The following is a 72,089-nucleotide window of genomic DNA, read 5'->3' on the forward strand; positions in this document are numbered from 1 at the left end:
TTATGAAAACTTGCATTTGCCTATGACTTTCTGGTCTGTGGCTGTAGCTAGTGCATGATACACCTATTTCCCTAATATGAACTTGCTGAGTACGCTCGTACTCATCCCACTCTTAAATCCCCTGCTTAGCTATGGAGGCACCGGAGGATAAACTACCGTGGAATTCGAAGACAAAGGAGTCAACTGCAACAAGATGAAGAATCTAAGCAAAGAAGTCAAGGACATCAACTGCTGCAGCAACTAAAATGGAAACTTAGACTAGTAATAGAAGGGAGCCTTTCCCTAATCTTAGCACCTAAGTAGCTAGAATTCTATAGCAAGCCTAGTATCTCTGGAGATAGTGTTAGCAATAAGTTAGATTACGAGTCGTTCTTCTGGAGCTTTATTTGAAGTTTTACCTCACTGTAAAGTAGGAGGCTGTGTTGATCTTCTGTAAACAGCTTGTGTATCCTTCTATAGACATACCTTGGACTCGCATATGTTTCTGTTGTACCACTCTGAGGGATGTAATATGGGTGGAACGGTGTTTCACTTGTGTTATGTCAACGACTTGTGTACTACACCATGCAGTGGTACGCTGGGTCACCACAATTAATCACCTATTTGTTTGATATATTCGTCGATGAGATCGAGACGAAGCGCCGCGACAATGGCGTATGGAAGCCGACTTTCTAGATCTAGATCTAGATTGAGCGGTCAATGCGGGATATTAGATCTAGATCTACATAGGGGGATGTGGGAGATGCATGTAGGAAGGGAAGATTTGCTCAAAAAATATGATTTTGTTTGGTCAAATTGGTGAAATTGGGGATAGAAATGGGCAAAAATGAGCTGGGTTGGGAGAAGGCTCGGGTTTGTGTGGAGGAGTGCGAGTGGTAGTAGAGTGGGGGAGTGGTTGTTGAGCAGAAATAACTGCCCGAGTTACTGCCGGCGCACCATGGCACGGGCGCGCCGGCAAAACATAGCTATTTCGGCTATACCACCCCAGAGCCAGGCCCAAGAGTCATTGCTCGGCGCACCAGCCCAGGGGCGCGCCGGCAATAGCGCGTTTTCCGCCGGCGCACCCCTGGGCTGGTGCGCCGGCAATGACTCTTGGGCCTGGCCCGAATCGACCGCGGCCATGCCAAGTTTTTTCCCCGGCGCGTCTGTGCGGCAGGTGCGCCGGCAGTAGGCTTTCATCGCCAGCGCGGCAGCGAAGAGGTGCGCCGGCAACCATTCCCACCGGCGCATGTCAGAGGTGGTGCGCCGGCACCACTTGCCTCCACCTATAGCCATTTTCCTAGTAGTGGTAGGGCGCCCTAGCCTAGCAAGGCTGGCCGGCCACCTTACCCCCCATATAAGGAGGTGGGATGGTGATGCGCGTAGATGTACACGTCCGTTGGGAACCCCAAGAGGAAGGTATGATGCGCACAGTGGCAAGTTTTCCCTCAGAAAGAAACCAAGGTTTAATCGAACCAGGAGGAGCCAAGAAGCACGTTAAAGGTTGATGGTGGCAAAATATGATGCGGCGCAACACCAGGGATTCCGGCGCCAACGTGGAACCTGCACAACACAACCAAAGTACTTTGCCCCAACGAAACAGTGAGGTTGTCAATCTCACCGGCTTGCTGTAACAAAGGATTAACCGTATTGTGTGGAAGATGATTGTTTGCGAAGAATAGTAAAGAACAATTGCAGTAGATTGTATGCGATGTAAAGAATTGGACCGGGGTCCACAGCTCACTAGAGGTGTCTCTCCCATAAGATAAAAGCATGTTGGGTGAACAAATTACAGTCGGGCAATTGACAAATAGAAAAGGGCATAACAATGCATATACATGATATGATAAATATAGTGAGATTTAATTGGGCATTACGACAAAGTACATAGACCGCTATCCAGCATGCATCTATGCCTAAAAAGTCCACCTTCAGGTTATCATCCGAACCCCTTCCGGTATTAAGTTGCAAGCAACGAGACAATTGCATTAAGTATGGTGCGTAATGTAATCAACAACTACATCCTTAGACATAGCATCAATGTTTTATCCCTAGTGGCAACGAGCACATCCACAACCTTAGAACTTTACGTCACTTGTCCCAGATTTAATGGAGGCATGAACCCACTATCGAGCATAAATACTCCCTCTTGGAGTTAAGAGCAAAAACTTGGCCAGAGCCTCTACTAATAACGGAGAGCATGCAAGATCATAAACAACACATAGGTAATAGATTGATAATCACCATAACATAGTATTCTCTATCCATCGGATCCCGACAAACACAACATATAGTATTACAGATAGATGATCTTGATCATGTTAGGCAGCTCACAAGATCCAACAATGAAGCACATGAGGAGAAGACGACCATCTAGCTACTGCTATGGACCCATAGTCCAGTGGTGAACTACTCACTCATCACTCCGGAGGCGATCATGGCGATGAAGAGTCCTCCGGGAGATGATTCCCCTCTCCGGCGAGGTGCCGGAGGCGATCTCCTGAATCCCCGAGATGGGATTCGCGGCGGCGGCGTCTCGGAAGGTTTTCCGTATCGTGGCTCTCGGTACGGAGGGTTTCGCGACGAAGACTTTAAGTAGGCGGAAGGAGCAGCGCGGGGGCCACACGAGGGCCCCACACGCTAGGGCGCGCGGCCAAGACCTGGGCCGCGCCGCCCTAGTGTGGCGGCGCCTCGTGGCCCCACTTCCTTTCCCCTCGGTCTTACGGAAGCTTCGTGCAAAAATAGGACCACAGGCGTTGATTTCGTCCAATTCCGAGAATATTTCCTTACTAGGATTTACGAAACCAAAAACAGCGAAAACAGACAAGCTGGCTCTTCGGCATCTTGTTAATAGGTTAGTGCCGGAAAATGCGTAAATACGACATATAATGTGTATAAAACATGTAGATATCATCAATAATGTAGCATGGAACATAAGAAATTATCGATACGTCGGAGACGTATCAGCATCCCAAGCTTAGTTACGCTCGTCCCGAGCGAGTAAACGATGACAAGGATAATTTACGGAGTGACATGCCATCATAATCTTGATCATACTATTGTAAACATATGTAATGAATGCAGCGATCAAAACAATGGTAATGACATGAGTAAATAAATGAATCATAAAGCAAAGACTTTTCATGAATAGTACTTCAAGACAAGCATCAATAAGTCTTGCATAAGAGTTAACTCATAAAGCAATAAATCAAAGTAAAGGTATTGAAGCAACACAAAGGAAGATTAAGTTTCAGCGGTTGCTTTCAACTTATAACATGTATATCTCATGGATAGTGTCAATATAAAGTAATATAACAAGTGCAATATGCAAGTATGTAGGAATCAATGCACAGTTCACACAAGTGTTTGCTTCTTGAGGTGGAGAGAGATAGGTAAAGCTGACTCAACAATAAAAGTAAAAGAAAGGTCCTTCAAAGAGGAAAGCATCGATTGCTATATTTGTGCTAGAGCTTTTATTTTGAAAACATGAAACAATTTTGTCAACGGTAGTAATAAAGCATATGAGTTATGTAAATTATATCTTACAAGTTGCAAGCCTCATGCATAGTATACTAATAGTGCCCGCACCTTGTCCTAATCAGCTTGGACTACCGGATCATCGCAATACACATGTTTCAACCAAGTGTCACAAAGGGGTACCTCCATGCCGCTCGTACAAAGGTCTAAGGAGAAAACTCGCATTTTGGATTTCTCGCTTTTGATTATTCTCAACTTAGACATTCATACCGGGACAACATGGACAACAGATAATGGACTCCTCTTTAATGCATAAGCATGTGGCAAAAATTAGTGTTCTCATATGAGATTGAGGATATATGTCCAAAACTGAAACTTCCACCATGATTCATGGCTTTAGTTAGCGGCCCAATGTTCTTCTCTAACAATATGCATGCTCCAACCATTAAGGTGGTAGATCTCTCTTACTTCAGACAAGACGGACATGCATAGCAACTCACATGATATTCAACAAAGAATAGTTGATGGCGTCCCCAGAAGCATGGTTATCGCACAACAAGCAACTTAATTAATAAGAGATAAAGTGCATAAGTACATATTCAATACCACAATAGTTTTTAAGGCTATTTTGTCCCATGAGCTATATATTGCAAAGGTGAATGATGGAATTTTAAAGGTAGCACTCAAGCAATTTACTTTGGAATGGCGGAGAAATACCATGTAGTAGGTAGGTATGGTGGACACAAATGGCATAGTGGTTGGCTCAAGGATTTTGGATGCATGAGAAGTATTCCCTCTCGATACAAGTTTTAGGCTAGCAAGGTTATTTGAAGCAAACTCAAGGATGAACCGGTGCAGCAAAACTCACATAAAAGACATATTGTAAACATTATAAGACTCTACACCGTCTTCCTTGTTGTTCAAAACGCAATACTAGAAATTATCTAGACCTTAGAGAGACCAAATACGCAAACCAAATTTTAGCAAGCTCTATGTATTTCTTCATTAATTGGTGCAAAGTATATGATGCAAGAGCTTAAACATGAGCACAACAATTGCCAAGTATCACATTATCCAAGACATTTTAGAATTACTACATGTAGTGTTTACCGATTCCAACCATATAACAATTTTAACGAAGAAGTTTCAACCTTCGCCTTGAACATTATGAGTAAAGCCTAAGGACATATTTGTCCATATGCAACAGTGGAGCGTGTCTCTCTCCCACATAGTGAATGCTAGGATCCATTTTATTCAAACGAAAACAAAAACAAAACAAACCGACGCTCCAAGTAAAGAACATAAGATGTGACTGAATAAAAATATAGTTTCAGGGGAGGAACCTGATGATGTTGTCGATGAAGAAGGGGATGCCTTGGGCATCCCCAAGCTTAGACGCTTGAGTCTTCTTAAAATATGCAGGGATGAACCATGGGGGCATCCCCAAGCTTAGAGCTTTCACTCCTCTTGATCATAGTATATCATACTCCTCTCTTGACCCTTGAAAACTTCCTTCACACCAAACTTCAAGCAAACTCATTAGAGGGTTAGTGCACAATTAAAAATTCACATATTCAGAGGTGACACAATCATTCTTAACACTTCGGACATTGCACAAAGCTACTGGACATTAATGGATCAAAGGAATTCATCCAACATAGCAAATACGGCAATGCGAAATAAAAGGCAGAATCTGTCAAAAACAGAACAGTCCGTAAAGACGAACCTGAAAGGGTCACTAGACTTGCTCAAATGGAAAAACTCAAAACTAATGAAAGTTGCGTACATATCTGAGGATCACGCTCGTAATTTTGCAGATTTTTTCGAATTTTCTACGAGAGACTTATGCCAGAATTCGTGACGAGACGGCAATGTTGTTTCTGCAGCAGCGATCCCAAATATAACATCAACTTTAACATAGAAACTTTACTTGGCACAAAAACATGATAAGGAGAGGTTGCTACAGTAGTAAACAACTTCCAAGACTCAAATATAAAACAAAATACTGTAGTAAAAACATGGGTTGTCTCCCATAAGCGCTTTTCTTTAACGCCTTTCAGCTAGGCGCAGAAAGTGTGAATCAAGTAACATCAAGAGTAGAAGCATCAACATTATTTTTCTTGCAAACACAACTTGTTGCAGAGGGTACTTTAGGCGCTCCATTATCTAAATTTTCTATGGTGGTGCTAGGGGTTTTAGCAATTTTAGGCCTATAATTCTTTTGTTTAGGCACTTTAGAGGCATACATGAATTTTTGCTCTTTACCCACATAAGCTTTCTCATTATACTTGAGAGAAGAAAAGGTTGAACCCAAGGTTCCCATAGCTTTTTCAAGTTCATCAATCCTATTGGTTTGATTATCCTGGACAACACAAGTTCCTAGGACACTAATCCTTTCATCAATTCCTCCTAAGGATTTATCAAGTTCATTAGTTTTATCAAGTAACATTTCCAATTTAGTTCCAATACTTGGAAATTTTTTCTCTATGGTTTCCAATTTTTTCATAACATCCTCAAGAGAGATTTCAATTTTAACTTCATTAACAGGTGGTATTCCAACTAGACTCTCAATGATGCAACTAGCTTCTAAATCGGGAGTACCTAGGAAATTACCTCCCGAAAGAGTATCAAGAACATACCTATTACAACTAGATAAGCCAACATAAAAGTTCCTAAGAAGGATAGTAGTGGAGTGTTTCTTAATCCACCTATGATGAGCATTACTAATTCTGTACCAAGCATCTTTAAAACTTTCTCCACCTTGTTGCTTAAAATAACGAACTTCAACTTCAGGATTACTCATTTTAATAGTAATAAAGTAAACTAAGCAAAGACAAGTAACTAATTTTTTTTTGTGTTTTGATATAGAGAACAAGACAGTAAATTAAGTAAAACTAGCAACTAATTTTTTCGTGTTTTGTTTAAGTGCAGCAAACAAAGTAGTAAATAAAATAAAGCAAGACAAAAACAAAGTAAAGAGATTGGGAAGTGGAGACTCCCCTTGCAGCGTGTCTTGATCTCCCCGGCAACGGCGCCAAAAAACAGGCTTGATGCGCGTAGATGTACACGTCCGTTGGGAACCCCAAGAGGAAGGTATGATGCACACAGTGGCAAGTTTTCCCTCAGAAAGAAACCAAGGTTTAATCAAACCAGGAGGAGCCAAGAAGCACGTTGAAGGTTGATGGTGGCGAAATATGATGCGGCGCAACACCAGGGATTCCGGCGCCAACGTGGAACCTGCACAACTAAACCAAAGTACTTTGCCCCAACGAAACAGTGAGGTTGTCAATCTCACCGGCTTGCTGTAACAAAGGATTAACCGTATTGTGTGGAAGATGATTGTTTGCGAAGAATAGTAAAGAACAATTGCAGTAGATTGTATGCGATGTAAAGAATTGGACCGGGGTCCACAGTTCACTAGAGGTGTCTCTCCCATAATATAAAAGCATGTTGGGTGAACAAATTACAGTCGGACAATTGACAAATAGAAAAGGGCATAACAATGCATATACATGATATGATAAATATAGTGAGATTTAATTGGGCATTACGACAAAGTACATAGACCGCTATCCGACATGCATCTATGCCTAAAAAGTCCACCTTCGGGTTATCATCCGAACCCCTTCCGGTATTAAGTTGCAAGCAACGAGACAATTGCATTAAGTATGGTGCGTAATGTAATCAACAACTACATCCTTAGACATAGCATCAATGTTTTATCCCTAGTGGCAACAGCACATCCACAACCTTAGAACTTTCCGTCCATCGTCCCGGATTTAATGGAGGCATGAACCCACTATCGAGCATAAATACTCCCTCTTGGAGTTAAGAGCAAAAACTTGGCCGAGCCTCTACTAATAACGGAGAGCATGCAAGATCATAAACAACACATAGGTAATAGATTGATAATCACCATAACATAGTATTCTCTATCCATCGGATCCCGACAAACACAACATATAGTATTACAGATAGATGATCTTGATCATGTTAGGCAGCTCACAAGATCCAACAATGAAGCAAATGAGGAGAAGACGACCATCTAGCTACTGCTATGGACCCATAGTCCAGTGGTGAACTACTCACTCATCACTCCGGAGGCGATCATGGCGATGAAGAGTCCTCCGGGAGATGATTCCCCTCTCCGGTAGGGTGCCGGAGGCGATTTCCTGAATCCCCCGAGATGGGATTCGCGGCGGCGGCGTCTCTGGAAGGTTTTCCGTATCGTGGCTCTCGGTACAGAGGGTTTCGCGATGAAGACTTTAAGTAGGCGGAAGGGCAACGCGGGGGGGCCACACGAGGGCCCCACATGCTAGGGCCGCGCGGCCAAGACCTGGGCCACGCCGCCCTAGTGTGGCGGCGCCTCGTGGCCCCACTTCCTTTCCCCCTCGGTCTTCTGGAAGCTTCGTGCAAAAATAGGACCCTGGGCGTTGATTTCGTCCAATTCCGAGAATATTTCCTTACTAGGATTTCTGAAACCAAAAATAGCGAAAACGACAAGCGGCTCTTCGGCATCTTGTTAATAGGTTAGTGCCGGAAAATGCGTAAATACGACATATAATGTGTATAAAACATGTAGATATCATCAATAATGTAGCATGGAACATAAGAAATTATCGATATGTCGGAGACGTATCAGATGGCTAGGGTTTAGAGATAGACAAGTTTAGACTAAAGATTAGGGTTTTCCCCATTGCGTGTGTTCACGTGTATCATCCCTCCGGGGGTACAGTGCTGTCGTTTATCTATATTATCCGCTGCGAAGGTTTTTGTGTTCATCAAGAATTATCTAGCTCAAGGTTTCAGGCGTATCGTTCATCGATCCGTTGCTTGCTGATTCGTTCCCTCTTCTCCAGGATGCGATCATCGCGTTGTTGGGAGGATTCTCTACACCAGGTTCTCGCTGTGAAAGATCGGGCAACAACAACCTAGGTGGATCTAGTGGGATCCCCCTTATTATGTGGTACCAGCTTTCTGGGCTGCTCACGGCGAGGTTTTGTTGATCGATCGCATCTAGATTGGTTTGCATTGGAGAAGATTGGCTCTAGATCGGAGGTGTTTGGCTCTTGGTCGAAGGAGGTTGGTTGGAGGAAGTTTGGAGCTGTTGTGGTGCAGTTTGCAGGTCATCCATGGTTGTTTCGGAGGTCAAAATCGCGAAAAATCGAGGCTGGAATCGAGAAGAAGAGGCAGATTCACGACGCGATCCGGTCCCCAGGCCGGTTGACCGGGCCCTGGACCGGCCAAATCGGACCAGAGGCTGGTGCCAACCGACCCGTATACTGTGCCGCCCAGCCGCGCGGCCGGCCGGCAGGCCGGTCAGACCGAGCCGCAGGCCGGTCAGTCCGGTCCCCAGGCCGGTCCAACCGGGCCCTGGGCCGGACCAACCAGTCCCCAGGCCGGTCCAACCGGGCCATGGGCCGGGCCAGCTGTTGCTGCTAGTGATGTTTTGTTTCCGGCGTATTCTTTCGCGATGCCATCATTTGCTAGTGATTTTTATGGGAAGCGGTGTGTTTCAGGAAAAAGATCTGGAGATGTTTTCAATGATTTCCTTATTAAATGATGTTTCATTTGCTGAGACTACGGTCAAGTGGAAACTTCATCATTATGCATCGGTTTCAGATTATGAGTTGTGGGAATGTCATATACGCCAGGATTTGCAAAGGTGTGGTGATTATGAGTTCTTGGATGATTCTACACGGTTGGTACTTGCTGTTCGACGTGTGGATGAAGAAATACACAATTGGTGGAATAAGGAGATGCGTGTGAAGGGCATTATGTCTGCAACTTGGTTTAATTTTCGGGATTTCTTACGTGCGTGTTTTGTGTTTGGTAACAAGCCTAGAATGCATGTGAAGACCCTCAAACAACCACCTCGGGTTGTGTCACTGCTGGCTGAGGTTGGCAAGAGGTTGCAGCTATGTTCCAAGGAAGGTATGGTTATGTCTATTCCGTCTCCTGCAAAGGAGGTGGTGTGCTCTAACACTAATTGGAGGAGGTTGTTCTAGTTCAGGCAGTCACTGAGGAGAGGAAACCTGGCTCTGATACCAAGAGCGCTACTGTGACTGTTGAGGAGGATGTACCATTGAGCGGGCTGAATATGCAACTCAAGAAGGTACAAGATGATGCTTGCAAGACAGTTGACAAGGGTCAGCGGTTGAGTTTGTTTCAGACTGAGTGCATTATCAAGGACAAAGCTTGCAAGTTGATGATTGATGGTGGTAGCTGTACTAATGCTATTAGCAAGGCGATGGTGGCAGCGTTGGGGTTGTCTACATGGCGTCTTCCTGAACCTAAACGTCTTGAGTGGTTGAATAGTTGTGGTATGCTGAAGATTACTCACAAGGTGCGTGTGCTATTTACAGTTGATGAGTATGTTGATGAGATAGAGTGTGATGTGTTGCCATTGGAGGTGTGTGGATTGCTACTTGGGCGTCCTTGGCAGTATGATCGCAATGTGACACATGCTGGGCGAGCAAATACATATTCATCTATGCATGGTGGCAAACAGAGGACTTTGAAGCCTATGGGTGATGATCATATCAAGTCCGATGTGGAGTTAGTGGTGCGTAAGGAGAAGTTGCACAAGTCTAAAGTGCAGCAAGAGGTGCATGATGTTCCAAGCATTGATGTTGGTGATGTTTCAGCCATGCCTGTAGATGACAAGCCAGTTCTTGTTGGTGACAAGCCGGATGAAGCTACACTTATTGTTGATGACGATGTTGCAGCATGTGCTACAGTTCCAGTTTGTGTTGATGCTATTATACAGACTGATGATGTTCCAGTACATATGGCGCAGATGCGCATGGGAGGAGTGGGAGGCAAGCAGGTTAGAGAAGCCAGTGCTGATGGTGTTCCAGACCGGTCACAGGCCCGGTCCAACAGGACCAGGCGCCGGATGAGCCCGGTTCAGACCGGCTTCTGCGCTGATGCCAGCCGGGGCATGTTCTGTGAGACATTGCGACGGCCCGGTCATGATCCGGTCCCAGACCCGGTCACAACCGGACCGACCGGTGCCAGATCCGGTCAACCGGCTTATAGACCGGCTGTGGCGGAGCGCGTCAGTGGAGACAGTGGGCAGCGGCACTACCGTGCTAGGAGTACTGCAGTCCAGTTTTCCGCGACACCGCAGATGCATCGAGGCAAGGATGGATGTGTGAGACATTTATGTGGCCCAGGCATTACACATCTTGTGCAGGGTCATGTTCAGCAACACAGGGTTCCATCAAGACCTCAGAAGAAGAAGGTATTGGCGCCAAAGTTCAAGCTCATGTGGAGAAGAAAGGAGGCGCCAAGTGCTGTATCAAGTCAAGCAAGCCGCGAGGGAGGATGTGGTGTGGAAGGCAAGCAAGACTTGAGGACGGCGAGGACGTGTCATTTTCATATCACGTCACCTTTTTCCAGAAGACCCTCACGCGTTGGGGACAACGCTTCTTGAAGAAGGGGATGATGATATGGATATCCAGGCCTGGTACACTAGGACAGCCATTGATATGATAATTAGGTCTAAGGTTGTACCAGTATTTTATCATAGTCTTGTTATTAGGAAATAATAATGTAGCCAGGTCATGTGGTGGGCCAATTAGGGTTAATTTAGTGTTGTGTTTGGTTTTGGGCCTGTCCAAACCAAACCAGGTCAGGGCCCATAGTGGGGTGCCCCAGCCTAGCAAGGCTGGCCGGCCACCTTACCCCTCATATAAGGAGGTGGGATGGCTAGGGTTTAGAGATAGACAAGTTTAGACTAAAGATTAGGGTTTTCCCCATTGCGTGTGTTCACGTGTATCATCCCTCCGGGGGTACGGCGCTGCCGTTTATCTATATTATCCGCTGCGAAGGTTCTTGTGTTCATCCAGGATTATCTAGCTCAAGGTTTGAGGCGTATCGTTCATCGATCCGTTGCTTGCTGGATTTGTTCCCTCTTCTCCAGGCTGCATTCATCGCGTTGTTGGGAGGATTCTCTACCCCAGGTTCTCACTGTGAAAGATCGGGCAACAACAACCTAGGTGGATCTAGTGGGATCCCCCTTATCAACTTGACCCGGATCAAGCGTGTGCTTCGCTACATCAAGGGTACTCTACACCATGGCCTTCAGCTCGCACCATCCAATACGGATCGTCTCGTGGCCTACACCGACCCAGACTGGGCTGGTTGCCCTGACACGCGACGCTCCACCTCCAGCTATTGCGTGTTCTTGGGTGACAACCTTGTCTCCTGGTCTAAGCGCCAGCATACTCTTTCTCGGTCAAGTGCCGAGGGGGAGTATCGGGCAGTCGCCAATGCTGTTGCTGAAGCTAGTTGACTCCCTCAGCTTCTCCATGAGCTCCATCGACCTTTCCCCAGCGCCACGGTTGTCTTCTGCGACAATGTTAGCGTTGTATATAGAATCATGTTCAGCATCAGCGGCCCAAACACATCGAGATCGATCTTCACTTTGTTCAAGATCGTGTGGAGCTTGGGCACATTCGAGTTCTTCATGTGCCTTCGTCTCGACAATTCGCGAACATCTTCACAAAGGGCGTACCATCACCACTGTTCTTGGATTTTCGCTCAGTCTCAGCGTCCGAGAATCTCCCATTTCGACTACCGGGGGGGTGGGGAGGTGGGGTGTTAGGCAAACCGAATATGCCCTCTATATTTGGTTATACCCTGCCATCTTTAGTGCTTGATATTTATTATTAATCAGGCCATTATGGTTAGGATTTGTATTGATCCCTTTCTCGTATATCTTGTGTAATTGCCTATATATATGAGATAAGGGAAAGACCACGATTGTGTGGCGAATCATTCTCCTCTCTAATTCTATCAGCCCCTACTCCCACGTTTCTCATCCCTGGGGGAGGCCAGGTAATTGGCAAAAGGTAAACGCTCCTTTTATTTGTGGACCCAAACACACAAAGAGCTATCTTTTTTTTTTGAGAGGACACAAGAACTTTGTAAGTCGAGTTACTACTTTGACAACTTAAGAGAAAAGAAGAAATTTAAAACAGGAGGCACAAAAGGGAAGTGACACAGTTGCTTGAGTTCAACATAAAGGCAGCAGTGCAACATAGTTGACACTACTCGGGTAGTTTTTCGTGTTATCTGTCCAAAAACAGCACCAGAAGGAATCATACTTTGTTCCCCAACCATTATAGCTCACCGCTTTAGACCATCCAGGGGCATGTGGTAGCATGTAAATCATCACACACCAAGATCCGTTCCTCTCTAGATGCTTAGCACACCATTTATCAGCGCCCTTTCATAGGCAATGTAGTGCTGCACAAACATGTTTTCGGGTAAGAATAAAAGCAATCTCTAGATATAACAACAAACTGGCAGAACCTTGTTAACTAGCAGTGCTTGCGCTGCAATGTGTTTGCCTGATTTATCACTCATTTGCCATAATGCCTGATTTGAGTTCTCCAATCTATGTCCTTTCATTATTTAAAAGTGTGACCATCACAGCTTGATTGAATTTATGTTCAGATAAGGGTGATAGGCTTTTGCAAAGCATCCTTCGAAAGAAGTGGACCCTCTATCTAGTCTAGAACTATAGATTTTTGTTTGTTTGCCTCCTCAGAGCCCCCTCCAAAACACCATTTTGGATTGGTCTAAGTTCTTACTGGAGTTCCACTTCCATACATAATCTTGCATGTATTCCTTAGATCAAGTCTATGAGGGGAAGCCTCTGGGAAGCCTACATCTATGAAGTGATCCATCAAGTAGGCAACCTGCAACGACTTCCTTATTTTGATGTGTCATGTTTATGTGTGTTTGCTAAGGAAATTATGACTTGTTGGCCTTGTCAATCTTGTTATTACATGAATTGCAATGTAAAATCCTTAATCTACATGCTTTCTGAACTTCAAAGATAGGAAAAAAATATTTAGCTTGATTTGTGTTTACTTCTTATTTCTATTTTCAGTTAACACAGATTGTTTTCTCATTGTTTATTTGACATGAGAAAACTATTAATTGCTAATTTGTATGTGATAATGCAGGAAGACACGGGCGATGAGTCTACGCATGAGTACTATGACATCGTCAGCAAGATTTTGCTAGTGAGGATGATGCCTTTGAGTTCTATAACAGATATGCTCTTGAGAAAGGTGTTAGTGTGCGGAAAAGCTATGTTGAGTGGGATGAAGCCAACCAGGAAATAATTTTGAGAAAAAATGTCTGTAGTCGTCAAGGTTCGCAAGAAGAGAAGGACGTGAAAAGAGAAGATAGGAAGAGGAGGCCACGGCATCTCACTCGTGTTGGGTGTCGAGCCAAATTGGTCATTGCAAAACTCAAGGAAACAAGTCGGTGGTTTGTGAAGGATTTCATCAGTGAAAACACCCGTCCTCTGGCCCACCGGATCTTGCTTGTCTGATGCCTCTCACAGAAGAATCAGCGACGAGCAGAAAGCGTACATTGTAGAGATGGAAATATCTGGGATCCGCAAACACAAAATCATGGGTATCTTAATGATGCAGTATAGTGGATATGATGAATTTGGATGCACCACAAGGGACATCTATAATTTATGCAATCAGTATAAGCAAGAAACAGTTGCTGCCGGTGATGCCAAAACGGTGATTAGTTGAGGGAGATTTCTTCTTGGCTGGCAAAGGACTGAGGCAGGGTGATCCTTTTGCACCCATGTTGTTTAACTTTGTAGTAGATATTTTCTCTAAAATGATAACTAAAGGAGTTTCCTGTGGCATGTTAACTGGCTTATGTCCATATTTGGTTCCGGGGGGTGTGATTAGTTTGCAATATGCAGATGATACTCTCCTTTTCTTAGAATATAATGTGAGAAATGCCATTAATCTTAAGTGGACTCTTACCTGCTTTGAACAGGTGTCAGGGATGAAAATAAATTATCATAAAAGTGAGTTAATGGCCATAAACATGGAAACTCCAGAGGTTGCTCCCTTCCTGGACATTTTCCAATGTGTAGCTGGAAAATTCCCTGTAAAATATCTAAGGCTTCCTCTTTATTTCAACAAACTTAAGAGAGAGGACCTGCAGCCTCTGGTAGATATCTTGCTTAGTAGAATGGCAGGATGGAGGGGGAAGCTTTTGTCCAATATACTGACTGATGAGCGATATGCTTGATGAGCAACTCAAAACAACAAACTGGTGAGGAAATCAGTTCATCCTAATTAACACTGGTATACTACTACTACCTCCATTCCTAAATATGAGATGTTTTGGTATGCTACCAAAATATCTAGGACAGGGAGTAGCTTAGAGAAGAACAGAAACGATGCAGATCACTGACCTAGCTGAAATTAATGGCTGATCGAGTACTTGGGTACTATCAAGAACTGTTTTGGGCACTCTGGAGAGAGGAGTTGGGGCTAAACTCTAAAGGACCTAGCAGAGCATGCTGGGGAACAAATCACTACTTGTTTTTAGTAATTTCACAAGACGCACGCGAAGGACTGTGAGGAGCCGGAGGCCCGGAGCTGTCAGTACCCAAGCAGTTCCCATGGAACGGAGGAGCCGGAGGCCGCGAGGGCTCGATTTGGTGCGGCAGAGTCGACCGGCTCCGGGGTGGACGGTGGAAGAGGGGAAGCAGCTCGCGGCGGCGCCTGTTAGGGCCAGAAGCAGCAGGGTTCTAATGACCTCTGTTTGGGCGCCCCAATGTTGTCAACGCTTCTGCAGATATAAAATTTGGTTGTTTCTCTACAAGGAAATTGGATCAATTTGGCTAGCTTTCTAAAAAGAAGAAGTTGATTTTCCTAACATTCTCTGGAAACCATGACCTGCTTTGCTCAAATAGTATAATAGTTCACCTTCATAATCGGTAAATGAACTGACAAGTGACAAGTATATACACATTGTTCATCTTCATCTTATAAGAATATGACGCATCTAGGGAAAAATCGGAAGCTGTACACAAAACCTCTGCACCTCAGAATTAAAAGCCACCAAAGCGAGCATATACAAAAAGAACTACATACATACAGACTAGCTAAAACTGGATACAACCTGTACATGCCAAAGATGGTCCTAAATACAAGCACACAAAAGATTCACAGATCTGCAGCCTCTTCACAGATCACCTCTAATGAGCCTACCATATATATTATGTTACACCTCAAAACACGAGTGCGGACGAATTGCACCCGAGCTTGGGTGCACTCGATGATTGTGTGGTTGAGCAGGTGCAACATGTACCGGAGTTTGGGACATCTTGGACCTGTTGTGTTAAGTGCAAGCCACTAACTAGATTTTGGAAGGTTGCCTCCGTGGAGATTTTTTTTTTCAAACCAGCATTTTAGAGTTTCAAAACAGTCCGACGAAAAATTCCTAGATTTTGACAATGCCATATTATACGGTGCAAAAATATCAACATGAAATAGTTTTTTTTTCTTACACAAAAATGAAAATACTGACTCCAGCGCGTCCCAAAAAGTGTCGGCGCTGTTTCGAGCCCAATAAAGCATTCGTCAACCCCGTCCGGACCCCTTCAAGCGGGGCGTCAAACGGGCGCGCCAGCGCCTCGCGCCACGTCGGATTCAATGCGTGGGCTCCGCCTGTCATCCACATGACCCCAATCCCCACAAGTTTACCCCAAATCTCCTCCTTCCGCCCGCCGCTCCATCTCCGGCGCCCATCCAACTCCCATGATGCAAAACCCTCGCCACCATGCCACCGAAGAAGAAGGCTCTGGTGAAACCGCGTGCGGTGGCGCCGAAGGAGAAGCTAGCGCACATGACGTAGCAGTAGTGGGACGACGAGAAGAGGCGCAGCTCCATCTTGACGGCGGACCGTAGACGGCATCGCCTCGCGAGCGATGCGAAAAAAGCTGAGGAAGCGGCGACGGCAGCCACGACGAAGATGTGCCTGAGCTTGGGTGGCACGCCATGCAAAGCCGAAAACGGCTGCTACCCCCTCACCGGCCGCAACATGGCGGGCGGCAGCGCGTCCTCGAGAAGCGCCTCTCCCTCCACGCCAGCCTACTTCGCCGAGCCTCCATCGCTCTCGTAGATGCGTTTCTCGCAGATGGAGGGGCGCGCCCGCTAGTCCCCCGAGTACGCCGACATCGACATGACCGTCGACCCAAACGCGACGTACTCGCGGGCGTCGGCGCCGAGGGGTAGCAATGTCTTCCGCTTCACCATCAACCTCAACAGCGACATCAACAACGGCTCGCCGGATCTGCTCCGCGCACCGGGAGGTAGCGTCGGTCACGTGACCGACCGCACTGGTCTCCCCCGCAGTCTGTTCAGCGGCGACAGCAGGCACGCCCACCATGAGTTCGGCAGCGCGTCCGGGGACGCCATGGAGGACGAAGATGTAAGTTTTCCATTGAATCATGGCTTGTGCACATATAATAGAGCTCCGGGGAGCAAAAGATGAGCCTTTTTATTGGTTTGCTAGGTGAACGACATCGACATCCTGAGTGGCATGATCTGCCCCGGACACGCCTACGAACCCGTCTTCGAGGAGGATGACTACGGTGAAGAGTGCGACGACTATGAGGAAGGAGACGAGGTGGATGGCGAGAAGATCGACGAGGACGCCGATGAGGTAGCTGAGGAGGAGCTGATCGTCGTCGACACCGGCATGTCCACGAAGAACAAGAAGAGGAGAAAGAAGAAGGCTGCCGGCACTCGAGGGCCGAAGTGGAACTCCCTAGAGGACAGGTGCCTCATCGACGCGTGGATGTTGGTCAGCTTCTGCCCCATCACCGGTGCCAATCAATCCGTCGGCAAGTACTACAAACGCATATTTGATCAATTCAATGAGAGGAAGAATTTCGGTGAGTACGCCACCATCCACATGATCTGGAACGAGTCCGCCATGTCTCACCGTTGGAACCTCATCAAGAAGTCATGCAATATGTTTCATGGCTACTATGAGAAGGTGAAGAACCGCGCCGAGAGCGGCAAAACGATGGTGGATTGGGTATGTATTGGCATTGTATTCATGTCTACCATTTGATAGATTCATGTCATTGTATTCATGTATTGCTTGCTCTTCATGCATTTGCTAGATTCTCGACCCCCTCACCATGTACAAGCATCGAAATGGCGACAAGGACTTCCCCTTCATGCATTGCTTCACAAAGCCTGAGGGTTGCAAGAAGTGGGATGCCGCCAGCCTCACTCTCAATGACAAGAACCACGTCGGAGAAGATGGACCGGTCGCAGCCGCCCCCGCCGGGTGCCCCATTGGCAACAAGAAAGCCAGGGCCGAGAGGAATGCGGCACCGGCATTGGCCGCCATGCATCGACGCCTCCATCGAGAGGATGGTGTCATCCTTCTCCATCGGGAATAAGGAGGCGGTGGATAGGGGCGCCGCCATGTGGAAGGCAATGTTAGAGAAGCAAGATGTGAAGATTGGGCTCGAGAGGGAGAAGGTGGAGGCGACCAAGATGGAAGATCAAGCCGGCGTTATCAAAGCCATGAATGAAGCGACGCAGCTATCACTCACCAAGATGAATCCAGAATCGAAGATCTTGATTGCGGACATGGCGAGCATGGATCTATTGGCGAGGGTGCGGCTCGAGATGTACCGTGAGCGCATCGGCAAGGAGGTGATGGCGACGCAAGCTGCGGCGGCGTCCATGGAAGCATCGGCACCATCGATACACCTGCCTGCGCCGACGTACATGCCGACATCGACATCGATGAGCATGGTTGCGCTGGCTCCCATGGCTCCACCGTCGTCCACTAACGAGGTGCCGCAGGTGATCGCTGACGAGGAGGACATTGTCGAGGTGCAGCCTCCGTGGTCGGCCTTCCTATGATCATTTGGCCTTGAAGCACAAGTTATTTTTTTGGGTGCCGGATTATGATGAATGACGACGATTTGGTGATTCGAAAACATTAAATTTAAATTTCTATCCATGTTTGTGTGTTTTTTATTTAAAAAATCCTATTGTGGCCGCCCGGTGTGGGGAAGCCTTCTCCAAATGGAGGAACCCGTGCCGGCGTCGCCCATACGTGAGTGCCGGTGCAGCTGCGGGCGCAGCTTTCGGCACCTATTTGGGGGCCGCCAGTGGAGATGCTCTAATTGGAGCCAGCAAGATAATTAAATATTGTACTTGGATAGAAATGTTTGGGCTCGAAATGACAAAAAGACAAAATCGAACAAGCCACACGTCTAGGCACGATTCACGTTATATTTGTCATAAATTTATCTTTTTTATCCAGAATACCATGGAAATTATTTAGAGCATCAATATTTTTATACGAGTACAATATTTGATCATCTTTTTTTAGGAGGATTCAAATTTTATTTCAGTATTTAAAATTACCCTGAATTTTAGAATTTATAGGGTTCATAGCATACATGTACCAAAAATTTACGTTGGACATTGGGTGCCTACATATACACGCATCAAGGTATGAACACAGCCGTCACATGTTTCAACACAGAAGAAGAGGACAGGGTGCAGTTCGGAAACTTGGTACAATGCAAAAGCATTGCCTGCCACCTTTTCAGCCTGGTTTTGCTAGGATGCATAGCAGTGAGGAGGTGGTTGGCATGCTCAGGCTCTGTATTCGTCTCGCCGTGCGCACAGAATTATACACCATGATATATGAGGTAGGTCAAGGAAACGAATGGCTAGATGGAAATAGGATAAACGGATCACCCAAGCTCGGGCTGACTTCCGAGTTTTCGCTCAAAACACCTCTCTATTACCTTGCTATGATGCACTCGACTGATCAAGCCGGTCTCGGCGAAGCAGGCTTATTACTCCCCTTTGTGGACGCCGATCTCGAGCCGGTCAGGCTCCGGCTGCTGCTCGGCTTCGAAAAAGTATTCTCACCAAAGATGTGTTGCGTATCAAGCCAGCATTTCAACCCATGGGTACGTCTGCCCATGGGCACTCGATCCAAATGGGTAGGGTATGGGTCTCGATGTTCGCCCATGGAAACGACCCATGTTCAACCCGATTAGTCGTGGGTCGGGCATGGGTATCATTCTATGCCCACGGGTTGCCCGATGGGTCACCCGATTAATATTACTAATTAAAACAATTGAATTATTTTGTATGGTACGTACACATACATTATACATGTAGACAGTATACATCGTTTACACACAAAGCTCTTCTATCCAGACGCCAAACATGTGCATATTAGTACTACTTGTAGTCACAAAGCCATGAACGGGAACACATCACCCTTCGTCCTGGCAGCCCAACAATGTGTCGATGTGTTCGACATATTTGGTTGCGTTAAACTCTCCATTTTTTTTTGTACCCGATGAGTTGCCCGATAGGGTTTGTTCATGGGTCTCATTCCTTACCCATGGGTAGGGTCGTGGGTCACAGAGGTGTGCCCGATAAGGGTGATGGGCATGAGTCTAGTTTAGGTTGACCCGACCAAACCCGACCCATTGCCAGCCTTAGTTGCGTAGAAGGGGCTGGAAAGGAGATTGTATGTGTCAGTTTTGTGGTTGTGATGAAAATATATATCATTTGTTGTTCTCATGTCCGTTGGGGCGCTATATTTGGAATATAGCTTCTTGTGCCTTTGGATTTAAAAATAAATCAAGATCGGTTTAACATTTGTTTGGGCCTTGAATTAAAAGTTTCCTTAAAAAGAATAGATCGAATATTTGCGTTGGTTCTGCTGCGATATTATGGTCGATTTGGAAAACTCGTAACAATGCTTGTTTTAGATCCATTAGACATGATGAACCAATTACATTGATCAACATGATTTGTCAAATGATGTCCTCGTGGGTAATCTTGCAGGTAAAGGAACCAAACCGCAATGCTCTCAGCTAGGGAGCCAAGTTGTTTATGCGATTGTCAAGCGAGGTGTTCCGAGCAACGAGGATGAAGACTGGTGGTTCTTAGGTTGACAAGATGACATGGAAGGTTCCAGGAAAATTAAAAAAGAGAGAAGATGGTTCAATAGTAGACTTTGGCTACCTACTCTTACTGCGTTCGTTCTTGTAGGGTGTTGTCTCAGGTTCTGCTCGTTTCGAGTTCGTAGCAGTAGGCTTCTGAATTTCGGCTGGAGGTTGCTTGTAATAACTTCAGAAGCTTTTCCTTTTTCTAGTCTATGGGCTGGTTTTCTGTTTCTTTTCTTTCTTTTTGGTGTAGCGAGCATATGGTTTCTTATGGAAATCGGGGGAAAACCCCTTATCTCAAAAAAAATCTGAAAAAATTGAAATCCAAGTATTTTTTTGTGAAAATTACAATATTTTAAAAAGCGGGCGATTGGTATCATTAGTTCTAGTGATGTTCAGCACGTAGGGGATCGGGACTGATCTTAACGCTGGCTACTATAGCTAGTTGGGCTACATAGAACATCGGCCTTTCGGTGTAATCGGCCTAACAGAAAAACAACACCTCTTGATCTCTGAATTAAACCCAGCATATACAAAAGCTACAGAAAATTGCACGGATATATAGCCTTTACTCAATGAAAAAAAATTGCGCATCTTCGCAACGCCAAGGTATCTTCACGAAACACGACGGTAATCTATCAAGAAGAGACAACTTACTGCAGACCTGTAACTTGAACAAAGTCCAGGATTTACCACAATCCATGGCACTTTTTGAGTGTTTTCAAAGAGGAGAACTGCCCCTATATAAATTGAATTTTGGGGTAATTACTTTATTACCTAAAAAGGAGAATGCAACGCAAATCCAACAATACAGACCAATTTATCTGTTAAATGTGAGCTTTAAAATCTTCACAAAGGTGGCGACAAATCGTATTTCTGAGGTAGCGCAGAAAGTTATTAGACCTACACAAACGGCTTTTATTTCAGGACGACATATTTTAGAAGGGGTGGTAGTTCTTCATGAGACGCTACATGAAATGCATAGGAAAAAGCTGGATGGGGTAATTTTTAAGATTAATTTCGAAAAAGCATATGATAAGGTTAAGTGGCCATTTCTGCAACAAGTGCTCCGTATGAAGGGTTTTGACCCTGTATGGTGTGATAGAATAAAGCAATTTGTGCAAGGTGGAAGTGTCGGAATCAGGGTTAACGATGTTACTGGTCACAATTTTCAAACGAGGAAAGGACTTCGGCAGGGAGATCCTCTATCTCCGATTCTTTTTAATATAGTCGCGGATATGTTAGCGATTCTTATAGCTCGCGCTAAAGAAGAGGGTAAAGTTGGGAGTTTGCTAACTGATTTGATTGACGAAGGACTATCCATATTACAATATGCAGATGACACAATATTATTTTTGGAACATGATATAGCTAAGGCTGTGAATATGAAACTCATTCTATGTATGTTTGAACAATTATCGGGTTTGAAAATTAATTTCCACAAGAGTGAAATTTTTTGCTTTGGTAAGGCAAAGGATATGGAGGACCAATATAGAAATATTTTTGGGTGCGAGTCTGGATCCTTACCATTAAAATATTTGGGTATTCCTATTCATTTTAGGACACTTCGAAATGCGGAGTGGAACCCCATTGAGAATCGGTTTGCCTCTAAATTAGGATGTTGGCGGAGTAAAATGTTATCGTATGGAGATAGACTCACGTTGATTAACTTGGTTCTCACGAGCCTTCCGATGTTTATGTTATCTTTTTTGGAAATCCCAATTGGAGTGAGAAAGAGGTTGGATTATTATAGGTCAAAGTTCTTTTGGCAATCTGATGAGCAAAAAAAGAAATATAGATTATCCAAGTGGAATATTGTGTGTAGGCCTAAGGATCAAGGGGGGTTGGGGATTGAGGTTTTAGAATTGAAAAACAAATGCCTACTTAGCAAATGGTTGTTTAAACTTCTATCGGAGGAGGGTATGTGGCAACAAATGCTTTGTAACAAATATTTGAATAACAAAACTCTAGCACAAGCAGAAGCTAAACCGAACGATTCTCCTTTTTGGAAAGGTCTTATGAATGTTAAGGACGATTTCTTCAAAAGAGGGTATTTTAAAGTGGGTGATGGGACTACTGTTAGATTCTGGGAAGATGTTTGGATGGGAGATTCACCATTATCCCATCAGTATTCGGCTTTGTATAATATTATTCAACATAGGAATGTGTTAGTATCAACAGTGTTTGCTACTCAACCTATTAATATCTCTTTTAGAAGAGGCTTGAATGATAATAAATGGTTACAATGGATTAATTTATGTCAGCGCCTAATCACTGTGGATTTAACAACTGAATCGGATAAGTTTGTATGGAGACTTACCGACTCGGGTAGTTTTTCTGTTAAGAGTATGTATCTTGATCTCATGAATGGACATATTGTTTATCTTCGGAAATACTTATGGAAATTAAAAATCCCATTGAAAATTAAAATTTTTATGTGGTTCTTGAGTAATAAGGTGCTCTTAACTAAGGACAATTTAGCTAAAAGAAATTGGAAGGGATGTCAAACCTGTTGTTTTTGTGCTTCACGTGAAACGGTCAACCATTTGTTCATTGATTGTCCTTTCGCGAAGATTGTTTGGCGCATGATGTACTTAACTTATAATATTCCTCCACCGGCTAATTACTAATATGTTTGGTAGATGGCTTAATGGAGTACGAAAGAATGATAAACAGAAAATTCGAATTGGAATATCGGCTCTATGTTGGGCAATCTGGAGAACTAGAAATGACATTATTTTTAACAAGCAAAGTGGAACTAATTTGCAGGTTATCCGGCGAGCTGCTTGTTCGATTCAACAATGGGTTTTCCTTCTCCCTTTGGAGCAACGGGAGGATATGGTTACTAGATGCAACCAGATGCTAGTGTGGTTGCTCAGGACACTGGGTGGCGGCATCTTCATAGAATAGCAAATACATATTTTATAGGAGACGTATTTTTGTTTGGCTGATTCATGTATTCACTTTAGCCGATCCATGATTGTAATAAGTGACTTCGAATTCTTGCAGACCTGATACTATGGTTTAATAAAGCAAGCCGTGTGCATCTATTGATGCAGAGGCTGGGGCAATGCTCCTTTATCTAAAAAAAAAATCCACTTATCGGTAGGTGCCTCTCTCAACCGCAACAAATCTGCAAACCTTCATAGAGGTTCAGGCCAACTAAGGAGCCTCCTAGAGAAGTAGAATGGTGCAGTCAATGAACGTTAGTGGCAGAACCATATCAGTTCCGAACATTGGTCAGCTTCAATCTGTAATTTGTGCACCAGCAGCACAGTGGTTGCACAGAGCCTGCATATAAGGGAAGAAATTGGACACATGCTCTAATCATGACCTGTAGGTACACAAAAGACTACTGTAAGTACTCCTACAACTGGTATTCTGGTAAACATGAAATTTATACCTCATAATTGGTGCCAGATTACACAAAAGACCACGGTAAGAATTCTTCCAACCACATTGATATAACATGTGCAAACATACTGCTCAAGAACAAAATATTCAGGCTTCTGCAGACCACAATGCAGCCTCTCCAACATATTGGTATAAGGCCATCTATACCTCTATCTTCTCCTTTATTGGACTCCCGGGCTCTTATGAACTATCTTATAATGCCTGTTCTGATCTTTCCTCTGAAATTCAAAGAGTGGAGAATGAAAAACAGAGCAGTTTGCAATTTACTTTGGAGAAATAAATCCATGAAAACAAAAATCAACATATATAATTAGAAATCACACCGATGAATATTTTTTCGGGCAGCCCTTGAAGTGGCATTTTATCTTCTTAGTTCCATCCTACAAAATCACATGCATTTGAGAAAAATAATCCAAAAGAGGAAGCCATTTGTACAGGTCATAAATTATGTGGTATGGGAGTGTTTGGTTTGGCGCTTACATCAACATGCTGGTTAGATTTTTCATGAGTCTTCCTAGCATGCTTGTCAGGAAACTCCTCAGTGCACCCTTTGAATAGACATGTCTCCATCGAGTTATGCAGTCTCCCAAAATGAATTTTAAGATTCTCTGGTCTTGTAAACTTCTTGTCGCACCGTCCACATGGGATACATTTACCGTTCTTATGGACTTCCCTACGATGTCTGGTCAGATTGGATATCTGAATTTCAAAGTTACCGAGAATGAAATGCAAATCAGTTTTACAGTTTACTGCAGTGATAGAAATCCATGAAAACAAAGAACAGCATATGTAATTGCAAATCACACCGATGAAAACATTCTCTTGCAGCCCTTTGAGTTGCATTCAAGCATCGCGTTGCCATCCTACAAAATGCCACGCATTTTAGCAGTAAATTATGCGGTATGGGAGTGCTTGTTATGTGTTTACCTCAACATGCAGATTGGTTTTCGCATTATTGGTCCTTGCATGCTGTGTTGTTGCCTTCTGTCGCATTGAAATGTTCCCGAATGGAACTGTTGGATTATTTTGATGCACTGTGGTTGGATTACAGCTGCAAGATAGATATTCTCAGATTTTTTTAAATGTAAGAACAGGCTCCATTAAATGGAGCATTTTTCCATGTGCAAATTCAATAAGGAATTTGAGCATCTAGATAGGAATCTATGTAAGAATTACTACCTCCATACGGGATTATAGGGCCGGAGGGCCAATTTTGAGAGGACCAAGGTAAATTTCTATTGGTGCTAGCTTTTTGTGTGCAATCAATTACATTTAGGATAATTTCTCTTTTCTTACCTTGGACAATAGTTAGCCCGTAGTGTGTGCATGCATTAGCTTCTTTTTGACATGGCATGGGAGAAAAGGCAAAAGCCCAACCAGCGAGTGAGAAAAAAGTGGAGGGGTGAGATGCAGCGCATGTAGCGAGGCTTAATTAACTCTCCTCCTTATAATGTTTAACAAACAGAAAATGGCCTCCGGCCCTATAATCCCAAACAGAGAGTAACAAACACAAGTGTTGCGAAATAAGTTCTATGTGTGCAGATTATGTTAGTACAAGCATCATTGCTTGTCCAAAAGAGATTAATACTAGGAATATAAGCTATTCCAGCAATCAGCACTATATGCAATTAACTTCACATGCCTAAGCCAGGTGAATTGATTTCATTAAATTAAAATTAAGAAGGTTTAATCATCTCAAAGAATACAATTAGAAAACGAAATGCTTATGAAGCCCTTTTCCAACAGCTACTAACACACAGTTGGATTAGCATAGTTCCTTTTACCTTGATGGTGAAGGAATGTGCTGAACTAGCTCTTCAGGACAAGCATTGCTTGTTGCTTTTGTTTTCAGCTTCTTCCTCTGGCCACCAGGCTCTTCATCTGTCAGGTTGTTTACTCTGACCAAATTGTTTCTCTGAAATTTAAAGTTGCCGAGAATTTTTTAAAAGGTTTGTGATTTATATTGCAGTTTCCTATAAAATGCTAAGAAGTATGTACACCTCACATTAGTAAGAAATCAATGATAGCAAGAAAGAAACAACAATACTTTGCATAGAGGCTTCTCCGTTGTTGCTGGCTGCCCCATTGAGCTGTTCCGGCATTGGACAACATGACTTGAGCGAGTCCTAGCGCCCTTGGGATGAGCTGCTTCTGCATGAGGTAGAAGGACCATTAAAGTTTTGTTTTTCTGTGCTCAGCCGCATAAGAGTTGGTGCACTTACCCTTCCGTCTTGGTCTCCTAGGAAGGTCACCCTGCTGTGGACAGTTCGATGCATCTTTGTTCAGAGGCTTAACTCCTGTTGTTGCCAGCTGCCCCATTGAACTCTTCTGACACTGATCTGTCAGATTATTTTTGCGCACTATGGTTGTGGAGATTATCTCAGACTCAACCACAAGAGAATTACTGCAGCTGCAAGATGGATAGGCTCAGTTTTTGAATTGTAAGAACATACACCATTAAATGGTACACTTATATGTACAAACTTAATAAGGAAATTGAGAATCTAGATAACAATCTACGGTAACAGACACTACTATTGTGGAGTAAGTTTTATTTGTGCAGATTATTTCAAATCATCACAAAGCCGAGAGTAAAAGTTGATTGGTGCCTGTCCGAAATAGATTAATACTAGGAACATAAGCTATGCGGGCAATCAGCACTAGTATACAATTAAGTACATTATAACTTCACTATCCAAAATGTATGCAAACATCCATGGCATAGCTTTATTAACATCAAGCCCAAGTCAGATGATTCTATTTCATTAAATTATAACTAATAATAACATCAAGCAGGTTTAATTATCTCAAAAGCCTAGAAAATGAAAAGCTTACGAAGCTCCTTTCTAGCAGCTAATAACATTAAGTTTGATTGACATAGTTCATTTTACCTTGATGGTGAAGGCATTTGCTCATCCAGGTGCCCCAGCGTTGTTTCAGAATTATCTGAAGAAATAACCGTCTCCATAGGCTGAATCATAGCACTGCCATCATCCAGGTCTAATGCCACGAGGGGAAAATAAGACAAGGAAGATAGATCAGGACAGTGTATATTACCAGCTACTGACCACAAAGTCTTGCATGAAAAAAGAAATGATACCTATGCCTGTATCTTGTGGAGGAGGTGTGGATCCTGAAATGGTAGTTGGTGGCCATGACATTTGGTATGGGTAACCCCATCCAGAAAACTTAAACTTGGCCAGCAGGCTCATCTTCTGCAAGTCCACCACAAAGTGAGGGCCGCCGTGGTAGGTCAGTACCGCTAGCCCATTGGTCACCCTGCAGACATGACACACTCTGGTAGAATAAGGTATGCCAAGCACTTTGATCATGAGGACTTCATCCTTCAAGTTGAACTCGAGCAACGCATCATCAAGTTCCCAAACTTGCAACCTAGGGATGGCGGGCCAGCCAAGCAGGCCTTGAATGCACACGAGGTAGCCCTTGCCATCCTTTTTTTCTTGAACGGAGCCTGTGCCATGCTCGATCTCTCCTATCGAATACCCTTGAGAGATTGTCTTCCACGGGAGATGGCACAGCGAGAAAACCATGACGCGTGTATTGAGCACGAGCAGGGAAGCGTCATCATACTGCCAGAATATGCGGCTCGCGGCATACATTGGCATCAAGCCCCATTTCGGCAGCTTACCATTCCCCAACCCCAACGGAGCACTAGCCCACGGGTGGCGCTTCCACTCGCGAGTGCCGGAGTCGTACTCCACAGCTCGGATCTCCCGGCGATGGCGGCGCTGCTGCACGGATACCACGCGGAAGCAGTCGACGGCTAACCGCTGGCCACATTGCGGCACTGTGCCGTCGAGCAAGCAGTGTGCCAAAAACTCCCGCTCAACGTTGGCATCATCCGGACGGGGCTGAATCGGCACGGGCTTCCCCCCGGAGAGTGGGCTGTAGACCCACAGGGAATTATCGTTGTCCCGGGAGAGGAGTAGGACGCCATTGCGGCAGTCCCGGAGGCGCCACCGGTGGCCATTGTCGAGCCTTGCGAGCGTGAAGTCACCCTTGCGTGTGACGGCGGCGATGTCCCGGTGGGCGTCGATGTCGCTCCCGGGGACATCGGAGCATGCTGGGAGGAAGAAGGGCCGCGGCAAAGACTCGTGGCCCCCATCCGAGACGAAGATGCCCATGAAAGGCGACGACGGGTGGCGGTCGCGGAAGCCGGAGAGGACAGAGGAGGCGATACGGCCCCAGCGGCGGCAGGCGAGCACGGCGCGCGCTAAGGACGCCGAGGAAGGGAGGCGGAGCAAGATCTCACCGATGGTGCCGTCGTCGAGGCCGTCGATGGTGGTGGCTGACGCAGGCACCCGAGGAGGTGGAGGAGAAGGGGCCATCGTACCTCGCCTCGGGCAGGCGAGCGAGCGACCGAGCATGGTCCTCCCCGGCAGATCTGGAAAGTGGTGGCGCGCGCGGCAGCCGGCGTCGAGGAGGAAGAAATGGAAGGCCTAGCGCCGGGCGGCGTGGTGGATTTGGAATGCGGCTTGGCTATTCCCCTCGTTCGACCCGTTGGAGTAAAATTAGCCTAGCTCAGAGTGAAGTGAAGTGAAGTGAAGTGATAGCTGAGAGTGAGAGGTGGGGCCGTGCGCGGCGCGGCTAGCCAACCCAGAGCACGCGTGGACAGGTACTCAAATCACCCTTTGTCCCACTCGTTCGCGCATCTCCAAGGCGCGACCTGAGCCGCGGGTCATCCGCGGTGAGGTAATCTAGCCCAAATATACGTCTCAGATGCGTCTCTACGGACGCTGCGCGGACGCGGTAAGTGTCCGCTTGCGTCTGGCGGACGTTTCGTCGGGCCGGCCTGACAGCGACCCTGCATCGATGCGTCTTCTCAGGCGCGCGTTCTCGTTGTTTTCGTCGGGCCGACGCACTTCCGATGCTAGTCAGTTTAGTTTCAGAAAATTTGGAAAAGAGGTTGTAGCCTTAAATTAGCTCAAATTTGCACGAAATTGAAGCCTCGGATTACGTCAAACTGAGGTCCGAAATAAGTTCATCACACTTTGCATATGGTACAGCGCAAAGTGGAGTCCAAAAGGGACACAACAAGGCCTGAACAACAAATGAAGTCCAAAAGGAGGCCATCGTCAGGGCAGGTGGTGCCATTTCATCAAACAGGATGCGGGGCACCGGCATGCTCTCCTCCGGCAGCTGGCGCGTCTTGTGTGTCGTGCCCGGGCACCACTCACCGCTTCTAGGCATCCGGTTGAGGGCGGGAACCGGCGCCCCGTTGAACTGCATCGGCGCCACGCCGGAGGCGAACCGAACCGCGACGCCGGGTGGACCTGCAAGTGAGCGGGAGTTCCAGGACGCAGCTGGGAACTTACCGAGCTCACCGAAGAGGCCGGAGGAGCGACGCCGGTGATCACCTCTCGCTTGACGAGCATGTAGGCCTCCGCTAAGGTCGGATGGAGGCCTACTTGCCCGACGCCGACTTTCATCTTCATCTGCCACGCCTGACCGACGTCCATGGCGGCGGACGTTGCATTCCTCTCCTTCAGGTTCTTGCGGCGGCCGCGACGCTTCATGGCCTCGACGCCTTTCTCCTCCTTGGACAACACCTTCTTTGTCGCCTTCGCCTTAGCATCCCGGCCGCTGGTGGCCGGCCCGCTTGCCTTCCGCCGGAGCTGCAGCCTCCATTCTGGCTATGGTAGTGGCTATGGAGGGGGGTGTGGGGCGGCGGCAGGTGCGAGTGTTACCTCGGAATCCATGGTGGTGGCTGCGGCGGCGAGGACGTCCATCGCTTCTGGACTGCTCGCGCCGGTCTACTTTGATTTTTCGCGCGGGGAATAACCACTAGCGGGAATGTTATCGGCCTCCCTGTCACTGACGCGCGGGTCCTACGTCATTTCCGGCGGATACTCGGCGCGACCACGAAGACACAAACCTAGCCCATATTTGGGCCAGGTTTGCATTGCCGCGAACGGACAGGTCACTATGCGTCGCCCCGCTGGAGCAGGCCCCGTTGGAGATGCCCTAAATAGAATATTTTTCGCGTCCGGTTTTGGCTATTTGGATCAGCCTCCGGACATACGGATAGGCTGGGACGTCCGCAGCCCATTTTAGTCCCAACATTGCTACCCAAACAACTATTCCTCCTTCTTCTTTCCTAGCAGTACTATTTCAGAAAGACGGGCATGAACGCGTCCAAGCCGAGAGGCACGGCTAGGGAGGCCAGGAGGCATGGCTAGGAATGCGCCTCCTGTCTTCGTGGACGAGCCGGCGGTGCAGCCGCGAAGGGAAAATCCCTGTCGCCCATGAAGCCCGCCCTTCTTCTCCTATCCGTCTCCGTCGATAGATACGTACGCCAACTCGGCGAGTTGATGGCGTACGCCAGATCGGCGCGGAGGTCCGGCGGCAGGTACCGCCTCCTTCGCCGGATCTCCGCGTTCCGATCAGGCTCGCGCGCAGGGACTGGAGGGATGGGCACCCGGCGGCAGCTGAGCCGTTAGCCGCCAGGGAGTTGCACGCCGGACCAGGCGTCGTCGCACGACAACCATTTGCTGTGCATGAGCCTCCCCACCGTGACGGGGAGCGGCACCCTCTTGCTGCCGCTGCCGGAGGCCTCGAAGTCGTTCTTCTTCCCCATGGCGCTGCGGCGGTGGTGTTGCGAGTGGAGGTGTGGGCGAAGGACGAACGCGGCCGGTGGACTTTTAAGGGCGGCCACGCGCGGGATACGATGCCATTGAAGGCGGCGCAGAAGCCCAGCCGCCGCTCGCCAGTACGCGCGCAGAACAGGCAGCCGCGCCATTGATGACGAAGGCTGCGGCGCAGACGCGAAAGCGCTGACCGCCGAAGCGATGCCCTTGATGCAGACTCGCTGCCAGGCGGGCCCAGTGGAGACGCGAGCGGACACTTTGCGTGTCCGCGCAGCGTCCGCAGAGACGCAAACCTGCCAGGTGACTTTGCGTCGCGCCGCTGGAGAGGGTGTCACACGCATTTTCGGTCAAAGCGGACGCAAACGGTCGCCCCGTTGGAGATACCCTAAATAGAATATTTTACGCATCCGGTTTTGGCTGTTTGGATCAGCTGCCGAGCGGTGGAGGAGACTTGATTTTGAGTATGTACGTTTTGCTTAAACACTCCTTCGTTGGATCTCCGCGTTCCGATCAGGCTCGCGCGCAGGACTGGAGGGATGGGCACCCGGCGGCAGCTGAGCCGTCAGCAGCCAGGGAGTTGCACGCCGGACCAGGCGTCGTCGCACGGCAACCATTTGCCGTAAATGAGCCTCCCCACCGTGACGGGGAGCGGCACCCTCTTGCTGTCGCTGCCGGAGGCCTCGAAGTCGTTCTTCTTCCCATGGCGCTGCGGCGGTGGTGTTGCGAGTGGAGGTGTGGGCGAAGGACGAACGCGGCCGGTGGACTTTTAAGGGCGGCCACGCGCGGGATACGATGCCATTGAAGGCGGCGCAGAAGCCCAGCCGCCGCCCGCCAGTGCGCGCGTAGAACAGGCAGCCGCGCCATTGATGGCGAAGGCTGCGGCGCAGACGCGGAAGCGCTGACCGCCGAAGCGATGCCCTCGATGCAGACTTGCTGCCAGGCGGGCCCGGTGGAGACGCGAGCGGACACTTTACGCATCCGCGCAGCGTCCGCAGAGACGCAAACCTGCCCGGTCACTTTACGTCGCGCCACTGGAGAGGGTGTCAGACGCATTTTCGGTCAAAGCGGACGCAGCGTCCGTTTGCGTCGCCCCGTTGGAGATGCCCTAAATAGAATATTTTACGCGTCTGGTACGTTTTGGCTGTTTGGATCAGCCGAGCGGTGGAGGAGACTTGATTTTGAGTATGTACGTTTTGCTTAAACATTCCTTCGTACTAAGTGTGAGTGTCACCATGAGGCGCCCCCGTTTCAATTCTTGCTATATGCCGATCGATGAAAGCCACCTAATGTACTAAAGGCATATGTGCGTGAAAAATAGTTCTTTCTTGTAATGAACGTATCTTTCCGGTGTACTCGAATCAGAATGCAGCTGGTTAAAAGAGGAGGCCGGCCACTCGGTGTCCACGTGATGGAGCTGGTCGACGACGCGTCGGCCACGACCCATCGCTTCCGCCGGCGAAATTTGTGTGGAGGGTTTTTTATTTGGAGGGAATGGAGCGGTTTGTGTGCAACTGGGTGGAGGGACAGTGGTGGTGTAGGGGAGGGCATGCGTGGTGTAGGCCGGGGCAAGGCAAGCGGAACACTGTAAGTTCCGCACTTTGTAAGTGTATATTTTTCTCTGATGGAAAAGAAAAAAAGATGGCTTAGATTTGTGTAAATTTGTAGGTATCCAAATTTAGATAAAGTAAAGATATCCTTGTAGAAGAAAAATATAGAAAATTCGTATGTTGTGTTGGGGAGGAAAACAGAGCAACTAAGAATGGATGTAGGTAGTTAATTTCTGTAGTAGGATTAAGAGCATCTCCAGTCACGTCCCCCAAAACGCGCCGAATCGAGCGTTTGGGGGACGTGTTTCGTTCGTGCCGCGTTTGGGGGACGTCGCTTCCCAGCCTTGGTAGCCTTATGGCCTCGTGGACGAGGTGGAAAGGCTGGACGGCCTTGATCGTCGTCTTCACCGTCGAGGTTGATCGATGTCCCATTCCTCACAGCTTCGTTGTAGGACGCAAAGCTTGTCATCCACTTGTTGTTGTTCTTGAGCACGTCCCAGATATGGACCATATGTAAGCCCTTTTTATGCGTCGCCCTGAACTTCTCCAAGGTACGGGATACCTGCAATCATAGCCGCCAATGATGTACATACAAAGATGCAAATAGTGTAGAATGATGATAGTTGTATCGTGTTTACCACTGTCATGACGCCCGCGCCGCTTACGGGGTTGTTAATAGCATGTTCGACCGCCGATCAGAACCTGCTTGTCTCTTATTTGATGTAGTTCCATCTTTTCCGGAGGGACTCTTCCGTCCGAGGGTGTCAACACCCGGATTTTTAAGTCCAGATGCCTATTATGTCATACATCGCAATCCCATGAATATTGTTTTTGCGAGACATAATAGATTGATATCACAGACATCATTCATTACAAACCATAATAGTCTTATATCAAAGGATCACATGATCCAGTTTTAATACAACAATTGATCTAAAGATCAAATACATACCACGTAGCGGAAGAAACGTAGTAGCTCATGGGGTTCGTAGCATAGAAAACAAAAAATTTCCTACCGCAAAGACGAATAAATCCAAGATCTAATCTATAGAAAAGCCAAGATCTAATCTATGAGATCTGAACAACGAGATGGAGATGGGACTAACCCTCGAAGATTCCAAAGCCTACGAGATTAATCTCGTTGTTGGTGTAGACGATCGTCCCCGGTGCTGCAATCCGGCAGCACTTCCGTACTCGGTCGCGCGTACGGTGTCGATGAAGCCCCTTCCTCTCCCCGTTCCAGCGGGCAGCGGAGGTGTGGTAGATCTTCACGGAATCCCAGCGAGCACGACGGCGTGGTGGTGGTGGTGGAGAAGAATTACTGCAGGGCTTCGCCTAAGCCTGCGCAGTATATGGAGGAAGAAGAGAGGGGGCGGCTAGGGTTTGTGGATGGGTGTGGTGGCCGGCCACCCCTCCCCTCTTTATATAGGGGGAGGGGTCGGCCTAGGGTTCCCCCTTGGCCCCACCTATCCCTTGGCCGGCGCATGAGGGGGGGGGGACTTTTCTTCCCCCTCAAGCCTTCCCCTTATCTCTTCATTTAAACACTTTATTTTAGAGATAGATCTTATCTCTAGATTTATACCATTTAAATTTAGAGATAGATTTTATCTCTAATGGGTAGGCCGGCCTGGGCCCACATGTCATAGTGGGCAGGCCCCACCATGCCATGTGGCGCCTATGTGGCCTCTCCCGGGGTGGTGGGCCCACTGGTGGCCCTCTAGAACCTTCTAGAAGCTCCGGTCAAAACACCGGACTTTTTCCCGAACCCCGGAAAATGACTTCCCTTATATGAACCTTATTCTCTGGACCATTCCGGACCTCCTCGTGATGTCCTGGATCCCATCCGAGACTCCGAACAAAAACTTCGGACTCCATCTCATATTCCGAATCTACTTATGCGACATCGAACCTTAAGCGCGTCACCCTACGGTTCGCGAACTATGCAGACATGGTCGAGACTCCTCTCCGAGCAATAACCAATAGCGGGATCTGGAGATCCATAATGGCTCCCACATATTCAACGATGACTTTAGTGATCGATTGAACCATTTACATACGATGCAAATTCTCTTTGTCACATGATATTTTACTTGTCCGAGGTTTGATCATCGGTATCTTCATACCTTGTTCAACCTTGTTACCGACAAGTTCTTTACTTGTACCGTGGTATGTCATCTCTTATGATCCAATCATATGCTTGCAAGCTAATCAGACGACATTCCACCGAGAGGGCCCAGAGTATATCTATCCGTCATCAGGATGGACAAATCTCACTATTGATCCATATGCCTCAACTCACACTTTTCGAATACTTAATCCCATCTTTATAACCACCCATTTACGCAATGGCGTTTGATGTAATCAAAGTACTCTTCCGATGTAAGTGATTTACATGATCTCATGGTCGAAGGACTTAGGCAACTATGTATCGAAAGCTTATAGAAAATTGAACTTAATGACTTGATCTTATGCTACGCTTATTTGGGTGTGTGTCCATTATATCATTCAACTAATGACATAACCTTGTTATTAATAACATCCAATGTTCATGATCACGAAACCATGATCATCCATTAATCAACAAGCTAGTTATATAAGAGGCTTACTAGGGACTCCTTGTTGTTTACATAACACACATGTATCAATGTTTCGGTTAATACAATTATAGCATGGTATGCAAACATTTATCATAAACACAAAGATATTATAATAACCACTTTATTATTGCCTCTTGGGCATATCTCCAACAGTCTCCCACTTGCACTAGAGTCAATAATCTAGATTACATTGTAAGGTACCTAACACCCATGGCATTCTGGTGTTGGTCATGCTTTGCCTAGGGAGAGCTTTAGTCAACGGATCTGCAACATTCAGATCTGTGTGTACTTTGCAAATCTCTACTTCACCATCTTCGATGTACTCGCGAATCGAATGAAAACGCAGCTTGATATGTTTTAGCTTCTTGTGTGACCTTGGTTCCTTTGCATTGGCGATGGCACCCGTGTTGTCACAATAAATGACTAACGGGTCCAATGCCCTAGGAACCACACCAAGCTCAACAATGAACCTCTTCGCAGCAGGAAATTCTTTGTCCTTGAATCAAGGTCCATACCGCTTCCGATGAAGCCTCTGAAGCCGCTATATATTCAGATTCTGTTGAAGATTTCGCCACCGTGCACTACTTGGAACTGCTCCAGCTTACTGCCGCACCATTCAATATAAACACGTACCCAGACTGAGACTTAAAGTCATCAGGATCGGTGTTCCAACTTGCATCGGTGTAACTGGTTACAACGAGCTCTTGGTCACCGCCATAACAAAGAAACATATCCTTAGTCCTTTTCAAGTACTTCAGGATATTCTTGACCGTTGTCCAGTGTTCCATTCCTGGATCACTTTGATATCTGCTGGTCAAACTAACAACATGTGCGATATCCGGTCTAGTACACAGCATGGCATACATGATAGAGCCTACTGCTGAGGCAGAGGGGATCTTGCTCATCCTTTCTCTTTCATCTGTCGTAGCCGGACCTTGAGTCTTACTCAAGACCTTACCTGGCAACATAGGCAAGAACCCTTTCTTGCTTTCATCCATTCTAAACTTCTTTAGAATCTTGTCCAGTATGTACTCGTGAAAGGCCTATTAGGCGTCTTGATCTATCTCTATAAATCTTGATGCCTAAAATGTATGCTGCTTCACCAAGGTCTTTCATTGAAAAAGACTTATTCAAATAACCTTTAACGCTGCTTAATAGTTCTATATCATTCTCAATCAATAAAATGTCATCTACATATAATATCAGGAACGCTACAGAGCTCCCACTCACTTTCTTGTAAATACAGGCCTCACAGTTGGTGCACTTACCCTTCCATCTTGGTTTCCTAGGAGGGTCACCCTGCTGTGGACAGATCGAGGCATCTTTGTTCTGAGGCTTATATCGTGTTGTTGCCAGCTTCCCCATTGAACTCTTCTGGCATGGAACTCTCAGATTATTTTTTCGCACTATGGTTGTGGAGATTATCTCAGACTCAACCACAAAAGGATTACTACAGCTGCAAGATATATAGGCTCAGTTTTTGAATTGTAAGAACATACACCATTAAATGGTACATTTATATGTACAAACTTTAATAAGGAAATTGAGCATCTAGATAAGAATCTACGTTAACAGACACTGCTATTGTGGAGTAAGTTTTATCTGTGCAGATTATTTCAGTAAAATCATCATTGACATCACAAAGCTGAGAGTAAAGCTGATTGGTGCCTGTCCAAAATAGATTAATACCAGGAGCATAAGATGAGCTAGTTTGGATGTCGTCCTGGGTCCTATGCCTGGCAAAAAGTGGAGCCTGGGAGTAGCCTGGGAATTGATCGTTTTTTGCCTAACCAGGCAGGCCTGGGACGGTGATGTTAGGTTTGAGACCTCAGACCTGGAGAAGTGTTAGGCACCTAAGTTTTGTATTTTAACCCATGATGTTGTCGTCACTCGTCCCAGGCAGGACCCACGCATCGAACTTCGGTAGCCTGGACCAGGCTAAGCACCTCCCAGCCATCTTAGATCGGGCTAATCACTTTCTGCAAGCTCCAGGCCAGGCTCTAATATTTTTCACTAGGACATGAACCAAACAATGTCCAGGCAACTCCCAGGGAAGCTTCAGGCCAGGCAGGTTGGCACCAGGACACGAGCCAAACACGCTCGATATGCCAGCAGTCAGCACTAGTTGCAATTAAGTAAAGTGTATCCTAAATGTATACAAACATAAATGGCACATATTTATTAACAGCAAGCCTAAGTCAGGGAATCAATTTCATTAAATCATAATAAAACCATGGTACAGAAGCAGCTATAATTATCTAAAAAAGAATACGACTACAAAAATAAATGCTTATAAAGCCCCTTTCTAAAAGTAACTAACACAGTTCTTTTCGCATAGTTCTTTTTACCTTGATGGTGAAGAAATGTGCTGATCCAACTCTTGAGGACAAGCATTACTTGTTTCGTTTGTTTTCAGCTTCTTCCTCTGGCCACCGGGCTCTTCATCTGTTTCACTAACATTGTTGGCACAAGTGACTTCCTGGTGAGCCTTATCACAATTCTGTGGTTCAAACATCTCAGCACCATCTGTAGTATTATCTTGCAGATTGCTGGTTTCAGATTTATCTATTCGAATAGCCACATTGCAGCTTACGGAAGGTATAGCAGGAGCATTTTGCAGAGTCAGTTCATGGCTGGGATACATTTCCACTGGCTCAATCCTAGCACTATCACCATCCAGATCTAGACTTGCTTTCTCACTGAGGTCATGTTGAGCTGAATTCAGATGAGTTATGCTATTTTCCACCTCCACAGCCTTGGTTCTATTAACTGCAGTAAGAAACTATGTTATATACTTGAACCTACTTCAAGACTTCAGGCACAACACAAATAAAATCATTAAAAATCTGGGCCATCTGGTCTTTCCTCTAAAAAATAAAAGGATCATATATTATATGTTCCTTTCCCTCGCAATTTTTTTTTAAAATAAAATAAGGAAAATCGACTACATTTTCCCCTCGCATCCCATTCTTTTATTCTCCATCCTACACTTTTGTGTAGAATACACAATTCAAGTACAGATATGTTATTCTATCTATGATAGAATTGGAAAAGAGGATTTCTGGCTTCAATGCTATCGTTGCATCTGCATTACCTGGAGACTTGAGGGTGTGATGGTTTTCAGATGGTGCCGCCTCGTCGCCTCCAGCTTCATTGACATCATGGGGGTCCATATATTGATTTTGGGAACATGCTGCAAAAACTAGTGAGTTAGTGACACAATATGTGTGGCTTCCTAGCACAAGATTATGCAACAGGGAAGTAAAAGAGCCTTACTGGTGTCCACAACTGACGATGAAGGAGGATCTTTCATCCTGTTGTTGGAGCTCAGCTTACTATGTTGATCACCATCGGTACCCCCTCTACAGATGTACAGAACAAGAAAAAACATATCAGCAGTATAGAAATGTGCCACTATCACCCATTATTGGCATACAAGTAATATACCACTACCTATCACACCTAGGATTCCAAGGAGAAAGCATGAAATGCAGTTTCATAAAATGATTGGTACATAGGAAACTTACTCATGTGCCAGATCCACTCCATCATGTCTGCTCGATGTAGATAACAGATTGTCTAATATCACAACAATAAGGAAAAAATAAGACACAGGGACCAGGACGTGTATACACAAATCTTGTGAACAAAAATCATACCTATGCAATTATCTTTCTGAGGAGGCGAGGACTTGGCAGTAGTAGCAGCAGCAAGCCCAGCAGGTGGCCATGGCATCTGGTACAGATAACCCTTACCACGGAACATAACATCGGCCAACCGAGTCATGTTCTGTAGGTCAACCACGTACTGACCACTGCTCTCATGCTTTGAAAGTAGGGCCAGCCCATTTACCACAGTAGACACGTTCCACACCTCAGCATCAGCGCCGAGTAATTTGCTCACCGAGACTTGTTCCTTAAACTTGCAACAAATATTGTCTCCCATCTTTTCTAGTAGCCACACTTGCAGGAGCGTTTCCGGACGAGAGGTCGATATGTGGATACCATACAAGTCACCCGGATCCGGGACTTGGAGGCACACGAGGCAGGCCTTGCCGTCCTCAATCTCTCCGATGGCAAACCTCAAATATCGAGGAAAATTTAGTGTTCTCGGGAGAATGAGGGTGAAGAAGCGCATTGTGGTGGTATCTAGCACGAGCAATGAACTGGCACCGCCGTACCTCCAGAAGATGTGTCCAGCAGCGTACATTGGCCCTAAGTCCCATCGCGGCTTGTGCCGATCATCCGTCAACGTACTTAAAGGCAGCCATTGGTGGGCATGCCACTCGGGCATGCTGGGGTCATACTCGACAGCCCGTATATCCCGGCGACTCTGCTGGACGGATATCACCCGATAGGACACGGCGGCCTCGTCAGATTTGCTGCGTCGCTGCACAGAGACCACCACCCCCTTGCCATTGCCGTCTAGCAAAGAGTGAGAAATGTATTTGCCGGCCGTGTCATCGTCATGCTTGGGAAGGGGCACACGCACCTGGGACAGCGGGCCATAGATGAACAGCTCATTTTCTTGGTTGGAGAGGAGTAGCCGGCCATTCCGGCAGTCTTGGATGCACCAATCCCTGTCAATGTAAACGAGGGCGGTATCGGCATTCCTTACCACGGCTCTGAGGTCCGGGTCGTTGCTGATGTTGCGGAAGAGCGGCACATGGCCTTGCGGATCGGAGGCGAAGACGCCAAGGAGCGGCGACGAAGGGTGCCGCTCGCGGAAGCCATCGACAAATTTTTCGTCGGAGGCGATGCCGCGCCAGCGCGAGGAGACGAATGCGGCCGCCGTGAGGCGGTCCAGCCGGAGAAGTATCTCGTAGAGGGGGCCGTCCGGGATGGAGTTGAAGTCGACGGGAGCCGGCGCTGCCATTGTCGCGCGCGCGGGTCGTCCTGAGCGGTCTCAAGCGCCAAGGAGGACGGGGTGGCGGCGAGATCCGCCGGCGTCGGGGAAGAAGAGGCTCAGTCAGGGTCGCCCGCGCCGAGGAGGAGTTCGCCGGCGTCGAGGATGTGGAGAGGGCGGGGTCGATTTTGAATTGAAGTGAGGTATCTGCATTGAATGAAGTGAGGTGAGGTGGGTGGGCTGCGCGGTTATTACTCCTGTATTGTTTGGAAAGATTCGGAAAGAGCAAAAAAAATTCTCTAGAACAATACCAAGTTTAAGCAAAAAAAATTGCTATTTTTTTAGAAAAATACCAAGTCTAAGGCAGAGCAGCTCCACATTGTGGAGTGTACAGTTTTGATTACAAATTTGACTAGTGAGGCCTCTTTGTAAGTGCTGAGTTGGCAGCACACGTGAGTTGATTTTCCTATCATTCTCTAGAACATACACTATCTAGGAGAAATGGTCAACATAACCAACTTAAACAACCACGGAAACCAGGGCATGCTTTGCTAACATACTAATTCACCTTACGAAGAGTACAATTGCTGAATCAGTTCTGATGAATGAACTGACAAGCTATGTGGGTACATTATCCATATATTCATCTTACAAGAGTTTGGCCTAACATGATGCATCTAGCCAAAAAAAAATCGGAGGCCGTCAACAAAACCTCTGCACCACAGAATTAAAAGCCACCAAAGCGAGCATAGACAAAAAGAACTACATACATACAAACTAGCTAAAACTGGATACAACCTGTACATGCCAACACTAGGAGCTGTTCCTAAATACAAGCACACAAAAGATCAGCTGCCTCTTCACAGATCACCTCTAATGAGCCTACCATATATTATGTTACACCTCAAAACACCTCTCTATTACCTTGCTATCATCCAACTCGACTGATCAAGCCGGTCTCGGCGAAGCAGGCTTGTTACTCCCCTTTGTGGATGACGATCTCGAGCCAGCCAGGCTCCGGTTGCTGCTCGGCTTCCTCTGCAGCTGGGGGCGAGGGCTGCTCCCTCCCTCGGCATCATGCAGCTGCTCCAGCACAGTGATAACCTGCTCCATGGTTGGCCTGTTCCTGGGATCCACGGAGAGGCACTGCAGCGCCAGCGATGCGGCCTTCTGGGCCTTGGCGAGGGAGTACTGCCCGCCCAGCCGGGCATCCAGGACGCGGAAGATGCGCCGCTTGCTCGTCAGGTATGGCCTCGCCCATTCCACCAGGTTATGCTCGCCGTTCGGGCGGTTCTTGTCAACCGCGCGCCGCCCCGACAGCATCTCCAGGAGGACCACGCCAAAGCTGAACACGTCACTCTTGGTGGTAAGATGGCCTGACGAAATGCACACAGGAAACTTAGTTAAGTTCAGCATCATGGTCGATGACGTGACAGGAGTGAAAAATGCAATCATGATTCTGGTACGTGCGGTTAGATTTTCAGCAACAAATTTGTGTATACGAGGATTCCGAAAGTGGAATGGCCAACCTACCTGTTGCAAGGTATTCTGGTGCGGCATACCCATATGTCCCCATCACCCTTGTGGACACGTGGCTCTTGTCACCAGTCGGCCCGTCCTTCGCCAGCCCGAAATCTGAGAGCTTTGCGTCATAGTTCTGAAGAAGAAATATTGTGACTGCCAGCTCGACAGATCGAGATATTTTGTGGACGAGAAGGAAAATATTTTTGAATACTATGCATATACATACCGCATCTAGTAGGATATTCGAGGTTTTGAAATCACGGTAGATGACTTTGGCCATGTCGCTGTGGAGAAACGCAAGCCCTTTCGCCGCTCCGTGTGCAATTTTCATCCGAAGGTTCCAGGAGATGGGCTGGAAATGTGAACTCCCTGAATGTTGGAACACTTTAGCATCATTCCTTCAAAACTGGAACACCACCAAATAAGAAGATTAATAGGCCAGGCACTTACTCCTAAAGAGATGATTCTCTAAACTCCCACGAGGCATGAACTCGTACACGAGAAGCCGTTGTTCGTCTTCGACACAGTACCCGACGAGCTTCACAAGATTCGGGTGTGATAGTTGTCCAAGGTAATTCACTTCAGCCTGTGCCCCGAAGGAACAGCAAGTTATACACAGTGCAAAACTGAAATAAACAGAAAATTCCACTGCCAAGGGAGGAATCTGTCACTAACCAGCCATTCCCTATGGCCCTGATAGCCTTCCTGGTTAAGCTTCTTGACGGCAATGACCATTCCGGTGCCTGGCTTAGTTGGTGCGAGGCTATTCTCATCGATCCACCCCTTGAAGACTGACCCAAACCCTCCCTCCCCTAGCACACTGTCCGGCCGGAAGTTTCTCGTTGCGGTCCTCAACTCACTGAAGGCAAAGGCCTTGACATTCGCCGACTCGAGAATCTCGCCCTCACTGCGTGGCACTGACGCAACCGAGGCATAGCTGCTGGAGTTGCTCAAGGCTGCCCCATTCCTGCTAGCGTACTTGGAATTTGTCCCTGAAGATCATAAGCCATGCAGAGATCAGACACGATTCAGTCGCATTTCAGCACAGATAATAGGTAGTTGCTCCTTGCGCCATTAATCTTGCTTGCTTTAAAAATGAAGAGAAAAAAGGTTCATATGGATAAGCAAGGTCGTGCTAAATTACGACTTTTCCTCTTTAATTTTGGCTCAGGAGAAGAAAACTGAGCATCCAGCACAGGACAGTCAATAACATTGAAGAAAAGTAGATGGATCTAGCCAAAAGTATATATAGCAGCAAAATTCGAGCTTCCCTCTCTTCTAACGCTACTCTGGTTTCAACTGGACACTGGGCGGAATCAAAAGAAAAGTCAGACAAAACTGTAGCATTTACATTGGAAGCTTCCTCTGCTAGCTAGCTAGGCAGGCTCGGCAAGGAAAGACTTGATCCACACACATGGAACAGTCCAAGAAGAAGACTCGGCCCTCAAGGTAGATATTTTTTTTAAAGCAGGGACTGAATTTCGGTAGGAGCCAATTAAGTTTGTGAATTCACAGCTTTGTCTATCTTAGCATCCAGAATAAGAGAAGAGGTCTAGCACATGCTGCTAATGATTGATTGAGTAATTGAGAAATGAACCGGAGAGGAAAACGACCAAGCATGCTGCTGCCATGTTGGGCACAAGAAAATTGCTAGTAGGAGCCAATCCTATAAAAAAATCATTTTTGAGACCGAGCCAGTCCTAATTAAGTCTGCGATCAACGACTGGATTAACGGATTAGCCTATTAGTGTCAGCAAAGCAGCAAGACGAATCATCATCGATTAAGCTATTGCTCCTTTTTTTTTCTCAAAGTAAGAAACTTTTTCAGCATCGGGGGTAATCGATGGGCGCCGCAAATTAGTGCTCGAAGTATGCGATTAAGTAGTATCAGGAGAATCTGGGGGCGGAGATGAGATGAGATGAGGCACCTGAAGGCGAGGAGGAGGAGGTGGTGTCGGAGCTGATCTTGGCGCCCCAGCCCCAGCAGTTCCCCATGGACCGGACCGGATCGACCAATCCGGCGCGCGGCCGTCGAATCCGATCGCCGGAGCTCAAGAACGGCAGGGACAGAAACCAGCGAGCGGAGCAGAGCAGAGCAGCCGAATCGGAACTCCAGGAAGCTCCCCGCTCTCGAGCTTTGCGTCTCCCCGCTGCCCTCCTTTTTCGTCGCCGTGCTCGTGCTCGTGCGCTGGCCTCTCCAACTTTCCCTCCAACCGAGCGGAAAGGGAGAGCGAGCGATGGGGAGTGGAGGCGGGGAAAGGGAAATCCGGTACTTGTGCTGCAGCTGTTTCTAGAAGGCCATCAATGGCGGGCAAGAGGAAAGGCAGGCGAGAAAGGGAGAGGCGGCGGGAGTGCTGCTGCGGTTGGGGAGAAAAGAGGAGCCGCACATGTTCACCCGCGTCGACACGTCGGCGCTCGGTGACGTGTGGGTCCAGCGCGTGACGTGGTCTTTTAGCATTTTTTTGTACTATACAGTACCATCGTTTTATTCTCCTGGCTATTTTTTTTTGAGCATCATATATATTAATAAACTGAGCCAGCAGGCCGCCTCATTAAAAACCTTCTGTTATCACCAAATTTTGGCCAAATCAGGAGGCGGGCCGTAAGTGAAGATGGGCTTTGAAGATTACACGTGGAGCATCTTTGAAACTGCCTCGCGCGAAGAGTTTGGGCTTAACTGCCCATGTATCTGTAATATAGTAGATCGCATCGTGTTTAGAATTAACATATAGAGTCTGGCCCGTGCACGGTTAGTTGCACGTCTCAATTAGAAAATCCGTTGGACTATAAATATGTATCTAGGGTTATCGGAAAAGAAGGACAATCACGTTCACAACAAACACATATCAGGCGCATCGCCACCCCTTCCTTCGAGGGTTTCTTCCGGGTAAGCATCATGCTGCCTAGATCGCATCTCGCGATCTAGGCGATATACGTTTATTCGTCTACCTTGTGCTGCTCGTCTTTGAAGCGTTGTTGATGGCGAGCGGTACTACTTATCATTAGGTGTTTAGGGGCTTGCATTGGTGCTTTCTCGTGCATATCCGCTCGGCAATGCCGTCCCTCGACACCTAGCTGCCCTTACACCTATCCGGGTGTAAGGGCAGCATCTTGCTTGTTCGTTACTTAGTAGATCCGATCTGTTATAGTTGCTCCTTGTTCCGCAAGGATTAGTTTAATATCCGCATAGTTAGGCCTTATCGTCGGGGTCGGACGATCCGGTAGTGCGTTAGGTGTTGTTTACCGTTCCTACAAGGGATGTTCCGGGAATTGACGTTATGTTGGTTTTTAGGCCTCTTGTAGGGGTAGTTTGCATCATCTTCCGTATCTGCTAGGCCCGACTACACGTAGGACGTTTCGATTATGCGGTGAAAACCCTAAACTGTCGTAGATCGTTTTAGCTTTGTTTTGATCAAGCAGGATCCCCATGTCATTGCAAATCCAACGTGAAACATGGGGCGATCGGCTCTTTGAGCCGATCCACGAGAGCAACCTCGAGAGCCGATAGGGCTCGTATTTAATGTTTACGTGTCCGCCATGCGGGAACAATCGAAGCACTCTAACACCTTCCCGATCGGGTCTAGGTCGGGTGGCACGCCCTAGCAACCGCCGGGACGTGGGCTGGAAGACTTGCGGGACGACGCGAGGTGCCGGGGTCCACTAAGCGGCCTTGGGAGCCTCCCGGCTCTTCGTGTTGCTTAACCATTGCCCGCCGGTGGGTTTTGGCAGGTAACACATTTCGGCACGCCCGGTGGGACATCTTCTGCAACATCCACGTCAACACCGACATCCGAGATGGCAGAGGAGCAGATCACATACGAGGATCTCCCTGCGGAACATAAGAAGAAGTACGATGAGCTGAAGGCCATCGTTGAAGCCGAACTCATCGGCTCCTTTGAGAAGACCCGTTCGCATGGCATCAGGTTCAAAGGATTTACACCACAAGGCGTCCTCGAGGGGTTGGATCTGTCTCTCCCTTCAGAGGAACGTACCAGAGCCCTGCGACAGGAAATCAACTACGTGGTGGCTCACTCGCTGCATCGGCATTCTGAGAGCCTGGTAAATACTTTGGAGCGCGTTGCGTTCCATGTGGTGCAAGAGATCATGAAGCATCAGTACTCCCCTTCAGGACCTGCTCTAGGGACTCACCAGGGAGAGGTGCAACTCCACACCAGGCCACCATTGCCGTACGCGATGGCAGCTCCACAGCAACAAGGTTCACCGGCATACGTTGTCTACAAGGTTGGAGGTGATCCGGGCGACTATCAGTTCTTATATGAGCCGCCTAAGGAGATCCCACACGGATACGTGTGCACGTTTGTGCCGGACTGCAACAACTGGACGCAGGCGATCCAGTCCCCAACAGGAGGAATTGCCGGAGCAGGAGCAATTGTTCCGGCAGGAGGGACGGCTGCAGCAGCGGGGAGTTTGGGAGCAGACGCTGAGAAACAGGCGTGGCTAGCCAAGTATGCCACTGCCCCAATTCATGAAGGCTCAGCTGCTACTACCCCCACCGCGGATCAGATCAGTGCAGTCTTGAGAGACCAGTTCGGCATCCTGCCGAAGAAGAAGATAATCGGCTACTCCAAGCCGTACCCCAATGAGTTTGACCTGATCCCACTACCACCTAAGTACCGGCTCCCGGACTTCACCAAATTCGGTGGGTCGAAGGATCTAGCTCAATCGAGCACGTGAGCCGATACTTGGCCCGATTGGGCATGGTTTCGGCATCGGATCAGCTACGGGTGAGGTTCTTTTCGCAATCCCTCACCGGTCCAGCTTTTGGATGGTACACCTCGTTGCGGCCAAATTCAGTGCGATCATAGAAGCAGCTAGAGGAACAGTTTCACACACAATATCATTCAGAAGCTACTGAAGCTGGCATTGCCAAACTAGCACAGGTTCGGCAAAGGCGAGGAGAGACAGCGTCTGAGTACATTCAACGTTTCAGAACTGTCAAGAACCGATGTTATTCGGTTCATTTATCTGAGAAAGAAGCAGTCGAGCTGGCCGTGGCAGGCCTTGCAGCGTCATTCAAGGATCTAACGTTCCAAGTGGAGTACAATTTGCTGGCGCACATGGTCCAGAGACTGACCTTATATGAACAGCGCCATCCAGAACTGTACCAAGACAAGTACAAGCGCGCGATAAGCCTGGTCAATGCTGATGAGGATGAAGATTCTCGCGGAAGATCGGGAAGTCGCGAGTAGCTGAATGGACTCGGACGGCGAGTACCGTGTCCCGCAAATGGGTGAATCCACCGGGGCCTCCAAGAGGGTTTGACTTTGATGTGAGCAAAGCTGAGCAGATTTTCGATCTGCTGCTGAAAGAGAAACAGTTGAAGCTACCCGAAGGCCACAAGATCCCTACGGCACAAGAGATGAACAAAAGGCCATACTGCAAATGGCACCATGATACGTCTCCAACGTATCGATAATTTCTTATGTTCCATGCTACATTATTGATGATATCTACATGTTTTATGCACATTATATGTCGTATTTATGCATTTTCTGGAACTAACCTATTAACAAGATGCCGAAGTGCCAGTTCTCGTTTTCTGCTGTTTTTGGTTTCAGAAATCCTAGTAACGAAATATTCTCGGAATCGGACGAAATCAACGCACGGGTTCCTATTTTTCCCGGAACCATCCAGAACACCCGAGAGCCGCCAGAGGGAAGCCCTGGGGGCCCCACACCACACCCTGGCGCGGCCAGAGGGGGGGCCGCGCCGCCCTATGGTGTGGTGGCCCCAGGCCCCCTCCGACGCTGCCCTTTCGCCTATATAAAGCCCCTGCGTCGAAAACCCTTACGGAGGAAGCCACGGTACGCGAAACCTTCCGGAGCTGCCGCCATCGCGAAGCCAAGATCCGGGGACGAGGAGTCTCGTTCCGGCACGCCGCCGGACGGGGAAGTGCCCCCGGAAGGCTTCTCCATCGACACCGCTGCCATCTCCACCGCCATCTTCATCACCGCTGCTGCTCCCATGAGGAGGGAGTAGTTCTCCATCGAGGCTCGGGGCTGTACCGGTAGCTATGTGGTTCATCTCTCTCCTATGTGCTTCAATACAATAATCTCATGAGCTGCCTTACATGATCGAGATTCATATGATGATGCTTGTAATCTAGATGTCATTATGCTAGTCAAGTGAGTTTTACTTATGTGATCTCCGGAGACTCCTTGTCCCACGTGTGTAAAGGTGACAGTGTGTGCACCGTGTGGGTCTCTTAGGCTATATTTCACGTGAATACTTATTCACTGTTATGAATGGCATAGTGAAGTGCTTATTTATATCTCTTTATGATTGCAATGTGTTTTGTATCACAATTTATCTATGTGCTACTCTAGCAATGTTATTAAAGTAGTTTTATTCCTCCCGCACGATGTAATGGTGACGGTGTGTGCATCCGTGTTAGTACTTGGTTTATGCTATGATCATGATCTCTTGTAGATTGCGAAGTTAACTATTGCTATGATAGTATTGATGTGTATTATTCCTCCTACATAAGCATGAAGGTGACGAGTGTGCATGCTACGTTAGTACTTGGTTTAGTCGTATCGATCTTTCATGCACTCTAAGGTTATTTAAATATGAACATTGAATTGTGGAGCTTGTTAACTCCGGCATTGAGGGTTCGTGTAATCCTACGCAATGTGTTCATCATCCAACAAAAGAGTGTAGAGTATGCATTTATCTATTCTCGTTATGTGATCAAAGTTGAGAGTGTCCACTAGTGAAAGTCTAATCCCTAGGCCTTGTTCCTAAATACTGTTATCGTTGCTTGTTTCTTGTTTCTCTGCGTTACTACTGTCTGTGTTACTACTCGCTTGTTTACTTCCCGCAATATTACTACCATCAAGCGCACGCCTGACAAGCTATTTTCACGGCGCCGTACTACTGCTCATATTCATTCATACCACTTGTATTTCACTATCTCTTCGCCGAACTAGTACACCTATTAGGTGTGTTGGGGACACAAGAGACTTCTTGCTTTGTGGTTGCGGGGTTGCATGAGAGGGATATCTTTGACCTCTTCCTCCCCGAGTTCGATAAACCTTGGGTGATCCACTTAAGGGAAACTTGCTGCTGTTCTACAAACCTCTCGCTCTTGGAGGCCCAACACCGTCTACAGGAATAGAAGCACCCGTAGACATCAAGCACTTTTACCGGCGCCGTTGCCGGGGAGGAAAGGTAAAAGGCCCTCATACTTCGGTTCCAGGTAACAGTACTTTTCTGGCGCCATTGTGTGTATGCTCGAAGCTATTTCCTTTAGACTCTGCAATTGCGACATTTGGTTTCTTGTTTACACTAGTTAGGCATAATGGACAACAATGACCTTTTTATTCTATTTCCTGATTTAAGACATGGATGGTTTGATGTGAAAATTAAAAAACCCATGGAACATATTAATATGAATGCTTTGAACACTATTGTTGCTAATGCTATGGAAAATTCTAAGCTTGGGGAAGCTGGCTTTGATGAGCATGATATTTTTAGTACCCCAAGCATTGAGGAGAAAATTTACTTTGATGATACTTTGCCTCCCATTTATGATGATTATAATGATAGTAGTCTTTTGTTACCACCTGTTATGGAGGATAAATTTGATTATGATTACAATATACCTCCTATATTTGATAGCTACTTTGTTGAATTTGCTCCCACTACAACTAATAAAATTGATTATGCCTATGTGGAGAGTAATAATTTTATGCATGAAACTCATGATAAGAATGCTTTATGTGATAGTTATATTGTTGAGTTTGCTCATGTTGCTACTGAAAGTTATTATGAGAGAGGAAAATATGGTTGTAAAAATTTTCATGTTACTAAAACACCTCTCTATGTGCTGAAATTTTTGAAGCTACACTTGTTTTATCTTCCTATGCTTGTTACTTTGCTCTTCATGAACTTGTTTATTTACAAGATTCCTATGCATAGGAAGCATGTTAGGCTTAAATGTGTTTTGAATTTGCTTCTTGATGCTCTCTTTTGCTTCAAATACTATTTCTTGCGAGTGCATTATTAAAATTGCTGAGCCCATCTTAATGGCTATAAAGAAAGAACTTCTTGGGAGATAACCCATGTGTTATTTTTCTACAGTACTTTGTTTTATATTTGTGTCTTGGAAGTTGTTTACTACTGTAGCAACCTCTCCTTATCTTAGTTTTGTGATTTGTTGTGCCAAGTGAAGCCTCTAATCGAAGGTTGATACTAGATTTGGATTTCTGCGCAGAAACAGATTTCTATCTGTCACGAATCTGGGCTGTTTTCTCTGTAGGTAACTCAGAAAAATATGCCAATTTACGTGCGTGTTCCTCAGATATGTACGCAACTTTCATTAGTTTTGAGTTTTTCCATTTGAGCAAGTCTGGTGCCATTTTGAAATTCGTCTTTACGAACTGTTCTGCTTTTGACAGATTCTGCCTTTTATTTCGCATTGCCTCTTTTGCTATGTTGGATGAATTTCTTTGATCCATTAATGTCCAGTAGCTTTATGCAATGTCCAGAAGTGTAAAGAATGATTGTGTCACCTCTGAACATGTAAATTTTTATTGTGCACTAACCCTCTAATGAGTTTGCTTGAAGTTTGGTGTGAAGGAAGTTTTCAAGGGTCAAGAGAGGAGGATGATATACTACGATCAAGAAGAATGAAAAGTCTAAGCTTGGGGATGCCTCGGTGGTTCATCCCTGCATATTTCAAGAAGACTCAAGCATCTAAGCTTGGGGATGCCCAAGGCATCCCCTTCTTCATCGACAAAGTATCAGGTTCCTTCTCTTGAAACTATATTTTTATTCGGTCACATCTTATGTACTTTACTTGGAGCGTCTGTGTGTGCTTTTATTTTTGTTTTGTTATCTTAGTTCTCTGAATAAGTTCATCCTTGTGTGGGAGAGAGACACTCTCCGCTGGTTCGTATGAACACATGTGTTCTTAGTTCATAATATTCATGGCGAAGTTTTCCTCTTCGTTAAATTGTTATATGGTTGGAATTGGAAAATGCTACATGTAGTAATTCTAAAATGTCTTGGATAATGTGATACTTGGCAATTGTTGTGCTCATGTTTAAGCTCTTGCATCATATACTTTGCACTCATTAATGAAGAAATACATAGAGCTTGCTAAAATTTGATTTGCATATTTGGTCTCTCTAAAGTCTAGATAATTTCTAGTATTGAGTTTTGAACAACAAGGAAGACGGTGTAAAGTCTTATAATGTTTACAATATGTCTTTTATGTGAGTTTTGCTGCACCGGTTCATCCTTGTGTTTGTTTCAAATAACCTTGCTAGCCTAAACCTTGTATCGAGAGGGAATACTTCTCATGCATCCAAAATCCTTGAGCCAACCACTATGCCATTTGTGTCCACCATACCTACCTACTACATGGTATTTCTCCGCCATTCCAAAGTAAATTGCTTGAGTGCTATCTTTAAATAATTCAAAATTTATCACCTCTTATTTGTGTCAATGTTTTATAGCTCATGAGGAAGTATGTGGTGTTTTATCTTTCGATCTTGTCATTTACTTTTGACAGACTTTCACAATGGACTAGTGGCACATCCGCTTATCCAATAATTTTGCAAAAAGAGCTGGCAATGGGGTTCCCAGCCCCAATTAATTAACTTTCATTAATAATTCTCTTCACATGTTTTGCTCTGATTCATCGGTAAGCAACTTAATTTTGCAAATAGACACTCCTCCATGGTATGTGAATGTTGGAAGGCACCCGAGGATTCGGTTAGCCATGGCTTGTGTAAGCAAAAGGTTGGGAGGAGTGTCATCCATAAATAAAGAAAAACTAAACTAAAGTACATGTGTAAACAAAAGAGAAGAGGGATGATCTACCTTGTCTGGTAGAGATAACGTCCTTCATGGGAGCCGCTCTTGAAAGTCTGGTTGATGAGGTAGTTAGAGTGCCCACTACCATTCGTTGACAACAACAAACACCTCTCAAAATTTTACTTTTATACTCTCTTGATGTTTTCAAAATCAAAGCTCTAGCACAAATATAGCAATCAATGCTTCCCTCTGCGAAGGGCCATTCTTTTACTTTTTATGTTGAGTTAGTTCACCTATTTCTCTCCACCTCAAGAAGCAAACACTTGTGTGAACTGTGCATTGATTCTTACATACTTGCTTATTGCATTTGTTATATTACTCTATGTTGACAATTATCCATGAGATATACATGTTATAAGTTGAAAGCAACCGCCGAAACTTCATCTTCCTTTGTGTTGCTTCAACACCTTTACTTTGATTTATTGCTTTATGAGTTAACTCTTATGCAAGACTTATTGATGCTTGTCTTGAAGTACTATTCATGAAAAGTCTTTGCTTTATGATTCAGTTGTTTACTCATGTCATTACCATTGTTTTGATCGCTGCATTCATTACATATGTTTACAATATGATCAAGGTTATGATGGCATGTCACTTAAGAAATTATCTTTGTTATCGTTTTACCTGCTCGGGACGAAGCGAACTAAGCTTGGGGATGCTGATACGTCTCCAACGTATCGATAATTTATTATGTTCCATGCTACATTATTGATGATATCTACATGTTTTATGCACATTATATGTCGTATTTATGCATTTTCTGGAACTAACCTATTAACAAGATGCCGAAGTGTCAGTTCCTGTTTTCTGCTGTTTTTGGTTTCAGAAATCCTAGTAACGAAATATTCTCGGAATCGGACGAAATCAACGCCCGGGTTCCTATTTTTCCCGGAACCATCCAGAACACCCGAGAGCCGCCAGAGGGAAGCCCTGGGGGGCCCACACCACACCCTGGCGCGGCCAGAGGGGGGGCCGCGCCGCCCTATGGTGTGGTGGCCCCAGGCCCCCTCCGACGCTGCCCTTTCGCCTATATAAAGCCCCTGCGTCGAAAACCCTTACGGAGGAAGCCACGGTACGCGAAACCTTCCAGAGCCGCCGCCATCGCGAAGCCAAGATCTGGGGGACAGGAGTCTCTGTTCCGGCACGCCACCGGACGGGGAAGTGCCCCCGGAAGGCTTCTCCATCGACACCGCTGCCATCTCCACCGCCATCTTCATCACCGCTGCTGCTCCCATGAGGAGGGAGTAGTTCTCCATCGAGGCTCGGGGCTGTACCAGTAGCTATGTGGTTCATCTCTCTCCTATGTGCTTCAATACAATAATCTCATGAGCTGCCTTACATGATCGAGATTCATATGATGATGCTTGTAATCTAGATGTCATTATGCTAGTCAAGTGAGTTTTACTTATGTGATCTCCGGAGACTCCTTGTCCCACGTGTGTAAAGGTGACAGTGTGTGCACCGTGTGGGTCTCTTAGGCTATATTTCACAGAATACTTATTCACTGTTATGAATGGCATAGTGAAGTGCTTATTTATATCTCTTTATGATTGCAATGTGTTTTGTATCACAATTTATCTATGTGCTACTCTAGCAATGTTATTAAAGTAGTTTTATTCCTCCTGCACGATGTAATGGTGACGGTGTGTGCATCCGTGTTAGTACTTGGTTTATGCTATGATCATGATCTCTTGTAGATTGCGAAGTTAACTATTGCTATGATAGTATTGATGTGTATTATTCCTCCTACATAAGCATGAAGGTGACGAGTGTGCATGCTACGTTAGTACTTGGTTTAGTCGTATCGATCTTTCATGCACTCTAAGGTTATTTAAATATGAACATTGAATTGTGGAGCTTGTTAACTCCGACATTGAGGGTTCGTGTAATCCTACGCAATGTGTTCATCATCCAACAAAAGAGTGTAGAGTATGCATTTATCTATTACGTTATGTGATCAAAGTTGAGAGTGTCCACTAGTGAAAGTCTAATCCCTAGGCCTTGTTCCTAAATACTGTTATCGCTGCTTGTTTCTTGTTTTATTGCGTTACTATCTGCTGTGTTACTACTGCTTGTTTACTTCCCGCAATATTACTACCATCAGCGCACGCCTGACAAGCTATTTTACGGCGCCGTACTACTGCTCATATTCATTCATACCACTTGTATTTCACTATCTCTTCGCCGAACTAGTACACCTATTAGGTGTGTTGGGGACACAAGAGACTTCTTGCTTTGTGGTTGCGGGGTTGCATGAGAGGGATATCTTTGACCTCTTCCTCCCTGAGTTCGATAAACCTTGGGTGATCCACTTAAGGGAAACTTGCTGCTGTTCTACAAACCTCTGCTCTTGGAGGCCCAACACTGTCTACAGGAATAGAAGCACTCGTAGACATCACACCATACATTCACGCACACCACCAACGACTGCAAAGTATTACGCGCACAAATTCAGATGGCGATAGAATCAGGCCGATTAACTTTCGGACAGTTTGCCATGAAGGTAGACATGCGTCCGTTTCCTGACGTCAACATGGTGGACCTAAGCCACTCCATAAGGGAGCCAGGGTTCTCTTTTGATGTCAATATGGCAGGGCTGGTGAGCCGCCATGGCAAAGACAAAGCAGAGAGCAGCCACTCTCGTGGCAAAGATAAAGAGGAGGCCGTTCCACGCGACCAGCCCCAAGATGATGATAGACGGTACCTAACCGAGGAGGAGGTGAGAAGCATACGGTATCAACGCCCACTCTCCGTGCATCTCCTCAACAAATATGAGCAGCAGTATGACCGACGTCGGCGCTACGACGAAGACGATGAAAGATATCGTCGGTCTGATGCAGAAGACAGGAGGTATCGTCAGCATAACAGAGACAACGACGGGTACGAGCGTCGCGCTAGAGGGAGGTCAAGGGAGAAAGACAACATGGATAAGCACTGGGACTGTCCTTTCTTTAAACATTGCTGAGACTCTGGAATGAGCCGATTGCCAACAATCGAGAACTGCCCCGAATGCAAACAGCAAAGGAGGAGGACAAATGAAGTTTCAGTGTTCGAGCATCTAGGACCTCTCCCACCTCATAATAAACGAGCTGAGTCATCTCAAGAAGAAGACTTTGAGGAGTCAGATGGAGAAGAAGATAGGTATCACCGACCAAGATGGTGCCCTGATGGACTCAGCCATTCTCAGAAGCGTAGGGTGCAGCGGCTGCGAAACCTGGAGGAAGCCGAGGCACAGTACCTGTACACGTTGAGGAAGGCGCGGCCCGATCTGGCCGTGAAAATTCAACAAACAATGGAGACAAAGGCGCGCCCGCCAAAGGAAGTATGGCGCCCTAAACAGACGAAAGCCGATGCACAGGCATCGGCTGGTGCCGATGCAGAAGCATCGGCTGATACAAACACGGTGTCCGTGATCCCGACAGAGTAGCAGGTCCAAGACATTGGACGTACGTGGCAAGGCCGATCCCTGCGATCGGCCCTCAAAAAATGAAAAGCAAAGGATCTTATCTCCAACATGTCACGTAGCTACAGTGGAAAACCAAGAAGTGCTAAACCTTCACGAAGCATTGCGATAAAAAGGGAGGCCGATTCCCGCAATCGGCCAAAATTATCCTCGACATACGTTTTGTACGTGTTCGACATTGATCCAACGGATGCCGAAGAGCCGATACCATCAAATACTTGACGAGAATCGGCTCGGGGGCACATAGATGGATGAGACACGAGGATACGAAGCTTGGAGTGGATGTCAAATGCCCAGCAGAGCAGCTCAAGTATGGGGGGCCGATGCATAAATAAATCGGCCATATGAAAAATCCAAAAATTTTGGGCACAGCCGATGCGTAGACATCGACTTAAGAATTAAAAGCCGATGCACGGCCATCGACTCAAGGGATACGACTGTTACAAGCAAAGGCCTTATGGAGCAGTCTTCGAGTTACATGGCGGGGCTCTACTGGAAGAACTCCTCAATGGAACTGTTTGGTGACTCAGATCTTCTCTGCGAGGACCTCCAACTTCGTTTGCAAGTCTTCAAGTGCAGTGGTGCTAGCAGAAGCGTCAGTTTGGGCGCCCAGAACTGCCCTTTTTCTCGAGGAAGCTACTGATATTTGTCTGTCGGCTGGGGCAAGCTTGAAGGATCACAACTTTGACCAACACCAGGAGCAGCGTAAGCATGCAGATCAGACACCAGAAGCTGCATCAGTCTGCCAGAGGTGATGAGCCAATCTGAGCAGCAAGACGCAAGAATGGAGCTAGGACGAGTTTAAGGGCCACTACGTTTGAGGCTTCTTAGTTCAAGGGAGCTGCTGATCCTTCCAAAGCCGTCCTAGTGCATTGGCTCTTTGGGCGTAAGCTTTCCTGCCCTGTTTTGATGAAGAACTGGAGTGGCTCGGGGGGGGGGGGCAGCTCGCCCTGAAACGTCGATGATCTGGAGAGCCGACTGTGTTGGAATCAGCTGACGCTGCACTACAGTTGGGAAGCCGATGATGACCCATTCGGCTGGTACACTTTTATCCTCGCCTGGACTGAGGCTCGGGGGGCAGCTCGCCCTTAAGGTTTTTTGTTCTGCGGAGCCGATTTCGTTGGAATCGGCTGGATCTGCATCACAGCTTGTTTGAGAGATGGTGAATTATTGCAGAAGAGAACTGCCGGAGCTGATGGGAGGAATTTGGATAGGGAGCCATGATCATTGATGGGCTCTGGACCAGTTTGTTGCTGCAAGGAAATGGAGCATCACAAGGACAGTTGTGGGCGAGTGGTGCCTATGTTGCAAAAAGTGCTAGCTTCAGCATTCGAGTTGATCCAGCGACAGTCCTAGGGCTTTCCTGAAGGCAAAGAGGATCTGGAAGGGAAGGATGCGGCAGAAGAATGTCTGAAATTTAAAGTTAATAGGGAGACTGGACATTATTTCAGGAGTTTTGCCGCTAAGTCTAACATTCCAGTCAGTTGGATCTGCATTTACAAGATCCGGGGTTTGCACGATTGTGGCTTGGCCCTGTTTGACCGGGAGTTTGGGGGTCCGGGTGGATCTATCTCGGAGTTTATCATGAGAGACCGATGCGTTGCCATCGGCTCATTGAGCGTTGATCAGGCTAACAATCGGCAAAATCAAGACAAGGGAGAATCGGCTAAATCAGTTTGCAAGGAATCGGCAGAGTCAAATTGGGGAAATTTCTTCATTGATAATCGGATTTCTTACACAGAAGGAGCTGATTGCTCTTAAAAGGAATTGCTAGGGGTACATTGCCCTATCTACTACTGCGGATCCTATGCTAAGATCCTATCTACGGGCCGTCGCTGCCCTCGTCATTGCCGTCGTCGCCACCATCGGCGCTGCTCTCGGCGGGCTCATCGTCGCTGCTGCCACGGCCGCCAGGAGGACCCTCGTTGTCCTCGTCTTCCTCGTCAGCATCGTCGTCGCTGTCGAAGTCGCTGAGGTTGCCCGGCCAAGGGCAGAGGCGCTTGGTCGGTGGCTCGTCGGAGGAGGGGTCGTCCTCCTCCTCTCCTTCCTCCTCCTTCTCCTCCTCCTCGATGGAGGTGGAGTCCCAGGAAAAGCGATCGTCATCGCTTTCCTCCTCTGATTCCCCGTCGGCGAGGAAGCGGAGGTCACTCTCCCCGTCGGTCGAAGACTTGTCGTCCTCAGACCAAATGGAGAAGTCGTGGTCCTCCTTGTACCACGCCGTTGGGGCAAGGATGTCGTACGCCGCCTGCGTACCCCACTCTGGTGTCGATTCCCTAATAGGAGAGGACACGTAGGAAAGACCCGACGAAGTGGAGGAGGAAGAAGAGGAAGACATGGTGGCAGAGGAGGGTTTTTGGGAGTGCTAGTGCGAAGAGGATGAAGAAGGGAACTGCAGGAGGTGGCTAAATGAAAGGGGATATAGCGATTTAATTGTCGAGCAGTTTCGAGGACGTGGTGCCAAAACTGTCAAATCGTGCAGAGAAGTTAGGAAGGCAAGTCGTCATGATGAGAAAATACTGCGACGGTTCTGCTCTGCCACGACATGACCCCTCGAAGGAAAAGCAGATGGTTTTGAAATTATCATTACCAAAACCAGGGGGGCATGTGTTATCACCAGATTTTGGCCAAATCAGGAGGCGGGCCGTAAGTGAAGATGGGCTTTGAAGATTACACGTGGAGCATCTTTGAAGCGGCCTCGCGCGAAGAGTTTGGGCTTAACTGCCCATGTATCTGTAATATAGTAGATCGCATCGTGTTTAGAATTAACAGATAGAGTCTGGCCCGTGCACGGTTAGGTGCACGCCTCAATTAGAAAGTCCCTTGGACTATAAATATGTATCTAGGGTTATCGGAAAAGAAGGACAATCACGTTCACAACAAACACAAATCAGGCGCATCGCCACCCCTTCCTTCGAGGGTTTCTTCCGGGTAAGCATCATGCTGCCTAGATCGCATCTCGCGATCTAGGCGATATACGTTTATTCGTCTACCTTGTGCTGCTCGTGCTTTGAAGCGTTGTTGATGGCGAGCAGTACTACTTATCATTAGGTGTTTAGGGGCTTGCATTGGTGCTTTCTCGTGCATATCTGCGTGGCAATGCCGTCCCTCGACACCTAGCTGCCCTTACACCTATCTGGGTGTAAGGGCAGCATCTTGCTTGTTCGTTACTTAGTAGATCCGATCTGTTATAGTTGCTCCTTGTTTCGCAAGGATTAGTTTAATATCTGCATAGTTAGGCCTTATGCTGGGGTCGGACGATCCGGTAGTGCGTTAGGTGTTGTTTACCGTTCCTACAAGGGATGTTCCGGGAATTGACGTTATGTTGGTTTTTAGGCCTCTTGTAGGGGTAGTTTGCATCATCTTCCGTATCTGCTAGGCCCGACTACACGTAGGACGTTCCGATTATGCGGTGAAAACCCTATACTGTCGTAGATCGTTTTAGCTTTGTTTTGATCAAGCAGGATCCCCATGTCATTGCAAATCCAACGTGAACCATGGGGCGATCGGCTCTTTGAGCCGATCCACAGGGCAACCTGAGAGCCGATAGGGCTCGTATTTAATGTTTACGTGTCCGCCATGCGGGAACAATCGAAGCACTCTAACACCTTCCCGATCGGGTCTAGGTCAGGTGGCACGCCCTAGCAACCGCCGGGACGTGGCTGGAAGACTTGCGGGACGACGCGAGGTGCCAGGGTCCACTAAGCGGCCTTGGGAGCCTCCCGGCTCTTCGTGTTGCTTAACCATTGCCCGCCGGTGGGTTTTGGCAGGTAACACATTCTCCACCAAGCAAACCAATAAAGTTTCTTTTGTTCTTCCGTATCACCCCACCAAAACGCAGACATGGCATCATTCATCTCTTTGCATAGGCTTTTTGGGATTTTAAATACCCCCATAGCATAGACCGGGATTGATTGAATAATAGCTTTTAAGAGGACTTCCTTCCCGCCCAGTGACAAGAATTTTTCTTTCCAACCTTTAAGTCTCTCTATAATTCTCTCAAGAAGATACAAGAAACTTTCACTTTTATCAAGACCAATCATTGATGGTAAGCCCAAATATTTTTCAGCTATTGCCTCTGTCATAATATTGAGTTTTGTGCAAATATCTGCCCTTAAATTCACATCAACATTAGGGCTAAAAAATATGCTGCATTTTGACTCACTTATCATCTGCCCTGAACTTGCACAATATTCTTCCAGTACTTGTCTCAATGATGTTGCATTAGTCATATCTGCCCGCATAAGTATTAAGGAATCATCAGCAAATAGTAAATGAGATACTAACGGTGCATTCCTGCACACCCTAACACCTTCGATGCCACTAACCTCCTCTTTATGAGCCAATAAACTAGAGAGACCTTCTGCACAAAGAAGGAACAAGTAAGGAGACAACGGATCCCCCTGTCGGAGACCCCTGCTTGGAGAAAATCCATCTGTTTCTTGGTCATTATATCTAACCTTATATTTGACAGATTTTACACACGCCATGATGAGTCCAACAAAATCAAGGTGAAACCCCAGCCGGATCATCACTCTCTCAAGAAAACCCCACTCAACTCGATCATAAGCTTTATTCATATCCAGTTTCACCGCACAGTAACCCTTCTTCCTTGTCTTTTTATTTTTGATACAGTGCATACTCTCATAAGCAATGAGGATATTATCAGTAATTAACCGGCCAGGGACAAAAGCACTTTGAACATTTGAAATAACTTCATCCAAGATGACCTTAAGTCTAAAATCAATCATTTTTTATATTACCTTGTACAAAACATTGCATAGGCTTATAGGTCTGAATTGGGATATTCTCTCCGGGGACTCCACCTTTGGAATTAAGACAATTACAGTATCATTCCAGCCTTCTGGGATCGACTTATTATTTATAGCATCCAGAATTTCTTTCACAATAGAATCCCCAATAATACTCCAGCATTTCTTGAAAAAAATTGCATGTAGACCATCTGTCCCAGGGGTTTTGGTGTCTCCAATGGAAAACAGAGCTTTCTTCACTACCTCTGGGGTATAAGCTGCTGAAAGGTCGTTGTTCATCCGATCAGAAACTTTAGGAATCACTTTAGATAACAGAACTGGATCAGGCTCATCTACTTTCGTTGCAAACAAAAGCCTGCGAAATAATAAGAAATAAGAGGGTTTAAATATGCCGTTCCCTCAATAGAAATCCCATTATCATCAAGTAATCTCTTTATGCGATTTTTCCTCCTCCTCACTGATGCAGCGTTATGAAAATAATTATTCTCCTGGCTATGTTTGATCCGCACGCTCAAAGGCGATTTGCACAAAAATAACCTTTTTATAAAAGAAATGCACAAAATAAGCTCCCCACCAAACTATTTCACTTCACTAACCCTTTTGTGTGGCGCCTATGCGAGCGGCGCCACACTTCACTGTGTGGCATCCATGCCATGGGCGCCACACATCTTGCCTGTGTGGCGTGCATGTGCGTGCGTGGCCTACAGCTGCCAACGTGAAAGGCATGTGTGGCGCCCATGGAAAAAGCGCCACACAACTCTTTATAAATAAACTTTGTCTAGAGTTGACAGAACATAGTGGTAGCTCAGCTGGATGTAGCCTTTAATGCAAACCTGTAGGTCTTGAATTCAAACCCCCAATGCACCACCAGAACGAGGATAGAGCGGGAAGGACCTTATTCTGACATTAAGATGGAGCCACCGCCTCACCATCCCGAAGAAGACACTGAAAATAACCTAACAAAGAATGAAAACCCTCCCACCGGCGAGAGGCCGTGGTCCGCCACACCTCCAAGGCCCTAAGGCCACCGGAGGCGGAGCGGACCAATGATACATCTCAAACGTATCTATAATTTCTTATGTTCCATGCTACTTTTATGACAATACTTGAATGTTTTATATATACTTTACATCATTATTATATATTTTCTGGCACTAACCTATTAACAAGATGCCGAAGCGCCAGTTGCTGTTTTCTGCTGTATTTGGTTTCAGAAATCCTAGTAAGGAAATATTCTTGGAATTGGACGAAATCAACGTCCAGGGTCCTATTTTTCCACGAAGCTTCCAGAAGACCGAAGAGATAACGAAGTGGGGCCACGAGGTGGCCAGATGATATGTCTCAAACGTATCTATAATTTCTTATGTTCCATGCTACTTTTATGACAATACTTGAATGTTTTATACATACTGTACAACATTATTATACATTTTCCGGCACTAACCTATTAACAAGATGCCGAAGTGCCGATTCTTGTTTTCTCGCTGTTTTTGGTTTCGGAAATCCTAGTAAGGAAATATTCTCGGAATTGGACGAAATCAACGCCCGGGGTCCTATTTTTCCACGAAGCTTCCGGAAGACCGGAGGGATAACGAAGTGGGGCCACGAGGTGGCCGGACAACGAGGCGGCGCGGCCCCGTGGTCCGGGCCCCTCGCGTCGCCCCCTGACCTACCCTTCCGCCTACAAATAGCCTTCGTCGCGAAACCCCCTGTACCGAGAGCCACGATACGGAAAACCTTACTGAGACGCCGCCGCCGCCAATCCCATCTCGGGGGATTCAGGAGATCGCCTCCGGCACCCTGCCGGAGAGGGGAATCATCATCGGAGGGGCTCTACATCATCATGCCCGCCTCCGGATTGATGCGTGAGTAGTTCATCCTTGGACTATGGGTCCATAGAAGTAGCTAGATGGTTGTCTTCTCCGCATGTGCTATCATTGTTTAGATCTTGTGAGCTGCCTAACATGATCAAGATCATCTATTTGTAATTCTACATGTTGTGTTTGGCGGGATCCGATGAATATAGAATATTATGTCAAGTTGATTATCAATCTATCATATATGTGTTGTTTATGTTCTTGCATGCTCTCCGTTGCTAGTAGAGGCTCTGGCCAAGTTGATACTTGTAACTCCAAGAGGGAGTAATTATGCTCGATAGTGGGTTCATGCCTCCACTGAATCTGGGATCGTGACAGTAGGTTCTAAGGTTGTGGATGTGTTGTTGCTACTAGGGATAAAACGTTGATGCTTTGTCTAAGGATATTTGTGTTGATTACATTACACACCATACTTAATGCAATTATCTCTTGTTTACAACTTAATACTGGAAGGGGTTTGGATGATAACCTGAAGGTGGATTATTTAGGCATAGATGCATGCTGGATAGCAGTCTATGTACTTTGTCGTAATGCCCTGATTAAATCACATAGTAATCATCGTTGATATGTATTGAATCTTTATTTGTCAATTGCTCTCCTGTAATTTGTTCACCCAACATGTTAGTTATCTTATTGGAGAGACACCACTAGTAAACTGTGGACCCCGGTCCATTCTTTTATATCTGAATACATTCTACTGTTCTTACTGTTCTTTGCAAACAAATACCATCTTCCACTCGATACGTTTAATCCTTTGTTTTCAGCAAGCCGGTGAGATTGACAACCTCACTGTTACGTTGGGGCAAAGTACTTTGATTGTGTTGTGCAGGTTCCACGTTGGCGCCGGTTTCACTGGTGTTGCGCCGCACTACACTCCTCCACCAACAACCTTCATGTGCTTCTTGGCTCCTACTAGTTCGATAACCTTGGTTTCTTTCTAAGGGAAAACTTGCCGCTGTGCGAATCATACCTTCCTCTTGGGGTTCCCAAGGGACGTGTACATCTACGCGCATCAAGCACTTTTTCTGGCGCCGTTGCCGGGGAGATCAAGACACGCTGCAAGGGGAGTCTCCACTTCCAATCTCTTTACTTTGTTTTTGTCTTGCTTTACTTTATTTTATTTACTGTCTTGTTTGCTTCATATCTAAAAACACAAAAAAATCAGTTACTTTACTTTCTGTTCTATTTATTTGCTCTATATCAAAACACAAAAAAAATAGTTACTTGTCTTTACTTTATTTGCTTAGTTTACTTTTATTACTGTTATAATGGGTACTCCTGAAATACTAAGTTGTGTGATTTCACTAGCACAAATAATAATGATTTTATATGTACTCCTATTGCTCCACCTGCTACTACAGTAGAATTCTATGAAATTAAACCTGCTTTACTGAATCTTGTTATGATAGAGCAATTTTCTGGTGATAGTACTGATGATGCTGCTGCCCATCTTAATAATTTTGTTGAACTTTGTGAAATGCAAAAGTATAAGGATATACATGGTGATATTATAAAACTGAAATTGTTTCCTTTCTCACTAAGAGGAAGAGCTAAAGATTGGTTGCTTTCTTTGCCTAAAAATAGTATTGATTCATGGACTAAATGTAAAGATCCTTTTATTAGTAAATATTATCCTCCTGCTAAGATTATATCTTTGAGAAGTAGCATAATGAATTTTAAACAATTTGATAATGAACATGTTGCTCAAGCATGGGAGAGAATGAAATCTTTGGTTAAGAATTGTCCAACCCATGGACTGACTACTTGGATGATCATCCAAACCTTTTATGCAGGATTGAATTTTTCCTCAAGGAACCTATTGGATTCAGCTGCTGGAGGTACTTTTATGTCCATCACCTTGGGCGCCGCGACTAAACTATTTGATGATATGATGATCAATTACTCTGAATGGCACACTGAAAGAACTCCTCAAGGTAAGAAGGTAAAATCTATTGAAGAAACCTCTTCTTTGGGTGATAAGATTAATGCTATTATGTCTATGCTTGCAAATGGTAGATCTCATATTGATCCTAATAATGTGCCTTTAGCTTCATTTGTTGCTCAAGAAGAAAATGTTGATGTGAATTTCATTAAGAGTAATAATTTCAACAACAATGCTTATAGGAATAATTATGGTAACAACAACTATAGGCCATATCCTTCTAATAATGGTAATGGTTATGGTAATTCTTATGGTAATTCTTACAACAATAATAAGAGTGTACCCTCTCGGTCTTGAAGTCATGATTAAAGAATTTATTAGTACACAAACTGCTTTCAATAAAACTGTTGAAGAAAAGCTTGGTAAAATTGATGTTCTTGCTTCCAAGGTTGATAGTCTTGCTCTTGATGTTGATCTTTTAAAACTTAAAGTTATGCCTGAGGAAGTTAAAGATGCTAGGTTTTCTAAAACAAATGCCATCCAGGTTCGAATTAATGATAATATTAGAATGTTGGCTGAATTGCATGCTAGGTGGGATAGAGAAGAAAAAGAAAAACTTGCTAAAGAGAATAATGTAGCTAAAGTATGGACTATTACCACCACTAGTAATGTTGATTCTTCGCATGTTGCTACACCTCCTACTATTAATGGTAAAATAATTGGTGTTGGCAATGTTTCTACTCCTAGTACAAAGCACGCAAGCCTGAAACTGCTGAAACTGCTTGTGATAAAACTGCTGAAATTTTTCAAAATATTGGTGACAATGATTCCATTGCTGTAGAACATAATGGTTTATATTTTGATGATTGTCATATTACTGAAGTTATAAAGTTCTTACAAAAACTTGCTAGAAGTCCCAATGCTAGTGCTATAAATTTAGCCTTTACGAAACATATTACAAATGCTCTCATTAAAGCTAGGGAAGAGAAATTAAAACTTGAGGCTCCTATTCCTAGAAAGTTATAAGATGGTTGGGAGCCCATCATTAAGATGAAATTCAATGATTTTGAATGTAATGCTTTATGTGATCTTGGTGCAAGTATTTCTGTTATGCCTAAGCAAATTTATGATATGCTTGACTTGCCACCATTGAAGAATTGTTATTTAGATGTTAATCTTGCCGATAATGTTAAAAAGAAACCTTTGGGGAGGATTGATAATGTTCATATTACGGTTAACAATAACCTTGTCCCCGTTGATTTTGTTGTCTTGGATATCGAATGCAATGCATCTTGTCCTATTGTGTTGGGAAGACCTTTTCTTCGAACCGTTGGTGCTGTTATTGATATGAAGGAAGGTAATATTAAATATCAATTTCCTCTCAAGAAAGGTATGGAACACTTCCCTAGAAAGAGAATGAAGTTGCCTTTTGATTCTATTATTAGAACAAGTTATGATGTTGATGCTTCTTCTCTTGATGTTACTTGATTTGCACTTTCGCGCCTAGCTGAAAGGCGTTAAAGAAAAGCACTTCTTGGAAGATAACCCATGTTTTATTTTATTTACTGTATTGTTGAGTCTTGGAAGTTGTTTACTACTGTAGCAACCTCTCCTTATCATGTTTTTGTGCCAAGTAAAGTTTCTATGCTAAAGTTGATGCTATATTTGGATTGCTGCGCAGAAACATCATTGCTGTCTGTCACGAATTCTCGTAGAGCTCTCTGTAAAAAATCGAAAAAATCTGAAAATTTACAAGCGTGATCCTCACATATGTATGCAACTTTCATTAGTTTTGAGTTTTTCCATTTGAGCAAGTTAAGTGCCCCTGCCAGATTCGTATTTACGGACTGTTCTGTTTTTGACAGATTCTGCCTTTTATTTCGCATTGCCGCCTTTGCTATGTTGAATGAGTTTCTTTGTTCCATTAACTTTCAGAAGCTTTGTGCAATGTCCAGAAGTGTTAAGAATGATTATGTCACCTCTGAATATGTGAATTTTTGATTGTGCACTAACCCTCTAATGAGTTTGCTTGAAGTTTGGTGTGGAGAAAGTTTTCAAGGGTCAAGAGAAGATGATGATATATTATGATCAAGAAGAGTGAAAGGTTTAAGCTTGGGGATGCCCCGGTGGTTCATCCCTGCATATTTTAAGAAGACTCAAGCATCTAAGCTTGGGGATGCCCAAGGCATCCTCTTCTTCATCGACAACATTATCAGGTCACTTCTAGTGAAACTATATTTTTATTACATCACATCTTATGTTCTTTACTTGGAGCGTCGGTTTGCTTTTATTTTCGTTTTGGTTTGAATAAAGTTGGATCCCACCATTCTTATATTGGAGATATTACGCTCCGCTTTTTCATATGGAACACTTGTGTTCTTAATTGTGCTTTAATGTTCATGGCGAAGGTGAAATTGCTTCGTTAAACTGCTATTTGGTTGGAATCAGAAAATGCTGCATATGGTTTGGAATAACTTGGCAATTGTTTGAGCTCTCATAGATCATGTTTAAGCTCTTGCATCATGTAGTTTAATCTATTAATGAAGAACTACCGTAGAGCTTGTTTAATTTGGTTTGCATTATTGGTCTCTCTAAGTCTAGATATTTTCGGGTAAAATGTTTGAACAACAAGGAAGACAGTGTAGAGCCTTATAATGCTTGAAATATGTTCTTGTGTGAGTTTTGCTGTACGTGTTCATACTTGTGTTTGCTTCAAACAACCTTGCTAGCCCAAACCTTGTACTGAGAGGAAATGCTTCTCATGCATCCAAACACCTTGAGCCAAAACCCATGCCATTTGTGTCCACCATATCTACCTACTATGTGGTATTTTTCTCGCCATTCCAAAGTAAATTACTTGAGTGCTACCTTTAAAATTTCATTCCTTTATCTCTGCAATATATAGCTCATGGGAAAAATAGCTTAAAAACTATTGTGGTGATGAATATGTAGTTATGTGTCTTAGTTCTTATAACTTGCTTGTTGAGCGGTAACCATGTTTCTGGGGACGCCATCAACTTTTTACCTTTGTTGGATATCATGTGAGATGCTATGCATGTTCGTCTTGTCTCGAAGTAAGTGCGATTTCATGATCAAATGGTTTGAGTATGCATATGTTAGAGAAGAACATTGGGCCGCTAACTAAAGCCATGTATCATGGTGGAAGTTTCAGCTTTGGACATACAACCTCAATCTCTTATGAGAATATTATTTGTTGTTGAATGCTTAAGCATTAAAAGAGGAGTCCATTATCTGTTGTCTATGTTGTCCCGGTATGGATGTCTAAGTTGAGAATAATCAAAAGCGAGAAATCCAATGCGTGCTTTCTCCTTTGTGACACTTGGTTGAAACATATATTATGCGATGATAATCCGTGTTTTCCCAGCTGATTAAGACAAGGTGCGAGCACTATTAGTACTCTATGCATGAGACATGCAACTTGTAGGAAGTATTATGCATAGCACATATGAATTATTACTACCGTTGACAAAATTGTTTCTATGTTTTCAAAATAAAAGCTCTAGCACAAAAATAGTAATCCATGCTTCCTCTCGCGAAGGGCCATTCTTTTACTTAATGTTGAGTCAGTTTACCCACTTCTTTCTATCTTAGAAGCAAACACTTGTGTTAACTGTGTGCATTGATTCTTACATGTTTACTTATTGCACATGTTATATTACTCTATGTTGACAAATATCCAAGAGATATACATGTTACAAGTTGAAAGCAACTGCTGAAACTTAATCATCCTGTGTGTTGCTTCAATGCATTCTACTTAGAATTTATTTCTTATGAGTTAGCTCTTATGCAAGTCTTATTGATGCTTGTCTTGAAAGTACTATTCATGAAAAGTTTTGCTATATGATTCATTTGTTTAGTCATTATCTTTGTTAGCAATCTTTTGTTCAGATCAGTCCATTCATCTCATATGCTTTACAATAATGTTGATCAAGATTATGCTGGTAGCATGTCACTTCAGAAATTATTTGTGTTATCGTTTACCTACTCGAGGGCGAGTAGGAACTAAGCTTGGGGATGCTTGTTACGTCTCAAACGTATCTATAATTTCTTATGTTCCATGCTACTTTTATGACAATACTTGAATGTTTTGTACATACTTTACAGAATTATTATACATTTTCCGGCACTAACCTATTAACAAGATGCCGAAGTGCCAGTTGCTGTTTTCTGCTGTTTTTGGTTTCAGAAATCCTAGTAAGGAAATATTCTCGGAATTGGACGAAATCAACGCCCGTGGTCCTATTTTTCCACGAAGCTTCCGAAGACCGGAGGGATAACGAAGTGGGGCCACGAGGTGGCCGCACAACAGTGGCGGCGCGGCCCGTGCCCCGGCCGCGCGGCCCCGTGGTCCGGGCCCCTCGCGTCGCCCCCGACCTACCCTTCCGCCTACAAATAGCCTTCGTCGCGAAACCCCCTGTACCGAGAGCCACGATACGGAAAACCTTCCGCAGACGCCGCCGCCGCCAATCCCATCTCGGGGGATTCAGAGATCGCCTCCGCACCCTCGCCGGAGAGGGGAATCATCACCGGAGGGGCTCTACATCATCATGCCCGCCTCCGCATTGATGCGTGAGTAGTTCATCCTTGGACTATGGGTCCATAGCAGTAGCTAGATGGTTGTCTTCTCCGCATGTGCTATCATTGTTTAGATCTTGTGAGCTGCCTAACATGATCAAGATCATCTATTTGTAATGCTACATGTTGTGTTTGGCGGGATCCGATGAATATAGAATATTATGTCAAGTTGATTATCAATCTATCATATATGTGTTGTTTATGTTCTTGCATGCTCTCCGTTGCTAGTAGAGGCTCGGCCAAGTTGATACTTGTAACTCCAAGAGGGAGTAATTATGCTCGATAGTGGGTTCATGCCTCCATTGAATCTGGGATCGTGACGATGAGGTTCTAAGGTTGTGGATGTGCTCGTTGCTACTAGGGATAAAACATTGATGCTTTGTCTAAGGATATTTGTGTTGATTACATTACGCACCATACTTAATGCAATTATCTCGTTGTTTACAACTTAATACCGGAAGGGGTTCGGATGATAACCTCGAAGGTGGATTATTTAGACATAGATGCATGCCGGATAGCGGTCTATGTACTTTGTCGTAATGCCCCGATTAAATCACACAGTAATCATCGTTGATATGTATTGAATCTTTATTTGTCAATTGCTTCGCTCGTAATTTGTTCACCCAAGCATGTTAGTTATCTTATTGGAGAGACACCACTAGTGAACCGTGGACCCCGGTCCATTCTTTTACATCCGAATACATTCTATCGTTTCTACTCGTTCTTTGCAAACAAACACCATCTTCCACTCGATACGTTTAATCCTTTGTTTTCAGCAAGCCGGTGAGATTGACAACCTCACTCGTTACGTTGGGGCAAAGTACTTTGATTGTGTTGTGCAGGTTCCACGTTGGCGCGGTTTCACTGGTGTTGCGCCGCACTACACTCCTCCACCAACAACCTTCACGTGCTTCTTGGCTCCTACTGGTTCGATAACCTTGGTTTCTTTCTGAGGGAAAACTTGCCGCTGTGCGCATCATACCTTCCTCTTGGGGTTCCCAACGGACGTGTACATCTACGCGCATCACCAGACCACAGGGCGGCGCAGCCTGGGCCCTGGCCGCGCGGCCCTATGGTGTGGGCCCCTCGTGGCGCCCCTGACCTGCCCTTCCGCCTACTTAAAGCCTTCGTCGCGAAACCCCCTGTACCGAGAGCCACGATACGGAAAACCTTCCAGAGACGCCGCCGCCAATCCCATCTCGGGGATTCAGGAGATCGCCTCCGGCACCCTGCCGGAGAGGGGAATCATCACCGGAGGGGCTCTACATCATCATGTCCGCCTCCGGATTGATGCGTGAGTAGTTCATCCATGGACTATGGGTCCATAGCAGTAGCTAGATGGTTGTCTTCTCCGCTTGTGCTATCATTGTTTAGATCTTGTGAGCTGCCTAACATGATCAAGATCATCTATTTGTAATGCTACATGTTGTGTTTGGTGGGATCCGATGAATCTAGAATACTATGTCAAGTTGATTATCAATCTATCATATATGTGTTGTTTATGTTCTTGCATGCTCTCCGTTGCTAGTAGAGGCTCTGGCCAAGTTGATACTTGTAACTCCAAGAGAGAGTAATTATGCTCGATAGTGGGTTCATGCCTCCATTGAATCTGGGATCGTGATAGTAGGTTCTAAGGTTGTGGATGTGCTGTTGCTACTAGGGATAAAACATCAATGCTTTGTCTAAGGATATTTGTGTTGATTACATTACGCACCATACTTAATGCAATTATCTATTGTTTACAACTTAATAATGGAGGGGGTGCGGATGCTAACCCGAAGGTGGATTATTTAGGCATAGATGCATGCTGGATAGCGGTCTATGTACTTTGTCGTAATGCCCTGATTAAATAACATAGTAATCATCATTGATATGTATTAAATATTTATTTGTCAATTGCCTACCTGTAATTTGTTCACCCAGCATGCTAGTTATCTTATTGGAGAGACACCACTAGTGAACTGTGGACCCCGGTCCATTCTTTTACATCTGAATACATTCTACTGCAATCATTGTTTCTTACTGTTCTTTGCAAAAAACACCATCTTCCACTCGATACGTTTAATCCTTTGTTTTCAGCAAGTCGGTGAGATTGACAACCTCACTGTTACGTTGGGGCAAAGTATCTTGATTGTGTTGTGCAGGTTCCACGTTGGCGCCGGTTTCACTGGTGTTGCGCCGCACTACACTCCTCCACCAACAACCTTCACGTGCTTTTGGCTCCTACTGGTTCGATAAACCTTGGTTTCATACTGAGGAAAACTTGCTTCTATACGCATCATACCTTCCACTTGGGGTTCCCAACGGACGTGTGCTTCACGCGTATCAAGCTAAATTTCTGGCGCCGTTGCCGGGGAGATCAAGACACGCTGCAAGGAGAGTCTCCACATCCAATCTCTTTACTTTGTTTTTGTCTTGCTTTACTTTATTTTATTTACTGTCTTGTTTACTTTATAAAAAAACACAAAAAAATTAGTTACTTTACTTTCTGTCTTACTTATTAGCTCTATATCAAAAACACAAAAAAATTAGTTACTTGCATTTATTTTATTGTTTATTAGCTCTATATTAAAACACCAAAAAATTTAGTTACTTGTATTTATTTTATTATCATGACTAGTCCTGTAGCTGTTGCTCTATCACCTGAGGAATCGATCTTTACTTTTAAACAAGGGGGTGAGGAGAGTTTTGAAGAAGCTGGGTCTAGAATTTTTGATTCTTATAGTAAAACTGAACCTAAAATGCCTCTAAGTTTGCTTCTTAGTAACTTTTATTTTGGGCTTATTCTTCGCTATAGATATGCCTTAGATGCTGTAGTGGGAGGAGATTTCTTCATTGTGATGGATCAAGCTTTTAATGCCATAAAAAAATTGGTTACATCGTCTAGCTCAGCTAGTAACTTTGATTCATCTCTTGCTAGCATTTTTTATAGATTAAACACTCTCGAAACAAATATATCTTGTTTAAAAGAAGAGTACAACCATATTCGCGAATATTATGATTATGTTCCATTAAGCTTTGAACCTTCAATGTGGGTGCCTACTATTAAAGTTACCCTTTGTGGTGAATTTTTTTATGCTCACTGTGATATTATGTCTGAGTTATGCCTTATGCCTAAGAGTATTTATGAATCTTTGACACTTTGGGAACTTACTGAAGGAGGAGAAGGAATAACTCTTACTGATAACTCTGTTATAATTCCTAAGGGAATAGCTAAAGGCGTGTTCACAACCTTTCTTGGAAGAACAGTATCCACTGATTATCTTGTTGTTGAATGTGTAGGGACAGGACAAATCACACTTGGAAGATCTCTGCTGAAACTCATGGGAGCAATCATAGATATGGGGAAAGGCACTCTAAATTTTACCTCTACATCCTGATGCGGTCATGTATTCCCTAAACCAAAGAGTAAGAAGAGTAGGCTCAAAGCCTCTGGTAAGAATGTTAATGCATCATTTCTTGATAATACTTGATTTGCACTTTCTGCGCCTAGCTGAAAGGCGTTAAAGAAAAACACTTTTTGGGAGATAACCCAAGTTTCATTTTATTTACTGTATTGTTGAGTCTTGGAAGTTGTTTACTACTGTAGCAACCTCTCCTTATCATGTTTTTGTGCCAAGTAAAGTTTCTATGGTAAAGTTGATGCTAGATTTGGATTGTTGCACAGAAACAGCATTGCTGTCTGTCACGAATTCGCACAGATCGCTCTGTAGGAGAGTCAAAAAAATCTGAAAATTTACGTGCGTGATCCTCAGATATGTACCCAACTTTCATTAGTTATGAGTTTTTCCGTTTGAGCAAATTAAGTGCCCCTGCAAAATTCGTCTTTACGGACTGTTCTGTTTTTGACAGATTCTGCCTTTTATTTCGCATTGCCGCTTTTGCTATGTTGAATGAGTTTCTTTGTTCCATTAACTTTCAGAAGCTTTGTGCAATGTCCAGAAGTGTTAAGAATGATTGTGTCACCTCTGAATGTGTGAATTTTTGATTATGCACTAACCCTCTAATGAGTTTGCTTGTAGTTTGGTGTGGAGGAAGTTTTCAAGGGTCAAGAGAAGAGGATGATATACTATAATCAAGAAGAGTGAAAGGTCTAAGCTTGGGGATGCCCCGGTGGTTCATCCCTGCATATTTTAAGAAGACTCAAGCATCTAAGCTTGGGGATGCCCAAGGCATCCCCTTCTTCATCGACAACTTATCAGGTCACTTCTAGTGAAACTATATTTTTATTCCATCACATCTTATGTTCTTTACTTGGAGCGTCGGTTTGCTTTTATTTTTGTTTTGGTTTGAATAAAGTTGGATCCCATCATTCTTATATTGGAGATATTACGCTCCGCTTTTTCATATGGAACACTTGTGTTCTTAATTGTGCTTTAATGTTCATGGCGAAGGCTGAAATTGCTTCGTTAAATTGCTATTTGGTTGGAATCAGAAAATGCTGCATATGGTTTGCAATAACTTGGCAATTGTTTCAGCTCTCATAGATCATGTTTAAGCTCTTGCATCATGTAGTTTAATCTATTAATGAAGAACTACTGTAGAGCTTGTTTAATTTGGGTTGCATGATTGGTCTCTCTAAGTCTAGATATTTTCTGTTAAAGTGTTTGAACAACAAGGAAGACAGTGTAGAGTCTTATAATGCTTGCAATATGTTCTTGCGTAAGTTTTGCTGTACCTGTTCATACTTGTGTTTGCTTCAAACAACCTTGCTAGCCCAAACCTTGTACTGAGAGGAAATGCTTCTCGTGCATCCAAACACCTTGAGCCAAAACCCATGTCATTTGTGTCCACCATATCTACCTACTATGTGGTATTTTTCTGCCATTCCAAAGTAAATTACTTGAACGCTACCTTTAAAATTTCATTCCTTTATCTT

At 45.4% G+C, this 72,089-nt stretch overlaps 2 protein-coding genes across 2 annotated transcripts; both read right to left on the reverse strand.

Annotated features, from left to right (window-relative positions):
* Nucleotides 1-23,615: 23,615 nt before the first annotated feature.
* Nucleotides 23,616-38,210, reverse strand: LOC124707734 (sex-determining transformer protein 1-like). Its single transcript, XM_047239412.1, has 13 exons — nucleotides 38,071-38,210; nucleotides 37,939-37,990; nucleotides 37,688-37,773; nucleotides 37,506-37,604; nucleotides 36,760-37,180; nucleotides 35,680-35,867; nucleotides 25,707-25,810; nucleotides 25,444-25,574; nucleotides 24,587-24,710; nucleotides 24,466-24,522; nucleotides 24,140-24,358; nucleotides 23,983-24,039; nucleotides 23,616-23,877 (listed from the first exon to the last, which is right to left on the reverse strand). Exons 1-13 carry the CDS (start codon nucleotides 38,195-38,197, stop codon nucleotides 23,821-23,823), a joined length of 1,722 nt encoding a protein of 573 aa, XP_047095368.1. The 5' UTR covers nucleotides 38,198-38,210; the 3' UTR covers nucleotides 23,616-23,820.
* A 1,748-nt stretch (nucleotides 38,211-39,958) lies between these two features.
* LOC124707736 (receptor-like cytoplasmic kinase 176) lies at nucleotides 39,959-42,952 on the reverse strand. The gene is made up of 6 exons (XM_047239413.1): nucleotides 42,709-42,952; nucleotides 41,456-41,772; nucleotides 41,231-41,366; nucleotides 41,007-41,149; nucleotides 40,790-40,913; nucleotides 39,959-40,632 (listed from the first exon to the last, which is right to left on the reverse strand). Exons 1-6 carry the CDS (start codon nucleotides 42,773-42,775, stop codon nucleotides 40,205-40,207), a joined length of 1,215 nt encoding a protein of 404 aa, XP_047095369.1. The 5' UTR covers nucleotides 42,776-42,952; the 3' UTR covers nucleotides 39,959-40,204.
* Nucleotides 42,953-72,089: the final 29,137 nt, after the last annotated feature.

Source organism: Lolium rigidum, chromosome 4, assembly GCF_022539505.1.
Source record: "Lolium rigidum isolate FL_2022 chromosome 4, APGP_CSIRO_Lrig_0.1, whole genome shotgun sequence".
NCBI lineage: Eukaryota > Viridiplantae > Streptophyta > Magnoliopsida > Poales > Poaceae > Lolium > Lolium rigidum.

What these genes read in the sequence shown, in the direction of transcription:
- LOC124707734 (XM_047239412.1), bottom strand. Translation starts at nt 38,197, where the DNA reads ATGACTCGGTTGGCCGATGTTATGTTCCGTGGTAAGGGTTATCTGTAC. An exon ending in ATCGTCAGTTGTGGACACCA is followed by an intron (nt 37,605 to 37,687) that starts GTAAGGCTCTTT and finishes TAGTTTTTGCAG; the next exon opens with CATGTTCCCAAAATCAATAT. An exon ending in CACATTTCTTCACCATCAAG is followed by an intron (nt 35,868 to 36,759) that starts GTAAAAAGAACT and finishes TATATCTTGCAG; the next exon opens with CTGTAGTAATCCTTTTGTGG.
- LOC124707736 (XM_047239413.1), bottom strand. Translation starts at nt 42,775, where the DNA reads ATGGGGAACTGCTGGGGCTGGGGCGCCAAGATCAGCTCCGACACCACC. An exon ending in CGAATATCCTACTAGATGCG is followed by an intron (nt 40,914 to 41,006) that starts GTATGTATATGC and finishes TTTCTTCTTCAG; the next exon opens with AACTATGACGCAAAGCTCTC. An exon ending in ACCAGAATACCTTGCAACAG is followed by an intron (nt 40,633 to 40,789) that starts GTAGGTTGGCCA and finishes GCATTTCGTCAG; the next exon opens with GCCATCTTACCACCAAGAGT.